This window comes from Physeter macrocephalus, chromosome 14 (genome assembly GCF_002837175.3).
Source record: "Physeter macrocephalus isolate SW-GA chromosome 14, ASM283717v5, whole genome shotgun sequence".
Lineage (NCBI taxonomy): Eukaryota > Metazoa > Chordata > Mammalia > Artiodactyla > Physeteridae > Physeter > Physeter macrocephalus.
In genome coordinates this window covers 48,861,512-48,926,773 of record NC_041227.1, presented here as the reverse complement: position 1 = coordinate 48,926,773, position 65,262 = coordinate 48,861,512, and the positions used below count along the sequence as shown (strand labels likewise).

The following is a 65,262-nucleotide window of genomic DNA, read 5'->3' as shown; positions in this document are numbered from 1 at the left end:
TGATTCCCCGTGGTTGTGTCACCATGTGTAGCAATTGCCAGTTACTCTTCTGACTTAGCTGCTGGCAGAGCTGTGTTTTTGCCCCTTTACGTCATTAGCCCCACCTTGGAGCTGAGCATCTAACAGGACTCTGTGATGGGCAATTTTCTGTGTTAACTTGGCCAGACTATTGTGCCCCGATGCTTGATCAAACACCAGTCTAGATATTGTTGTGGAGGTTATTCTACAGACATGGATAACATCTATATTCAATTGACAGTAAGTAGAGCAGATCACCCTCCATAGCCTGGGTGGGCCTCGTCTAATCAGTTGAAGGCGTTAAGAACGAAAACTCAGGTTTCCTGGAGAAGAAGGAATTCTGCCTCAAAGACTGCAACATTGAAATCCTGCCTGGGTTTCCAGCTGGCTTGTTCTGCAAATACCAGACTCAAAAGTGCACCATCAAGTCACCTGAATTTCTAGCTTGCAGGCCTGCCTTACAGATTTTGGGCTTACAGCCTCTGCAATCCTGTGAGCCAATTCCTTAAAATAAATCACTTTCTACACACACACACACACACACACCTGACTGGTTCTATTTCTCTGGAGAAGCCCAACTGATACAGCCTCCATAAATAAAGGTAATTTAAACTTAATTCTTAAGGAGAGACAGATCTGGGAAGAGGATCTCTCAGAAGAGGGGAGATTGTACCTTTTGACCCAAAAGTCCAGGTCTCCTCATCATCGAAGTGAGTGTCCCCAGAGATGGAGTGCTCCCCAGGGAAGAAGGCATGGGCGAGGGTGCCCCCCTGCCCGTCGAAGGGGTAACTGTCCTGGTGATAGGCCCGGGCAAAGTCGATGAGGATATCAGCCTCCATCGGGCCCTGAGAACCCACTTCCTGGAATTCGAGGCCTGACTCAACACCCCAGGTGGTCAAGGCATGGTGCATGAGGGTCCGCACTGTCTCCTGGCTCAGCACTGAGCCCTGGGGGAAGGAGTTTACCCTGGAAAGAGGAGGGACGAGTGAGGGGGGCCAAGGACAGAGAAGGCAGCCACTCAATCGAAGCTGGGTCAGGCAGGCCCAGGGTGGGAGAGGGCGCCAGGACCTACCTCCACGTCAGGGTTCGCTTCTTCCACACACTGCCACTCAGAGCATACCGGCGGCGCCGCCTGACCAGCCCCGCCGCCCCCAGCACATCAGGCAGGGAGCAGCGGGGCTTATGCATGGTGGCCACTGTCACAGGGTCTGGGGGAGAGGTTGTGGCAGAGGAGGGTCACCAGTAGGCACCAGCTCACTTTCTCCATGGGGAAATTGAGTCTCATAGTACTTCAAACACTTGCCCAAGAAGGCCCCACATCTTCAATTGGAACCCAGGCCATCTAATTCTGGAAGCCAGCTCATACCAGACTATGACACTGCCCTTCTGGGTAGTATCACCCTCTGCACGGTCCTGCATGGACTCAGAGTCTCAGGCCAGGATCTGGGCATCCTGCTTCCCTGAGCCCTGGCCGCTGGCCTCTAGAGAAAGGAACCCTGGGGGTGCAGTGAGAACTCCTCTCTTGGAGGCTGGAACCCCCTGGGAGGTTGCCCATACCTCACACGCTAGCTCCCAAGTCCCCATCACATCCAGATAAAGTTGAAAGTCCCCAGGCCAGCTGGGTCTCTGGTCTCCTGTGGCAAGCCCCTCCTAGGTCAGATCTCCTGGAATCCCCTTTACCAGCTTGGCTCCATCGCCAGCCATCCCCTCACTCCAAGTGAAGGTTGAGGTGAAAAAGAGCAATTGAGCACATCCTGTTGCCAAAAGAGTCCTACCTCCCCTCGTAGCTGGACAGGACCCCTCCACCTCTCTCTTCCTTTCATTTAAACCAACAGACGAGCCTCTCAGCTCTACCTCCAAAATACACACCCTGGATTCAGCTGCGTCTCATCACATCGTTGCCTGAACACTATGTGCCTCCTTCCTGGTCTGGGTGCTCCCCACCCTCCATTCTCCAGCAGTAAGCAGAGGAAGCTTAAAATTGCAAATCACATCAAGTTGCCTCTCTCCCTCAAACCTGCTCAGGGTTTCTTATCACACTTGAAATCAAACCGAAACACCTTGCACGGCCCCTGATCAGGCTCTTGTTTAGCTCATCACTCCTCCTTTCATTACAGGCATGGAAGCCAGTGTCTGCCACAGGGCCTTTGCACTTGCCTGGGACACTCTTTTCCCACATCTTCCCATGGCTGTTTCCTCCTCTTTGTGTCCTACAAATTCTTCAAGTCATATGAACTCCTCCCAACTCATATGACATCTTTCAGAGGGGCCTGCCCTGCCCAGACCAGCTCCCTGAATACCATTAGCATTTTATTTTCATCAGAACGCTCACCACTATCTGAAATTAGTTTGCATATTTCTGTTCTTGATCTGTATGTGTCTCCGTCTAGAATGTTAGGTCCGTGAGAGCAGGGACCTCATCTACCTTGTTCACCACTATACCAGCGGAGCCTGAAATGACCTCACATGTCATTTATCAAGAAGAGATTCCTGATAAATATTTACTGAAAGAGGAATATCTTAGAACCTCCGAGTTGGGACCTGAGATCAGCATTTCATAGCGCCCGTGATTCAGATACACGGGAGGTTTAGAAACTGCAGCTGGTCGGGTGGGCAACAACGGTCAGGCTGGGTGCGGAGGCTGGGCTGGGGGAGGGGTGAGGGCCACATACCCAGGACGCCTGTCTCCGGCAGACCCGCAAACCTCTGCATGACCTTGATCGCATCCTGCAGCTTTGCAGGGCTCTGCAGCTGGGCCTGGGCAGGGTGAGGTGGCGGCAGGTAGCCATAGCGGGTCAGCCAGTCCTAGACCAGAGGAGGGAACAGGGGAAGCAGGAAAGGTCGAAGAAACGGGACTTTCCCTTCCCTCCACCATCCTGGAAGCCCCACCTCTCACCAGACATGGATAGTCCAGAGTCCTCAGCCCCGGGTACTGGCCTGCTCCCCATCTCAAGGTACAGGCGCTCCAGCCCTGGGTTGGCCCTTGTTCATCTGTTCCCAAGAGTCCCCACCTCCCCACTCTAGCCCCTTTCCAGATTTCCAAATTCGGGCCCCAAACCTCCTGACGGATCCAATAATTCGGGTCCCCTATCTCCATCCCCGGTCACTCTTTGGACATTTGAACCGCCCCCAGCTTCCTCTGAACCCGGGAGTCCAGGCCCCGGCTTCCCTCTCCCAGCCTCCCTGCAGGTCCAGGAGTCCGCGAACCCCGACACTCACCACGCCCAGGCTCACGTCCTGCGCGGAGGGCTCCCGGGCGCGCGCGGGCGGCGGCAGCAGCGGGAGCAACAGCGCCAGGAGCCGCAGCATGGCGCGGTCCTGCCCTGACAGCCGGCGGAGCTCGAGGGGACCTGACCCGCGCCGCCCTGGGGATCCGAGGGAGGAGATCAGAGGCTCATGGGACCCGGCGCGGGATACGAGGAGTGGGCGAGGGGATGGGGGGCCGCTCGGGGATCCGGGACCCTGGGAGGCACGATGGAGGGGGCACAGGGGCGTCCAGCGGAGGGCCGGCAAAGTTGAGAGGGGGCGGCAAGGGGGCGGAAGCTCGGGCTCCGGGTCCGCGACGGCCGCCTCTCGGGGATGCGGGCTGGTCCGGTCCGCGCCGACGGCCCCTCCTCCGGACTGGAGCGGCGGGCGGGGAGGGGAGGGTCAGGCGCTGCCCACTAGGCGAAGACGGCGCAGCAGGGGAAAGGGCCGGATCTTCAGTCTTCCAGCGAGACGAGGCGGGCCGGGTGGTGACGCAGTACCCCTCCCGGACCCAGGACCTCTCCTCCGAGCGCTTCAGAGAGCGCGGGGCGCGGCCCCAGCCCTGGCCGCAAGTTTCTCTTCCCAGATCCCGGCTCCGGTGGGACTCCCCAGAGCGCCGGTCGCTTCTGCTTTCTCAGATCCGCGAAGCCGGGCCCGGGGGAGGGGCGGCTCGGGGTCCTCCCCTTCCCCCAGCCGCCCTTCCCGGAGACCCCAGGACGCTCGGCCGGCCAAGCGCAGGGGGGATTTCCGGGCGGCGGGAGGCTGGGCCGCTTCCCCCTCCGCGGGGCCCTGGCACGCCCCCAGCCCATCTCCGCCCGCGGCCCCCGTGTGCGCGCGTGCGGCCGCCTGTGGTCACCGAATTCATTCCCCCAAACACGTGGGCTGCGCGGGTCTCTGCTTCCTACGCGGTGGTCGTAGCAACTCTAGATCCCAGACCCGGGGGCTACTTCGGGGCAGGTACTCGGCATTTAAAAATCCAGTAATATCCTCGCAGGAGCTGGAGCGCCGGCCCCGGCCCGGGAGCGCAGGGCGGAGGAGGGGGTGAATAGGAGGAGATCCCGGAGGCGCAGCCGCCCCTCACGCCCCCCGGGGAGCCGGGTGCTGGGAGGCCAAGCAGCTGGAGAAGGATGAAGAGGAAGGTGGGGGTAGACTTCCTGGCGAGGGCGGGTGAGTGAAAGAGCTCAGTCTGTGGCGCAAGCAGGGCAGCCACAGGACCCCATGTGTGTTTTAAACAAAATAAATAGTGAGCAGGATTAGCAAGCTAGAGATGCAAACTAAAACACTGAGATCCTGTGCTGATCCGCTGGGGCTGCCATAACAAAAACTACCACAGACCAGGTGGCCTGAACAACGTGAGAAATTTATTTCCTGACAGTTCTGGAGGCCGGAAGTCCAAGATCAAGGTGCAGGCAACGTCGATTTTTCCAGCCTTCTCTCCTCACCTTGCAGGTGGCTGTTTTGTCCCTGTGTCCTCACGTGGTTTTTCCTCTATGCCCACGCAGCCCTGGTGTCTCTTTGTGGTCCATATCCCCTCTTCTCATAAACACACCAGTCACGGGCTTCCCTGGTGGCGCAGTGGTTGAGGGTCTGCCTGCTGGTGCAGGGGACTCGGGTTCGTGCCCCGGTCCGCGAGGATCCCACGTGCCGCGTAGCGGCTGGGCCCGTGAGCCATGGCTGCTGAGCCTGCGCGTCCGGAGCCTGTGCTCCGCAACGGGAGAGGACGCAACAGTGAGAGGCCCGCGTACCGCAAAAAAAAAAAAAAAAAAAAAAAAAGACACCAGTCACATTGGATGAGGGCCCACCCTAATGGCCTCATTTTACCTTAATCACCTCTTTAAAGGCCTATCTCCAAATCCCCACATTTTGACTGGGGATTAGGACTTCAACATACAAATTTAGGGACACTGGTTCAGTCCGTAACGGATGCCGTATGCAATAAAAACGTCCACTCCTCCTCCTGGTGTTTCTCCTTTGCTCTCACACACTACCACACTCACAATGTTTAACATCTGACACCAGATGTGTGGGGTTTTTCCCCACATCGGGCAATTCTCTGTGACACCAGCTGGGTGTCCTACGATTCTTCAATTCTGATAGTAACCAGAGTTATTGAAGACCCTGCAGGTTAAGGGTTCAGTCCCCTGAGACTGCCCCCCATTTCAGATGCTAATCACAAGTAGGAGGTCTCCAGGTCACCCCAGGTTCTGCCAAGTTGGCTACAAATCAGAGGTTCTCATGACTTCCCCCTCCTTGGACTTGATTCTTTGCTAGAACAGCTCACAGAACTTGGGGAAATGCTTACTTACATTTACCAGCTTTTTATGTAATAAAAAAATAGGATAAGGAATATAGATGAACAGCCAGATGAAGAGATACATCGGGCAAGGTCTGGAAGGGTCCCCAGCCCAGGAGCTTTTGTCCCCATGGAGTTGGAGTGCACCACCTTCCTGGCATGTAGATGTGTTCACCAACCCAGAAGCTCTCTGAACCTCATACTTTGGGGATTTTTATGGAGGCTCATCACGTAGGCATGATTAATTATTAACAATATCCAGCCCCTCTTCCCTCCCTGGAGCATGAGAGGTGGGACTGAAAGTTCCAAGCTTCAGGTGACCAGCCCCCATCCAGGAGCTATCGAGAAGCCCACCCAGAGTCACCTCATTAGAACAAAAGTCACCCCTATCACCCAGGAAATTCTGATGGATTTAGGAGCCCGGGGTCGGAAACTGGGGACAGGGACCAAATATTAGAACAAAAGATGCTCCTAGTACTCTTATCACTTAGGAAATTACAAGGATTTTAGGAATTCTGTTCCAGGAACCAAGGGCAGAGACCAAAAGACGTATTTTCTATTATTTCGCAGCCCGCCGCATTGTCTCTGGCCATGGAACCCTTACAGCAAAACAATATGCAACTTGAAAGATACTGGCATGTTACAGAATCCCATGCTGTCAGCAATCACTCCAGTCCATCATCGTATCATATGAAAGTGTCTGTCAGGGTGAAGCCGCTTAGGGTCTCGAGTTGCCGTCTGATCTTGTCAGGTTCCAAAAACAGGAGTGGTCTTGGCACATATGGCTTCACCCTTCCAGGCATCTGGTATAATCAAGCTAACAGAATATCATCTCTTGCTCTGAGCCTCTTTCAAGATGTTAATGTAATAGTGGATTTCCCTCATGACATAATTCATTTATCCATTACTTTACCCTTAGCTACTGTTCCTCCTTCTCTACATTGACACCCAAACGCTTCCACCTTTGGAAGGGACGTTAGGTTCGGCCACTGTGCTGGTCCAGATTGCAGGCAGCTATACTAGTCTAGTCGGTGCCTCCCCCTCGGTCCACAGAGGTTGAGGTCACACAGGTGCAGAACTGGTGGGCTATCTTTACCAGCATCACTATAGCTGCATTCACTGTCAATGCCAATTTTGTCAGAGGGGGTGAAGGCTCATCCTGCCCCATCAGTCCCTTAGGAATTCTGACATAAGGTTTGAAGTATAGTTGCAATCTCTTATTTAGGAATCATCACTGTTTGGGGCACTTGTATTTGCAGCCCTGGTCATGGAACCAGGTAGGAAGAAAAAAAGTTGTGATGATGTGGGGAAGAAAGAAAGAGGAAAAAAAAATGAGTTGTTATATGAGCATCCTCCTCCCTTGGGAAAAACCACATAGTCTTACCAGCATTTCTCCCCACCCTGTCTTCCCCAGATCCACCTGAAAAACAGAGACATCTACCCAGTGGGGACACTCCTTTGGCTGCACTCATACCTGTGTTACACAGGGAGGAGTATAAGCCAGCTCTTTATTTGTCCCATTTTAAACAACTAATGCTTTAACTGCTTGCTCCAATTCTCTACCAAACTAGTACTCTGGACATTATGGGCTATAAAGTGGGGTCCTTGGTCTGAAGAAATGATGATCAGCCACCCAAATTGTCACAATATCTTCTGTTCCAGTTCTTTTATATTATTCTGAGCATTTGCATCTACCAACGGCTAAGCAAAGCCCAGTCCAGAGTTGGTGTCTATTCCCAGCAGGACCCATCTGTACCCCCCAGGGATACCAGCATTAATCTCACTTGCCAGTTACGATCCAGGCCTTCCCCCCAGGGAATCCGCCACATAACTATCTCCATTCTCTGTCTCTTGCTTGTTGACAGAACAGCTCTTATTGGCATTTCGTGCCTCAGGGGCTACAAGAGGACCATGTCCAGATTCAGCCCAACTCAGCATTGCTGTAGGGACCCCGTGTCCATTTATCTCATGGGCACAGGTGGCAGCCACCTTAAGTGAACACATAGGAATCTCTGCTTATTAAGCTGGAAGGGGGTTCCAAGGATGGGCATTGACGTTCCGTGTCGTGTCCTACTTTCAAGCACCCCTCAAATTTCCATAGTTATTTCCACGGGGCTGTGTCCCATATGGGCATCATTTTATTTATTTATTTTTAATTATTATTATTATTTTTTGGCCACGCTGTGCTGCATGTGGGATCTTAGTTCCCCGACCAGGGATCAAACCAGTGTCCCCTGCAGTGGAAGAGCAGAGTCCTAACCACTGGACCATCAGGGAATTTCCTAGGCATCCCTTTAACAGGCCAGGTTTCCGTTGCCCTCCTGCCTGACCGTGAGTTGGTAGAAACCAAAACATAGGGATTTTCACCACTGCCAATTCTCCCATCATGGCTAGGAAAACAGCTTGCAGTTCAGCCCACCAGACTGATCTGTTTTCACATTCTTTGATCACAGTGGTGGCCTTCCAAAGAGGAGGTTGTCTGTTCACCTTGGAACTGCTGTCCACAAACCAAGCATCTCCTTGTTGGTCAGTCGAGAGCTGTTAATAGGGCACTCACTGTCCAAGTGGCGGAATCCAGAGCTGCTCACACAGATCCGGATTCAGTCCTCAGAGAAGAGAAGCTCCCTCCTTGTGACGGTCTCCCCGGGCAGCACAGTCTTGTAAAAACTATTTCCATCTTATGATGGAACTCTTCTGGGTTCTGCCATCGCCATTAGAGCATTTCTCTGACATCATCCTAGATGTAATGGGTATTTCAGGTTTTAAGATAATTTTATGTCCTTCAGTCATGGGGTAGCTTCAATTAATGTCTGAAAACAAGGTAGTAAATAACACTGGAAACTCTCCAGTTGAAAGTCCCAGTAGTCATCGCTGGGGGGTGCTCACAGGCTTTTGCCTTAAACCCCAGTCTGCACTCCACATAGGGCTACCGCACAGACTCTGTCCCTGCCAGCACCCCATCTTCTGTTCAACGCTGTGTAGACTCGGGCAATCTTACTGGTTCCTGTTTAGCACGTCCAAGTAACCTTGCTTGAAGGGAGGATTTGCACACCTTCTGTTTCACAGTACTAGTTAGGGAAACATTCCCCAGTCAGATACAGTGTCAATCCTTGTAATTGCACTCAGGTAAAAGAGGCACTTCACAGAAAGTCTAATGGACTATTCCAATTAGTAGAATTCCAGTTAGTAGAACTTTTACCTTAATTCAATCGACCCTTACATTCCTAGACGTGGCCTCCGCTGGGACTCCATCTACAGGTTTGGAGTTTACAATACGAGGTAGGGGAAATATTCCCAGCAGGACATAATATCCATTCCCATAAAACAATAGGTAAAGGAGACACAGCTTCTTTACATAAAGCCTGTTTAAACATTCCAACTTCCATAATCTCATGAACTCTTGCACTTCTACGTTCTGTTTTCTCAATCTAATTGCCGCCAAGTCAGGGCTTCACCAACAGGTTTTGGTACCACAGTGAGTGGTGAGTGGGGCTCCTGTGTCAAGGAGTCCTGAGAAGTTCCCTTCTTCACTCCCCGACTATTTCACCCACTGTTGTGCAAAAGGCTTTGGATCGGAGAAGATTCTGGGAAGATGGTGGAGTAGGAAGCACCAGGAATCTGTCTCTCCACCTGGACAACAATTGCACTGGCAGAATCTGTCTGATGGAACTATTCTGGAACCCTGAAGGCTTACAACTTCCAGGGGAAGGCTTGGACAGTAAATGGCCATCAATTTCACCTCTCAGTTCAGTAGTAGCTGCCCATCCCCCACCTGGAGAGCTTGCAGGAAGGAAGGTGAGCAAATAGGACCCTGTCCTCCGAAGATGGGGGATCTGGGCTGTGACGGCTGAGAATGATCAATGCTTCTGATCAGGGAGCTGTAGACAGAGGGGCGGCAGCCATTCTTGTGACACCTCCCCCGCTGCTGAAGCCCCCGCCGCTGCAGCCCCCGCCCATCTGGCTGAAGTGACTACCGGGGGGATTTAAAGGGCCGAGCCGGGACCCCTTTTTAACCCTCTTCTTTTTTTTTTAATTAATTTTTATTGGAGTATAGTTGCTTTACAATGTTGTGTTAGTTTCTACTGTACAACAAAGTGAATCAGCTATACGTATACATATATCCCCTCTTTTTTGGATTCCCTTTCCATTTAGGTCACCACAGAGCATTGAGTATTAACCCCCATCTTTTAACGATTTTCCCCTTTCAGGAGTCAGACATTAAAGACTAGAACATTAAAACAAAACAAAACAAAAAACCTGCATCTATGGGGAAAATTAGCAAGTGACTGCGTGTGCCCAAGGAAAGGCTCAGAAAAGACCTAAGAACACATTAAGTTCACACCTCAGTCACAGAGACAGCCTGCAACATTCCAAAAAAAAGCCCCCAAACAACAACAAAAAACAGCAAACCCTGGGGAGGGGGAGAATCTGACTTCCAGAGTTACCACATTATTAGATTTAAATGTCCCAGTGTTCAACAAAAAATCACAAGTCAACAAAAAATCACAAGGCACACAAAGAAACAGGAAATATGGCCAGTTCAAAGGAAAAAAAAATCAACAGAAACTGTCCTTGAAAAGACCTAATGGCAGGCAAATACTACAGGATTCCACTCATATGAGGTACTTAGAGTACTGAAACTCACAGAGACAGAAAGTACAGTGGTGACTGCCAGGGGCCAAGGGTGGGGAGAAGGGACAGTTTGTATTTAATGGGGACAGAGTTTCAGTTTTACAAGCCGAAAGGAGTTATGGGGATGATGGTGGTGATTTCTGCGCAGCATTGTGACTGCATGTAATGCCGCCAACCTGTACACTTAAAAACCGTTAAGATAGTAAATTTTATATATGTGTATCTTACCACAATAAGAAAAAAAAGTTAATGTGGAAAACAAAAGAAGGCGGACAAAAAAATAGATCATGCTATATGATTCCAGTTATATTTAGCAAATGCAAACCAATCTAGAGGGATAGAAAGCAGATCAGTGGTTGCTTGGGTGGGGTTAGGGGGAGGCAGAAGGGAGGAATTGAAACGGAGCAGAACACTGCGGTACCCCCGCCTCCCCCCAAGTACAAAGGCCCTTCCAATGTCCCCTGCCTCTTGTTTGTAGAAAAGCTGAATTCTCCCAAGCCTCCCTGAGTCACAAAAGAGCAGGCTCAAGCAGTTAATGATCAGGACAATAGAGTCACAGAATCTTTCAGTGTCTGATGCATATTCTTGAGTTGCTTTACAGATACTGTAACTGTCCCCCAGAGGGAAAAAGCGTGATGACCAGACTGCAGCCATGACATAAGCTGCTCCATTTTGAGCAGTACTGACTCTTTGGCTAGCACAAGTCCAAGTACTGGCCTCAAGAGAATGCGGTTAACACTATTGCTCATAATAATCTGTATCTGTGGGCGTCAAAATAATTGTAGCTTGCTCTGCCCGTATATGTAAGCGGGCAACTAAAATTGTCAGCAAAGAGATGCTATAGAAGCATGTCGACATCTTCCACTCTAAGATTACGACACCCTATGTCAGCAGGAAGAAGTTACAGAAGATAGACCTTCGCCCCTAATCCCTTAGAAATGGAGTGATGTCTGACAATGGGGATCTGTAAGCAGCTTTCTGCAGGAAAGAGCTTTTTGCAGGAAAGAGCTCTTTGCAGGAAAGAGCTCTCTGCAGGAGGTCCCTTTTGTCTTGTCACTTTAGCAAAGCCATATTGTAACTAACCTCCGGCCCAAGCACACCTTTCAAATCTTTTGATCACACAATACTTAGCCTAACCTGATTCTTTCCTTAGATCAAAGAAATAGAAATGAAGAATGAGGAATTAACAGATGACTAGATCTCTTCCCTAGCTTCCCCTTCAGTAATCTCATGAAGAAACTGTAAACAAGGTGGCATCTAAAGAAAGATCACAAGGAGTCGACAAGGCTGCACCCAACGGGAGATGGTGATGATTCTGACCCCCTATCTCAGTGATTAACTGAAGGGACTTCCCCGGTGGCGCAGTGGTTAAGACTCCACTCTTCCAATGAACTAAGATCCTACTTGCCAGCGAGGTGCGGTCAAAGAAAAAGAAACTGACAGTGATTAACTGAGATTACCTGCCCTTTTTCCCCTTTAAAAACTTTCATGGCCGGGCTTCCTTGGTGGAGCAGTGGTTGAGAGTCCGCCTGCTGATGCAAGGGACACGGGTTTGTGCCCCCGGTCTGGGAAGATCCCACATGCCGCGGAGCGGCTAGGCCCGTGAGCCATGGCCGCTGTGCCTGCGCGTCTGGAGCCTGTGCTCCGCAACGGGAGAGGCCACAACAGTGAGAGGCCCACGTGCCGCAAAAAAAAAAAACTTTCATGGCCAAGCAGGATCTCCAGAGCTGGTTCTGGGACTTGAGTCCGACTTCTCCCCAGGTTGCTAGCCCCCTGATTTTTTTTGGTTTTTGGCCATGCCACGCGTCATGCGGGATGTGGGATGCAGGATCCCAACCAGGGATTGAATCCGTGCTCCCTGCAATGGAAGCGTGGAGTCTTAACCACTGGACCACCAAGGAAGTCCTTCTCTCCTCTCGTTTTCCTCTTTGTTTCATTCCTATCAATATTCGTTTTATTCACCTTATTTCTTAATAACCCTTTAAAAATGTTCACCCTGCCAAGACCTGTCTCTTGTCTCTTGATTCTCTCCTCTGCCTTTCCCCATTTTCTTTTTTTTTTTTAAATAACTAAATTTATTTATTTATTTATTTTTGGCTGCGTTGGGTCTTTGTTGCTGGGCTTTCTCTAGTTGCGGCGAGGGAGGGCTACTCTTCATGGCGGTGGCTTCTCTTGTGGAACACAGGCTCTAGGCGCGTGCGGGCTCAGTAGTTGTGGCTCACAGGCTCTAGAACGCAGGCTCAGTAGTTGTGGTGCACAGATTTAGTTGCTCTGCGGCATGTGGGATCTTCCTGGACCAGGGCTCACACCCATGTCCCCTGAATTGGCAGGTGGATTCTTAACCACTGTGCCACCAGGGAAGTCCCCCCATTTTCTTGTTAATTAACCTAATTTTTTTTCTTTAGTAAGACCCATGAGGGGGAGCTGGTACCACAGATTTATAAGGCTTCCTGAACTGTCCTTCAGTTTTGCAGCAGTCAGGTTATGTGGGGGTACCCATGCAAAAGGGCCACCCCCCAACCAGAGGGTGGTCGGGGTAAGGGGCATATTTGGTGGGTGAATATCCAGGTCATTTTAAAGCCAGCCCCAGGTAGCTAGCATACAGAGTTGTCAGCCACTTCATCTGCAGTGTTCCACTTGGCATTTATGGGGCGAGATGGATAGTTCTCCTTCTCAGGGTAATCAGACCTTACTGTGGCTTTTATTCAGTCTACCAGGCTGGCTGTTCCCTCGGGAATAACCTCCTGTGGGTCTGGATCACTTATAACCATCTGTGATTCTTTCGTACTGAGCTGTGGGTCCTGAATCAACCCAGACATGCTCTTCCACTCTGCAGACTCAAAACCAAAGAACAGCCCCTAAGCTAGTTACTCTCACAATCCATTTCAAGAAAGGGTCTTCAAGAAAGTGATATACTGATACACGAAATGAAAAAGACCCTCCACACTGTTCCCCTGCTTTCAGCAGTTTCTTGGTTTTGCCCTTCCCCCACCTTGACTACCTTCCTGGTGACCTGAGGTCTCAGAGGTACTTATGGTTGTCCCTGCGTGACTTTTCCCTCGGTGGGTGGCATTAGGCTAGTGGCCAAAGCTCAGACTCACCAAAATCTGATCAGTATCAAGGTTCCACCCAGCACTCTCTTTTAATTTCATTTTAGCTATTACCGATAACAATAAACAATTGAATCGTTTGCCGTTTTCTTATTAGTTTTCATTTCCTTCTGCCTCAATTGAACCAACTCCCTGGGAGTTGGGTCCATCCCTAAATTCCATTGCCAGCTTTTACCTTTAGTACCTGAGTACAGCACAGCTGCTTCTCCAGACCATGGGTGACCACGTGGCCACCAGGAATGAAAATCTCCGCATCCCCTGCCCTTTTATTTTTCTCTTCCCAAGCCACATGCTTCCATGAGTTCTAGCAAATCCCACTTCACTGACACCAACTTAATGAAAACCTCACTTCTCCTGGCATCCCTATTTACAAGGATTTCAGGAGCTTTGTACCAGGAACTGAGGGCAGAGACCGATATATATTTTTTCTATTATCTCACACCATGTTTGTCATCGGATTGACAAAAATTAAAAAGTCTGATGATGCCAAGTATTAGCTAGGTACGGGCTAGATGAAACTCACACTCTGCCAATAGGAGTGTGTTTCCTGGTTGCTCCGTGATGGGAGGTGAAGACTGATGATGTCACACGTAGCAAGAGAGTAGGACGAGATTGATGACTGACATAATGAGGCTTCCTGGGAGGAGCAGGGCAGGTTCCCAAGCAGGTCAGAAATGGCTTGAGAGAGTGAGGAGGGGCTTTCACTGTGGTCAGGGGGTGAGGCTGGGCTGAGGGCCCCTCCACACTGGCCAGGGCTTTCCTGAATTCAATTTCCCGTCTGTGCAAGGGAGCGAGCATCAGTTTGCCCAGATGTGGGACACAAGAGGGAAGAGGGAAGCCTGAGGCTTTCAGGCTATCAGCAAACATCAGAAATGGAGTTAGTGCTCGCTTCGGCAGCACATATACTAAAATTGGAACGATACAGAGAAGATTAGCGTGGCCCCTGTGCAAGGATGACACGCAAATTCGTGAAGCATTCCATATTTTTGTAAAGCAATTATACTCCAATAAAGATGTTAAAAAAAAAAAAAGAAATGGAGTTGGACTTCTAATTACAGAGTGTAAATTCATACCTATCTTTTGGAAACCGGTTGGGCGATATTTAATAAAACTGAAGAGCATAACCTCTGTGGTAGGTAAAAGATGGCTGCAAATTCTTCTCTACTCCTCCTGTGGAGAGGTGGAATCCACTCCTTTCCCCTGGAACCTGGGCTGACTCAGTGCCTTGCTGACCAGTAGCATGCTACAGAAGTGATGGTTCTGGGAACTTCTGAGTCTTAAGAAGCCTGGCAGCTTCTTCCCAGGCTTCTTGGAACCTCATTTTTGGGGAAGTCAGCTGCCACGTGAGGAGTCCAGGATAGCCTCGCTGGGAGGAAATCCAGGCAGACGCGTGCAGAGGCTGCGTGAAGAAAGAAACACTATCTCGTCCCAGCTGACCCAGCCAGCCAGCCCAGGCGCCAGACATGGGAGCAGAGAAACCATCTGACGACACCAGTCCCGGCCACCATCTTACCTGCAACTGCATGAGATGCCGGCAGAACCCAGCCAACCCTCAAAACCGTGAGAGAGAAAACGAAATTGCTGGGCTTCCCTGGTGGCGCAGTGGTTAAGAATCCGCCTGTCAATGCAGGGGACACGGCTTCAAGCCCTGGTCTGGGAAGATCCCACATGAAGCCCGTGCGACACAACTACTGAGCCTGTGCGCCTAGAGCCTGTGCTTTGCAACAAGAGAAGCCACCATGATGAGAAGCCCACGCACCACAACGAAGAGGAGCCCCTGCTCGCCACAACTAGAGAAAGCCCGCGTGCAGCAATGAAGACCCAACGCAGCCAAAAATAAATTAAAAAAAAAAGTTCTAAAGAATAATTTAAAAAAAAAACTTGCTGTTCCAAGCCTCTAAATGGTGGAATAGTTATTACACAGCAAGAGATCACTGGAACACCTCCCCCCACTGATTCTACTTCTAGAATGATGACAGCATAAAATTTCCATCCAAGTGTCCATGGAGATCTATGTACAAGGATGTGCATTAGAACATTGTTTATAATGTTGAAGAAGTGCCAGAAGACTAAGTGTTCATTGATAGGAGAGTGGAGAAATAAATCGGGGCATAAACATTGGATGAAATACCTTACAGCTGTTAAGAACAAACTAAATCTAAATACATTATCCTGGATAAGTCTGAGAAACATTTTGGAAAACAGCTGCTTGTATTCTTTCCCCCAAAGTCAATATCCTGAAAGACACATAAGAAGGCAAGGGGAGTGGGACTTCCCTGGTGGTCCAGTGAGTAAGACTCCGCGCTCCCAATGCAGGGGGCCCGGGCTCAATCCCTGGTCAGGGAACTAGATCCCGCATGCATGCCGCAACAGAAGATCCTGTGGACCACAACTAAGACCTGGCGCAGCCAAAATAAATAAATAAATATTAAAAAAAAAAAAAAAAGAAGGCAAGGGGAGTATTTCAGATGAAGGGGGTCTAAAGAGAAATGTTCACTTGATCACATGTGATAATGGTACATGATTATGTAGGGGGATATCTGCGTCCTCAGAGATGCAAGCTGAAGTAGCCAACGGTTTAGTAAAATGTGTGCGAGTGTGTGTCGTGTAAGAGAGCAAGAAAGCAAATGTGGCAAAATGTCCACCATTGGGAGCCTAAGTGGAGGGTATTCATTGTGTTATTTCAGCAACTTTCCTTTAGATTTGAAACTTCTCAACCCTGTTGATTCCACTGATATGTATGACATGGATGAATCGCAGCAGCATTATGCTGGGTCAAAGCAGCCAGGAGCAGGGACTTCCCTAGCGGTCCAGTAGTTAGGACTTGGTGCTTTCACTGCCACGACTCCATTCAGAGAGCAATCTGGAAGAGGCAAAGTAAAACAGATCAGTGGTTTCCAGGGGATAAGACCTGCGGAAGGAGCACGGGGAGCTCTGGGTGATGGACCATGGAGCTGGGAGAGCAGTGTAGGAGAGATGCCCGTCAGGGGCTCAAGGAGGAGCCAACCCTGCCCACACCTTGATTTCGGGCTTCTGGCCCCCAGAACTATGAAACAATACATTTCTGTTTTTTGAGCCATAAATTTGTTATGGCAGCCCTAGGAAATGAATACCTACCAATAAAGTCAATTTTTTTTAAGTTGGGAAAAAACCTGGAAATATCAGGCTAAATGAAAAAAAGCAAGTTACAGAACAATGTATTCAGTGCAAAACATTTTATAGGAAGGTTTTAAATGCCCCAAACAATACTACTTATTGTTCATAGACTTTGTATCTGTCGTAAAAGCCCGGAGGCGCCTTGGTCTGGAAGTGCGCCATTCCCTGGGTTGCCTCACTGGAGGGGGTGGGGCATTCTGCTGGCTTCCGCCGCCCAGCAGAGGCTGCCCAAGTCCTTGTGAAGTCTGCGGAGGCTTCCCCAGGGAGGAGACACTAGGACTCGGAACACTAGGGGCCCACCAGGTGGTTAGGAAGGTGGGGGAGAGCATTCAGGGCTGAACCAGAGCTTGGAGGCTCCAGGAAGCTGGCTTGCTTGGGGGGTGGCTGGAGACCAGAGGGCCGGGTTATTATCATCCCTGCTCTTATCTGGACATGTCCCAGCATCCCTAGGGCTTCCCTGGGGCCACTCTGTCGCTCTTACCCATCTTCACCTATGATCAGCAGGGAGGCTGGGAGAGGGAGCTGGGGGACAGGGGAGGGGCTGGAGGCCAGGACTCAGGTCCAGCAGGGAGGCTGGAGGCCAGATTCAAATGTCCAAAGAATGACTGGGGCTGGGAGCCAGGCAAGCTGGGATGAGAGGTCGGCCATGCAGCCACAGACAAATCACTTTGCCTCCCTGAGTTGGTAACCTGTCTGTGAATGGTAATGACTTAACAGGGTTGCTGTGAGGATGAAATGCATTGTAATATGTGTGGTAAGTCATTCTTAGGGCCCTGCTGAGGATCATGAGCACAGCCTAAGCGCTGGTACTTCACCCTCATTGAATTCTCAGAACTCCATAAGCTAGGAACTGTGATCGCCTCCATTTTACAGATGGGGAAACTGAGGGCTGCAGAGGCCAGTCAACTGAATGACACAGGTACACAGAGCTGACATGTGGCCAAACTGGGATTTGGACTGAAGCCATGTGATGCCAGCACCCGAGAGCCAAGCTCTTTTGCTGTTTGTTTTATTAGTGCCTTTCTGGTTTATAGGTCTACACCTCCTCCAACCTCCTGGGCAGACTGTGAACCTCCTATGGGAGTAGGGCCTTGAGCACTTCATCTCCAGGTGAGCCCACCCCCTGCCTGGCAGGAGGGGGGCTCAGGGAAGGCTTGCCGAGTGTGGGTGCATTATACCCGGGGCCCCTCGTGGTCCTGGTATTTGGAGGGAGTCAGGTGGCAGCACCGAGGCAAGGCTGGGGTGTCTCCAGCCCTCCGAAGTCTGCCAGGCTGTCCCACAGGTGCTGTGGGAGACTGTACTGGCCTTGCCAGGCAAGGCAGCCCACAGACCCCTTTGCAATGTAACTGGTACCCCTGCTCTGTGCTGGCAGGAAACCTTGTCCCAGCCCCGGACGCAGTAGTCCCAGCCCCCGAACCATCCCTCCAAGGAATCCTTCATCCATTTCCCCACAAGTCAGGAGTCCCAGCACCCATCTTCCTCCTGTTTTTCTAAAACTCAGCCAGATAGGACTCCAGTCCTCCAAGACTCAGAAGCCCTGACCCCCCAGCCAGAGGGGCAGGGGACCCAGCTGGTACTGGCTGGCAAAAGCTGATTATGGACATTTCTGCCCATCTCCACATTCAAGGATGTCACATCAGTAGCTTGAAATCAGCTTTGGAGTTAGTACTTACAGCACAGAAATTGGCAAAAGCAACAAATCAGGGCATTCTTTTTCTCCAGAGAGTCTGTTGTTAAAGTGTTACCAGCATACCATTGCTCCCAGCCCTCCATCTGTCCCTACTCACCAGGCCAGGAACCCCTTTTACAGGGACCCAGGGAGCCCTGGAAGTCTGCGGAGACTCCTGACAAGCCACCAGGCCACAGCAGGGGCATCCCCCGCATGCCCAGGCTGCACTGGGCTGGACCCCAGAACCCAGGCCTGGATCCTCCCAGTCTCCATACCCAGGCCTCTGCCTCTGACTCTGTGCAGCCTGGGAACCGAGAGCCTCAAGTTGGGAGGCGCACAGGCTAAGGTGTGGTTACGGGCAAGTCACTTTAGCTGTCACCTACAGCATGGGAATCAGCATAAGAGCACACACCCTGAAGTCACACATGTGCTGCTCACATTCAAGTTCTGGCCACGTGACCCCAAGCAAGTTAGATTCTCCCTGGCCCTCAGTTTACTCATCTGTAAAATGGGGATAATAGTAGTTCCTGCTTCATTAGGATGTCATGAAAGTAAAGAAGTTATCCCCATATAAGAGGATATTATTACTTAGCATATTACTTAGCATTAATACATGTTAGATTTGTTGTTGTTAATAATTTCCTATCCCACAAGGGCAGTTGTGAGGGGAAAGGAGCTGACATATATGCTCAGGGGTCTGCACACAGCAGGTGCTCAGTTAATGGGCCCTGTCGTTTTCCGATGGCAGCAAGATGGGTCACTGGCTCTGATCTGGGTGGAGGCGACTTTCTTTAGGCCCCACCTGGCCATTCCGGCCACCAGGGGGCGCCCCAGGCCTTGCCCGTGGCACTGCGCCCTCACCTGTGCGGGCAGTTCACCTGGCGCCGCCTCCGGAAGAGGGGACCGGGGACCGCGGGTACCTCGGAGGGAGCCCGGCGTCGTCGGGTGAGAGTCTAAGGGGCGCCGAGGACAGGGGCCCTTCGAGCTTCGGGCGAACCGGGCCGGGGAGAGTGGGCGAGTGGGGGATGGGGCGGGGCAGGGGCGGCCGGGCCGGACTCCCGTGGCCGGGAAACGGGGGACGCGGGCAGGAAGGAAGGCAGGAAGGCAGGAAGGCGGTGGCTGGGCTTCCGACGCCTAGGGTTGGGGGTCGAGGGGCTGGGGACCCTGACGCCTGGGTTGAGGTGCTAATAACTGGTAGCTCGGTGCCGGGAGGGGTGAGGAGGAGGGATACCCCTGAGTCCCAGAAAGGTGTTGGGCCTGCAGAAGCCACGTCAGGGAGACCCCGTCTGGCCGGGGGGCATTTGGACTGGGACTGCCGCTGATGCCTGGGCCCTGAGAGTAGGCCTGGGGTCGGACACTTGGCGAGGGGAGGAGGGGAAGGGACAGATGTGTGTGCGCGCGTAGGGGGTGGGGGAACCTCAGGAGTGCTGGAGAGGGGTAATATGCCAGGAAAGCCCCGTGTGTCCCCTCCCTCCTGAGCCCTGGAGCCCCTGAACTGCGGGCCCTGGCGGCCCTAGGGGAGTGCCACCAGGCTCCCATCCCCAAAGCCGGGCGGGAAGTAAACAGAAACCTGGAGTGGCCGGGCGGGCGGCAGTGCCGGCACAACCTGTTACCTCGCCTGCTCGCCTGCTCAGGGCCTGGAAACTGGGGGACTGGGGCCAGCAATCCAGAAGGAGTAGGCTGAGGGTCCGGGCACCTAAGTTCAGAAGGATGGGGACCTGAGAAAATAGGAAAACAAGGGCCAGGAGGGCTGGGGGGCTGGGAACTTGGGCCTGGGCTTCTGGAAGGGGAGGGTGCTGGATTTCTGGGGGCTAAGGGCTCAGGACACGTACGTTCCCAAGGCCCTGTATTCTTGGGAGAAGAGGCTGGACTCATCGCAGAGTCCTGAGTCCCAAGAACCTGGGTTCTGGGAAGAGTCGCCCAGCTGGTAAGAGGCTGGGAGCCAGAACAGCTGGGTCCTGGGAAGAGGGGGGCAGGGACTGTCTCTGGGGTGGCGTGTGGTCCTGGAGCACTGGGAGAAGGTTTCCTGGGAGCAGAAAACATCTGCCAGAGGCAGAAGGCTGGACAGCTCTTTTCCTGCTTCTCCCTGCCTCAGTTTACCCTGGGGACATTAACGGAGCTGGACAGCCAAGACACAGATCATTAACCCTTCATGGCCCAGGGAGGCCCTGGCTGCAGGACCGAGAGGGCCAGTAGGCAGGTGAAGAACTGCAGGAGAGCCACGTCTTGGCCAGTGGGGGGGGGCGGGGGGCGGGGCGGAGCAGTGAACCTCTTTGGGCTGCGGTGTAGAGTGTCATGCAGCTACCTCTCCCCACAGACCTACCTGTCCCCACAGACACTGCAGGCACCATGAGCTCCCCAGAAGGGCCCAGCTTCCCATCCGGGCTGCTCTCCGGGGGCACCTCCCCCAGCGGCAATGAGGGCTTCTTCCCCTTCGTGTTGGAGCGGCAGGACTCATTCCTGGGAGGGGGCCCAAGGCCTGAGGAGCCCAAGGACCTGGCCCTGCAGCTGCAGCAGAAGGAGAAAGACCTGTTGTTGGCCGCAGAGCTTGGCAAGATGCTTCTGGAGTGCAATGAGGAGCTGCAGCGGCGGCTGGAGATGCTGAGCGCCCAGCACTCTGAGCGTGAGGAAGTGAGCTGACAGCAGAGGGCAGGGCTGGGGGGATGGAGGACAGGGGAGGGACCAGGCAGGGGGGCAGGGAGAGGAAAGCCAGGCAGGGGGATGCCTCTGGAACAGCAGTTCAGGTCTGGGACCAGCCTCCTTGGCAGTGTTGCCCAGTGGTTAAGAATATGGGCTCTGAGGGCAAGACAGGACCTGGGTTCAGATCCCTGCCTGGCTGTGTGACCTTGGGCAAGCTGCTGGACCTCTCTGAATCTTGGGTCTGTCTCCTCAGCAGTATTGCACGATCCCAGCCAACAGATCCTGGGCTCTCTCCCTGCCTGGCTCTGGGCTAAGCACTTTCCATGCATCATGTTGGTCAATTCTCACCCGGCTCTGGGAGATATGAACAGTTCCCTCTGCCCAGGCTGTGGTCAGCCACACTCTCACCCTATGGGTCACATCTGGTCCCCTAAACACCCTGGACACCACTGACTCCTGTATCCATGTCGTCAGCCCCACACCCTCCCCACCTGGCCACCTAATGGGCATTTCAACATAAGTGGCACTGGATTCCATGACCCCATCCCCTGCTGTCCCCACCCCAGCTTCCCGCCACAGGACCAGAGCCTGCACATCTCTGTGACCTCTCCCTCCCACACTGGCAGGCCCTATTGATTCTTTTTCGAAACTAGATTGTGAGTCTACCCACTTCTGATCGTCTCTCCAAGCTGGCCGCAGCCCCATCATCTGCCCCAGACACTGCAGCTGCCTCCTCACTGGTCCCCAGCTTCCACTCTTGCAACCTGAGCCCCTTCTCCATGGGGAAGCCAGAGGGATCCTCAAAAATTGCAAATCAGATCATTTCAGTCCTTGCCCAGAGTCTCTCAGTGGCTCCCCCTCACATTTAGAATGAAAACAAAACTCCTCCCCATGTGACCTCCTTGACGTCAGTCATAAGTCATCTCAGCCACGCAGTCCCTCCTCAGAGGGGGCCTTTTTTCAGTTCCCTGAGCAACCCACGCATACTGCCTCAGGGCCTTTGCACTTGCTGTCCCTTGCTATAGCCCTCTTCCTTCTTGCCCTGCAGGAGTCAACAGACATCACTTCCTCCTGAAGGAGCCCCCACCCCACCCCGCTCCTCTTCATCACTTCCCAGGGTTTCTTTAGGGCTCTTAATGTTCCCCCTCTGAAACTACCTGGTTCAAGCATGTGTCCATTTGCCTCTGGACTCTAAGCTGCTTCAGGCACAGAACTTGGTGGTCTCACTTACTGCTGACAAAGACTCCAAAACAGGGTGAGCTCAGGAAATATTGGATGGATGGATGAATGGATGGGACTTGGAGATATTAGGGAACTTGCCTGACCACAAAGCAGCAGCAGAGCAGGACAACGGCCAGGACAATAGGACCCCGAACCTGTGGGCTCCATCCTAGAGCTGTGTTGCCCCCACAGTATTTGGTTAAGGGCTTGGCTGCCTGGGTTAGAATCCCGGATCCACTAACTCACTGTGTGTCCTTGGGCAAGGCTTTTAACCTCTCTGAGGCCCAGTTTCCTCATTTGTAAAATGAGGATGTTAAGGAGTCTAAGTCTTGTGGAGTAAATAATATAATATAGGTAAAGTGCTAGCACAGGCCCTGGCAGGAATGCCTGCTAATCATTGTAGCAGCTGTGGTTAGCTTCGCCTTCCTGCATGGAGAGTCTATGACAGGGAGGCGGGAGACGCTGGCCCCCTGACTTGCCTGCCTCCACAAGCTGGGCATCTGGGTGTGCCAGGAGCATCCCCCTGCTGGTTAGACAGGTTTGGGGGAGGGCAGGCAGAGGCCTGGGGCCAGGGTGTGGCTGACCAGGGTTAATTAGAGGGAGCTGGCCAGGAGGAGCTGGGGGAGAGGGACCGAGCAGAGAGGCTGGGCAGAGGCCGAACCTCCAGAGCCCCTGGAACTCAGGTGTGTGAGGCCATGGGCCTAGGCTTCAATTCTGCCAGACTCAGGCGCCAGAAACGGCGCCTACACCCTCGGGTCCAGAAGCCCTGGTGGCAGCCAGAGGTGAGCGATCATCAGGGAGCCCCGCCCAACTCTGGCCCAGGGTCAGCCCCTCCCGGAAGCTTCTCTCTATTGCTCTCCCTCCTCCTCTACTGTCTGAGGCTGTGTCTTGCCCTCTGCCCACTTCCTCCCCGGCTCTCTCATGTTTCTGGTTTTCAGGCCTGTCTCAGACCCCCCTTGGACTTTCTTTGGGTCTCTGTCTGTCTCCCTGCGTCCCCTCCAGTCTCACCTCTCCCTGTCTCTACCCTCTGTCCCGGCCCCCACAGAGGCTGCAGCAGGAGAACCATGAGCTCCGCCGAGGCCTGGCAGCCCGGGGAGCCGAGTGGGAGGCCAGGACTGTGGAGCTTGAGGGGGACTTGGAGGCCCTTCGGGCCCAGCTGGGGGAGCAGCGTTCCGAGCAGCAGGACAGCGGACGGGAGCGGGCACGCGCCCTCAGTGAACTCAGTGAACAGAACCTCCGGCTCAGCCAGCAGCTGGCCCAGGTGGGACGGCCCTGACCCCGGGTCCCTGGGCAAGGAGGGGCAGACACCTGGGTCCTGGTGGGAGTGGGTGCACTGGGCTTGGTGTTGCAGCTTGGGCTAGCTGAGGGCTCCACTGCCTCCCCCCACCCTCAGGCCTCCCAGACTGAGCAGGAGCTTCAGAGAGAATTGGATGGCCTTCGGGGGCAGTGCCAGACTCAGGCCTTGGATGGGGCAGAGTTGAGGACACGGCTGGAGTGTCTGCAGGGGGAGGTGAGTGCCAGCTGGGTCTGTTGAGCCTGGAAGGCTGGCTGGGGGCTGTCTGTGCCTGGCCTAGCCCTTCCACTCCAGCTCTGAGGCCTTTCCCCAGAATCAGATGCTCCAGAGTCGCCGAAAGGACCTGGAGGCCCAGATTCGAGGTCTGTGTGAGGAGGTGGAGAAGGGCCAGGGCAGGCTACAGGCAACCCATGAGGAGCTGCTGCTGCTACGGCGGGAGAGGCAGGAGCACAGTCTGGAGGTGACTGGTAGGGTTGGGGTGTGCGGGTGCATCCAGCCGGGGCCTTGGCCACTGCCTCAGGGCTTCCTGGGAGAAGACACCAGAGCTGGGTCACTGGGAGCCCTAACAGCTGGGCCAGAAGAGCACAGGCATTAATTAGCACAAGGGCAAGTGGGAGCCATAAGCTACTGTGCAGGGGCAGTACTCTTAGAATGCATCAGAGACTGGCATCTGGGAGGCCAGGGATGGGGCTGAGGCCAGAACTCAGGGCAGAGATGATAGGGACCTGGACCAGGTCTGGGCTTTGAAAATGGAGGAAAGGAAATGAAAAGAGGCAGTATGGCTTGATGTTTGAGATCTCAGGAGTTTGCATTTTGTGGTCAAATTACCTGGGTTCTTATTTCAGTGTCCCTTCCTACTATTGCAGGACACCAGCTTCAGTTTCCCCATCTGTGAGATGGGATGGTAATGGTACATGGCTGTGGTAAGGGTGTGAGACACTCAGCACATTGCCCGGCTTAGAAGAAAGGATCAGTCAATGTTGGATGATAGCATTAGTGAGAGAGTTAGAAGGTAGACCGGTATGGTCGGGGAAGGGGGTGGGGCTTTTCGAGGTGACCTGGTTGGGTGGGACTGGAGGGAGGGTGATGGGAGACTTTGAAGCCGGGGCGCCCATCGGCGCCCTGCTTTATAGGGGAGGAAATTGGTGTCTGCCGAGGGGAACTGCGCGGCCCAAGGCAGCCCAGCGATCCGGGAGTGGGAGCCAACTTCAGCGCTGGGCTGCGCTGACGCGCGGGGCTGCCTGACTCTCTGCGGCGCGCCGGCGCCCCCTGTGAGCCGGCCGCGGGATGCCGGTGGCGGGAGCACCTGGCTGACCGCCCTTGTTTCGCTCTGTGGTGGGTCGGTCGCAGCTGGAACTCGCGCGCTCCGAGGCTGGGGAGGCACTGAGTGCGCTGCGGAGGCTGCAGCGGCGGGTCTCGGAGCTGGAGGAGGAGTCGCGCCTCCAGGACGCCAACATCTCGGGAGCCTCGCTGCAGTTAGAGCTTGCCCATAGCCTCGACAGCGACAAGGACCAAGACCAGAACACGGACAGACGCGGAGATTCTCTGGTGAGCTCTCGGCCCACCAGCCTCCACACGTACCATCCAGGAGGGCTGCAGACTCCGCCCCTCCTTTTTTTCCCACGAGGTTCGACACTGCACTGACCAGTTTCTTTGGTGAACAGGCCACTCTGTCCCCGGAGACCCAAGAGGCATCCAGCCACCAGCCTTCGCCCCAGGAGGAGAGGTTGGAGCCTCCCAGGAAGCGAGCATCCCTGAGCCCAGCGGAGATACTGGAAGAGAAGGAGGCGGAAGTGGTCCGGTTGCAGGATGAGGTGGGGGGAGAATCGTACTGGACGCAAAGCCCCTCTCAATGTCAGTTTCTCTTTCCCATCTGCATCTCCGAGGCTTTGCCCCCGAATTCCCCTCTACCTGGATAGCCCTTCATCCCAAAAAACTTGCAATCATGTTTGAAGAGCCAGCCTGTATGTCACCTCCTCCAGGAAGACTTCCTGGACTACACTGCCCCTTTAGTCCCACCTCCCAATGCTTCTCCCTGCATCCTTCCTGCAGGTTTATACCACTCATCTAGCCCCGACCAACCCCACCCCTCTAGGCGCTCAGAAGATTCATCTCCAGCACAGGACCACAGCTGTCTGGGTTGTTTGTGGAGCAGGCGGGGATGGGGGGGGAGGGGGCGGGAGGGCGGCGAGCTGGAGTCCAGGCTGCCTGGAAGAGCAAGAGCTGGGACACTCAGGGGCCTACCTGCCTTTCTGCACCTTACCCTGTCCGCAGATGGCGCTGCAGCGGGAAGAGCTACAGTCCCTGCGGGAGGAGCTGCAAAGGCAGAAGGAACTGCGGGCGCAGGAGGATCCCGAGGAGGTCTTAAGCGGCGCCCTCTCGGATCGGGACGAGGCCGTGAACAAGTGAGCATCTGCCACCATCCACCACCGCCCCACGGGGGGCTACAGGCCCCCAGGACACTCTGGCCTTTCTGGGTCTCGGATTCCCTCACGAGAGTGCTATAATTTGTCCCCACTCCGACGCAAGGGCCCTCTAACCTCCCTGGTTTCGGTATTAGCGGCCTCACTCCCGCCTGGGTCCAGGGGCCCCCAACCACCACTGTTTGCTGAGGCCCCAGCGCCCTCGGACCTGCTCTCTGTCCCTCTCCCTTGCAGGTCCCTGGAACTGGCCCTGGAGCTCAGCCGCGTTTCTCTGGAGCGAGACTCCCTCTCCCGGGAGCTGCTTCGCACCATCCGCCAGAAGGTGGCGCTGACGCAAGAACTGGAGGCCTGGCAGGTGAGGGGCGAGGGCGGAGGGGCGGGGCCGGCAGGGGCGGGGCCGAACGCTGACCTGACCCGCCCGCCCGGCCGCCCTGCCCGCAGGACGACATGCAGGTGGTCATCGGACAGCAGCTGCGATCACAACGCCAGAAAGAGCTGAGTGCGGCTGGATCCGCCCCGAGCCGCGCCCCGTCGCGCCTGGGCCCTGGGCCCGCCGGTGGCTTCTTCAGCAACCTCTTCCGAAGAACCTGAGCGCCCGGTCGAGGGGGGCACCTTTGCCCTCTTTGGCTCACTTTCCTATTCTGGCCAATGGAGCGACGGGCCCCGACTTTCTGCCAAAGGCGGCTGGTGCCCTCTCCACCCCGAGAGGCTGGGCAAGGGCTCACCGGGAGCAGGGGCCAGCTTTGGGGGCCAGGGACCCCAGGTGGGTGGCAGGGGCAGGTGTGGCAGAGCTGTTTTTCGAATCTATATAGGTCTACCTTTTCCAGGGACTAGGCCCCCTGGCCCCTGGCATGCTCCAGGACAGGGATGAGGGTGGGTATTTATGTATCAAGATCAGACAAAGTAATATATAAATCATTGCACCGACTTCGCCTCCATCCTTGGGAAAAAAGCACATGAAAAAAAAAGCCCAAAACTTTATTAGTATAAAAAAAAGAAAAAAACAAACCACTCCAAACCCCTGAGATGGAGGTGGGGGTGTTGCTGGAGATCAGAAGGACAGGGAGAAAGCTCGGTAGCCCAGATTGGTGAAGACATCCACCCTGCAGCTGTTGCCTGCGGCCGTCAGGACCTAGAGGCAAGAGGGGAGTGACTGACCTGCCCACATGCCCTGGCCTCCCAGGATCCCCACCGCCCCTTGCTGAACCCACCTTGCACTCAGGGGCTGCTGGTTGCTGGTTGAGGCTGAGGCTTAGCAGCCCTGGGGAGGAGCCAGGCACCTGGGCCTTGAGCTCCCCGCTCAGCTGCCACTGATTGACACAGCGACCCTGTCCAGCTGATAGAATCTGTGGAAGACAAGGAGGGGCCTCAGGGTTCCGGGCTGCAGGGGGAGCGGGGCAGGGCTGGCAGAAGCAAGAAAAAGGGGCTCACCAGGTCCTGGTAGAAGGTAACATGTTTCTGTGGTGCCCGCATGGGGAAGACGGTGGTGGGTGTGGAGGATCGAAGGTGCCAGAGGGTTAGTGCTGGGCCACCTCCACAGACCTGGGCAGAAAGGTGGGGGTCCCCAGCCGCCATGAACCACAGGGCCTCAGCTGGACAGGGCCCGGAGCTGCCACCCCATCCTACACTCTGCCCGGCTCACCATCCAGTCGGAGTCAGTTGCCAAACATCCAATCCAGCGCCCATTGTGGGGCCTCGAGCACTCCTGGGAGGGAGGAGGAGAATAGAGGAGGAGGTGAAGACACAGGAGATGCCCAGTAAGGAAGAAGGACAGAGCATGGGGTGTGCCCTCACCTCGTGCTTGTAGACTTCAATCGTCTGGACCTCCTTGGCCGTGCGGAGGTCTGTGGGGGAAGAACCATAAAAGGTACCCTCCTTGCCCCAGCCTCCCTTACCACCATCTTTCCCTCCAATCAGACATTCCCTTACCCCAAAGCCGCACGGCCCCATCCTCGCCACCTGACAGCACCTCGGGGCTCCGCTCCCGCAGTGCAAGGCAGTGGATGTAGTCCGTGTGGCCCCAGAGTGCCCGCTGCAGGGAGAGGGGCAGTGTCAGGACAAGATCCAGGAAGGATGCTGCTGCCCCTGCTCCCCCACCCTGCCCCTGCCACTCCTGTTCCACAGTCGTTTCACCGTGAAGGTCCCCGTCTCAAGGTCCATCGTATGCAGCTGACAGTCTCCCCCCGCCAGGATGAGGGAATTCTCCTGCAGAAGAAGGCAGGATGGGGTCAGAAGAGAATGTCAAGTCAGAACAGGGAGAGGGGAAGGATTAAAATTTGGGCCCAAAACAGGGCAGGGCAGAGCCCCGATTAAAAAGGGCTCAAACCTTGGGGACGAGAAGCAAAGCATTGATCTCAGGTACTTCCAGACTGGTCCTGGGAGAGGGAAAGCAGAGTCAGCTCTTGTGAGGCAGTACCTTCACCCCCACATGCCCTCTGCCCATATGGGCCTGGCTCACCTGTATGGGGGCTGACGACGCCACAGCTCCTTACAGCCCTTCATGGAGGAAAACACTGGGTGACCTCAAAGGCTCTCTCTGGGTCTGGGCACCTCACCCTTCCCCCAGCTCCACACTCACCTTCTTAAGGATCTCTGCCCAAAGCCAGGCCTTCACCTCCCCATCCCCAGCACTGAGGAGATGTCGATCAGTGGAGACCATGCTGTAGACGGGTCCATCGTGGGCTAAATTGAAGTACAGAACTTGAGTGACCCCGTCCTGCTCCTCTCGTCCACCCGGGGGTTCCCTAAGCTGGCCTCAATGCCTGCACCCACCTTGGAAGGTCACCATGGGCTTCTTACTTTCCTCTTTGGCCTCAGAGCTCAAAGCAGCAGACAAGCTGAAAGGAGAGGGGCCTGAGAGTCAGAAGCAGGGGGTTATCAGCCCCAGAAGGACCAAGTGCTGGAGCTAATGGATGGTGGGGAGCAGGGGCAAGGGTACCTAAAGATGGCTATCTGCCCGTAATTGTTGCCAGCTGCCAGGAACTTCCCACAGGGTGAGACATTCTGGGAAAAAATGATCATGTGCAGCCGCTGCAGGGCCTGAAATACTTCCATCTGTGGAGAGAGGGTGGATGAAGGCTGTCTGGGGCGTCTTGGACCCCTGATCCACACACTCCTTCCTGCTTCCCCTGCTGCAGTCCGGCCTCCCACCGCACTGACTTCTCAGTTCTCCTTTTTATAGCCCACCAAGCAGGCACCTGTCCATATAGTCCCAGGGGTGGTTCGAAGACGGAGGTGAGAAAGGGGAGAGTTGAGGCTTGATGCCTAGTGGAACTTTTGACCAAGGACTCAGCCTCTCCTCCAGGTTTCCTCAACTGTCAAAAGGAGCTCACGGGAGATTTTGTCACGATTGGATGAGCTACTGTATATAAAAAGCTTCGCACAGGACTGCCTCGGAGAAACCACTTAAAAAGTGGCTCTATTACTCCAATACAGAAAAACGTACTGACTCCTAATCCGTATCCTGACTTTCATGTTAGGCCCCTGAGGTATTTCTGGGTTACTCTCCCTCCCTCGGGTCAGAATCCGAGTCCCACCAACAGCCCACGCAAAACAGGTCTTGAGGGCACGACTCCTTGGCCGGCCCCTTCGGAGCCGGGCATGGACTACAAACCCCAGAAGGCACCGCGCATCGCGCCCCCCTCACCTGACCGAGAGGCACCGCTTGCGGCATGGCTCGCTCCATCTCGAGAAATAAAAGTCCCAGAGTGCTCCGCGCGCGACGAAGCCTCACGAGACCGGAAGTACCAGCGAGCGCCTCCCTTTCGCGGCGCGTCACCTACCCAACACCGCTGGCCTGCCCGGCGTGAAGGCGGCCGCCACGTAACCCGAGTCCCAGGAGCGGAGGCGACCGCCGAGAAGGTCCCAACACTAAGTGGCGCCCTCCTCAACGCCACTACGCCAGGTCCCCTCCCCTACGCCCCCTCCGCTACCCGGCTGAACCGACGCGCCTTCCAGTCGCGTGCAGTCCGTCTTCCGCGCCTGCGCGGAACCTGGCTGCGCGCGCTCGCCTAAAGCCACGCCCCACGCGTTGAGCCACGCCCTCGGAGGCTCCGCCCCTGTCGCCCGGATCCCACCCCTCTGCTGGCAGGACCCCGAACCCCAATGATCCTGCAGCAACCCCTGGAGCGAGGCCCCCAGGGTCGGGCCCAGCGCGACCCGCGGGCCGCCTCAGGGGCGTCCCGAGGCCTGGACGCGAGGTGTGTGTGGGGGCCCTGGGTGGGCCTGGTCTAGGGGCCCAGGAGCTTTGGCTGGGCCCTCAGGGCTGGTCTGCAGGATGACACGCGGTAGGGTTTATCGGCAGGGCTTGGGCATGAGCTAAGACAGGGTTGCAGACTGGGGACAGACTCCGAGGCAGGCTTCTGGATGGTCTGGGAGAGGGGGTGACTTAGGCGTCAGCTGAGACAGGGTTGGGCTGGGGGCTCCTGGCTGACGCTGCAGGCTTAGTTGGGCAGATCCTGGGGATGGGTCCAAGAGGGTGGGGTGCTCCGGGCTCTCTTTTCTTCCCAGCTCCCCTCTCCGAGGAGCTGTGCCCATGAGCACCAAGCGTCGCCTGGAGGAGGAGCAGTGAGTTTGGGGACAGGGAGGGACTCCCAACAAGCCCTCTGTCACCTCAGGTCCCCATCAGACTACCTCTCTTCTGAATATCCCAGCCTGCCTGCCTCCCCGTCTCTCCCCAGGGAGCCCCTGCGCAAGCAGTTCCTGTCTGAGGAGAACATGGTCACCCACTTCTCTAGACTCAGCCTGCACAATGACCACCCTTACTGCAGCCCCCCCATGGCTTTCCCCCCAGCTCTGCCCCCACTCAGGTAGGCACCATCCACAATCCACTAGCTGGGCCTTCTGGAGGATCATACCCAATCCTCAGAGCCAATCTCCAGGCTCTGCCTCATCTTGCTATTTTTAGCTTCTAGCCAACCTCTGTTGTTTCCCTACTTGGCTCCTTGGAAGGTGCCAGCAGTCTAGGAGCCCCTGGGGACCTGTACCAGGTGGGGTGTAGCTCTGCCAGGCCAGCCTCAGCCCTGTGCCGTGACTGTCATTTCCTCTTCCAGAAGCCCTTGCTCTGAGCTGCTTCTCTGGCGCTACCCTGGGAACCTGATCCCTGAGGCGCTCCGGTTGCTGAGGCTGGGGGACACCCCCACCCCCCACTACCCTGCAACCCCAGCTGGGGACATAATGGAGCTCTGAGTGCTCGGGGGCAGTGCCCCTGCCCACCTTCCTTCTTCCCCACAACAGGGGAGGCCAGCACTCCCACGAAGGGACCAGCTGCCCTGCTTTTCCTCCAGACCAGGCCTCTGGGCACCAGGACTTTCCCCCAAGAGGACACTGAACCCCACGGAGCCCTGGGGTGGGAGGGGTAGGAGCATGGGAAGGGAGCTGTCCCCTCCTCAGAGAACTGAATAAAGATTGCTGAGCAAATGAAGGCTTCAGTGTGGAACCCAGGGCCTTTGGGAAAGGGAGGGCAGGGCAGGGGTGCTGGATGCTGGGGTTTCTCCTCAAGATCTTCCCTGGAAAATGGTCAGGGCATGGCCAGGTCCTGGCAGGCTGGGCTCAGGCATTGAGAATGTGTGAGTCAGAGCCTCACCCCCACCCCCGCGGCTGACTCACTCCTCCCTCCAGCTCTGGGAAGTCAGGCTGGGATCATGCCACTCTCCAAACCATTTAAAGTTAAAGATTCTTTTATTAATAAATTCTCTCCCCCTCCGAACTTTCTTCCCAAAATAAATATCTCCCCCCTTTTGGGGGTTGGAGGGGCAGTGTCTTAGGGCCAGCCCTGCTAGAGGGCCAGCCCCCTAGTGTTAGGAACAGGTCCGTAGCTCCCCAGGCTGAGACCCCGTGGTGGAATTTCAGTACATCTGAGTGGGTGGGTCCTGATGTTGTGTCTGTCCTTCAGGTCAGCCTGGCCCCCAGGCCATAGTGGGGGTGGGGGGACCCTTGTGCAAATGCTGTGGTTCCTTAGTGTCAGCTGTCTGGCATGAGCCAGCCAGGGTCTCCTTTTCTATTCTGGAGCCAAAGTCAGGGCAGTCAGACACCTTGGAAGGCCCTTCTGAAGCCTGAACCCAGGCCTCAGAGAGGTGATTCACTGTCCTCCATCCCTCCACACCCCTGTGGTTGGAGCAGCCTGGCTCTGGCTGTGTCTGGGAGGCTGGGGCTGGCTCCAGAATGAATGAATGAATGATGAGTGGGCGCAGCCTCCTGCTGGCAGGGGGCGCTCACTGTCACTGAATCAGCGCCACGCCAGGACAGCCCTCCCCGCCGGTCTCCTCGATGGGGGCTGCAAGATAAGAATAGGGGCATCAGGAGCGGGGGAGATGTTGAGGAATAATGGGCGGCCGTCGGGCGGGCGGGGGCACACTTACTGGTAAACTTTTCTCTCCTGCGGCACCGTCTCCAGACCAGGAATCCGGAAAGCAGCCCCAGAACGAGGGCCAGGCTCAGGGCACCCCCCAGGATGGGCCACAGCAGCCTGAAGGAGGCTGGAGGGGCCGCAGCGCCTGGGGGCGGGACTCCAAGTCAGACCTCGCCCCTCTAGGGACCAGCCCCGCCCCCTAGATCGGAGCCTTAAGCCTTTCCTCCACCGTGGTCCCTACCCCAGTCAGAGCCCCTTCCTCACTCCAGCCTCTCCCAATTAATTCCACAGATCTGCTCCCCTCTCCACCCAGCAACCCTCTCCCCCAGTCTGGGGTCCGCTCGCCTCTGGCCCGCCCCCACTCACAGCCCAGGCAGAAGTCGCTGTGCGGTCGCGTGGGGCACGATGCGCAGTCCATGCACTTGTCAAGGTCCGCGCTCCAGGAGCTGCCGCGAGAGCAGGGGGTGGTGCCTGGGGAGGGGGCCGCGAGTCAGAGGCGGGGGGCGGGGTGCGGCTATTTTGGGGGCTGAGGTCAGGGTCGGCCGGCTCGAATAACGTGAGTCACCGGCGCCCTCCCTCCACATTCCTCACAGGTGACCGCACGGCCCGACCGGGACACGGCAGCGCGGGGGAGAGGGGGGCGTAGTGCGGGACGCTGGAGAGAGGGGGTCAGGTCCCCATAACAGCCCCCCCGCCGCCGCCGGCGGGTGACTCATTCCTGGGCACCGGGCCCGACCCCGGTCCCTCCCCCCGCATAGCTGGGCACTGAAGTCACCGGATGGAAGGGGGCACCCCACATGGTATGGGGGGCACAGACCTCCGTGCCTCTCAACACCCCCCAACTCTTCGGTCAAGGGGGGTGGGCAGACCCGGTATTGATCAGGCTGGGGGCGTGCCACCTTACCGGACGGGACATCCCTCCCTCAAACTTTTTTTCTCTCTCCACTTCCGAGTCCAGACTCAGGACCGAAGCCTCCCCCGCCCCCCAAGTTGGACAGGCGGGAAACTGAGGCCCGGACTACGGATGAAGCTGGGAGCGAGATAGGACCTCTCCTGGCCAGGGAGAGCGGTGTCTGGAGACCACCTGACCCAGGATCCCCATGTCCACCTAGTCCCCCCAGTTCTGCCCCCTCCTCTAGGCCCCCAATGACGGCTCCCCGATCCCGGACCTGGGATTCCCCCGTCTCCCACGCCCTCCCGCCCAGCCCGGGCCGGGCATACCTGGCACTCGCTCCCCGGCCGCGGCGCGCAGCAGCGCCAGCCCGAGCCCCAGCACGAGGAGCCGCGGCAGCGGGCGTAGAGGGCCGGGAGACATGGTGCTCGTCGGGCGGCGGCTGCAGTCTGCGCTGGCCACCCGCGTACCGGGGCAGACAGCAGCGGCCCCGCCCCCGCCTTCCGGGGCGGATCCCTAGCCTCTGCCCGCCCCGCGATCCACCCCTACACGCCGGGTCCCGCCCGGATCTCTAAGTTCAGTCATTCGCTCAACAAACGCCGTCTCTGTGCGGGAGCGGCCAGAACGCCAAAGGGATGCAGATCTGACCCTACCTTCTCGGTGCGGAAGCCCAGGAAGTGCGTGTTGGGCGAGAGGGCGGATCTGACACGAAACAACCCAGCACAGAGAAAGCTGCTTTCTTAAGGGCCCCGAGGGTATGATAATAACAATACAACAAAAATAATAATACTGTGCTCTTTAATTTCTACCTTAGGACATAGTTACATAGTAAAATGTGGGCTTGTTGTCTCCATTTTTCAGAGTAAAATGAGGCTCGGAAAAGTTAGGTGAGTTCCGTAGTCGAGCCCCAAGCTCTGTTCGGCTCCATACCTTGCGCCTTGACCCACTGCCTGCCGGATTTCTGCCAGCTGATGCCCTGCACCCGGGCCAGATGGGGGAGCAGCGGCTCCAGGCTCGAGCGCCCCCCACTGACGAGGTTGGGATTCGCGCGTCCGCCGCCGTCTGGACTGGGGTCTCTGCCCCTCCCCTGGGCGGTGGTCCGGTGACGTCATTGCCTCTTTAAGACCCCCCGCCTCCGCCCCCGTCCCAGCACTCCGCCTGCTGCTCCGAATCTTTGTGGACTCCCTCGCAGGTGAGTCTGGGGGAAGTGTGCGTGTCGTGGGGGAGGGGGTAGGTGCCTCGAAGATGGGGGGGCAGGGGGAGTGGCGAAGTTGGGTTGGGGTGCGCGTGAAGAACCTGAACTGATTGGGCGGCAACTACCCAGGGCCAGGAGCCCCTGGGCGGGGGGCTGCACCAAAGCCCTAATGGGGTCCTTTGGCGGAAGGGTTAAACGCCCCTCCCCCCAGCCCGGGGACAAAGGCACCGAAACCCAGGCGCCCCTCCCCCACCTGCGCTTCCCTCTGGGGCGGGGCTGCCCTCCCCCTCACCTGCGGGAGCGGACCCTGCAGCTAGCGCCGCCATTAGAACCCTCCAGGGTGCGCGGCTTCCAGGCCGGGGGGCTGAGGACACCCTCCTTCGGGCCAGACTCAGAAGGGAAATAGGGATCGAGAGCGGGAGGGCCTCATCCGAGGCCCTCGGATGAGCCGAGCCTGTAGTGCGTGGAAAGGGAAGGGGTCGAGAGCAGGGACACGCTTGTAAGGGAGAGGTGCCGGGTGCCTAGTCTGGCGTGGCCCCGGCCCTAACCCGGCCAGAGTCCTGGAGGGCTGACACTGGGTTTAGGATTAGAGCTGTACGGCCCGCCGCGTCCTATCTCCCCCCAGGTCATGAGTTCGGCCCGGGTTATGGGCGGGTGCAAATGAGTGGAGAGTCTGCCCTCTGGCCACCCTGGTGGGGCCGGTGCTAAGTTTAGGTCCGAGCCGTGCGCGGGAACTTTGGGCAATGGAGAGCCACAACGGGACCCTGAACGGAAGGGATCCCCCGCGGCGACCTCCAACACGAAATGGGATGTGAGGGGGCCAGGGCTGCCCCAGAGGAGATGTTTCACTGGACAGACCCCAAGGGTGGTAACTTCTTTTAGGGAAGTTGTGTTCTGAGAGGATGGCATTTGGGGCAAGAATACACAAAAAAATGTCACCAATCTTGGGGGTCTGCTCTGTGGCCCCCCTAGGGGAGGACAGAAGGGCAGGAACCAGGGAGGCAGCCGGTGGCCTTGGGAAAGGAAGTGCTTTGGGGTGGGAGGGCTGTTTTTGTTTTTGTTTCCCTCCCTGCCCCATCCAGGGTCTGACTGGGTGGGGTTGGTTTGGGCCAGGCAGTGGCAGGCAAGGCCAGGGCTGACTGGCCACCACGTACACAAGATCTTAAGATCAAACTGGCAACCGCCTGTTTGGGGTACAGAACCAAGTTGGGGTGAAGGGTTTGGACATTTATGTTGGGTGCTGGGAGGAAACTTGGATCTCTATTCTTGGTGTTAAAACTAAGTTTTAAGCCTGAAACTCACGGCTAGAGCAAACCTACCACCCATTAACCCTGTGGAAACCACCAAAAAACTATTCTATTGTTTCATCCCTTTTGCCCCTTTGTACCCAAAGTAGCTGAAGCCATGGACAAGCATGTGCATAGGCTTTATATTTCATTTGCACTCAAAACAACTAGGCTGGGTTGCTTACTTTTTCACTCTTATAAACCAGTGCCTGTCTGGGGAAAAAAAAAATACTAAAGCATTAAATGCTCATTTTGCCCATGAGAAAATGAGGCTCAGGGAGCATGCCTTGTCCATGTTACAGGACACGGTGTCCTGATTCCCGGGGTTCATACTCTTGGTGTCCTGTGTGGTGGCCATGGCATGTGGCCTGGGGGTTAGCATTCATTGGGAACCAGGGGCTGGGCCAGCTGATCTTAACGTTACTCTGCTTCTGTCCCACAGTGCAGCTCCTCAACCTCAACCTCGCCATGGCCTCCACTGGTCTGCAAATCTTGGGGATCATCCTGACGCTGCTTGGCTGGGTGAATGCCCTGGTGTCCTGCGCCCTGCCCCTGTGGAAGGTGACCGCCTTCATCGGCAACAGCATTGTGGTGGCCCAGGTGGTGTGGGAGGGGCTGTGGATGTCCTGCGTGGTGCAGAGCACTGGCCAGATGCAGTGCAAGGTGTACGACTCGCTGCTGGCACTGCCCCAGGACCTGCAGGCTGCCCGAGCCCTCTGTGTCATCACTCTCCTAGTGGTCCTGCTCGGCCTGCTGGTCTACCTCGCAGGGGCCAAGTGCACCACCTGTGTGGAGGACAAGGACTCCAAGGCCCGTCTGGTGCTCATCTCTGGGATCATCTTTGTCATCTCAGGAGTCCTGACCCTGATCCCCGTGTGCTGGACGGCCCACACCATCATCCAGGACTTCTACAACCCCCTGGTGGCCGAGGCCCAAAAGCGGGAGCTGGGAGCCTCCCTCTACCTGGGCTGGGCAGCTTCTGGCCTTTTGTTGCTGGGTGGGGGGCTACTGTGCTGCACCTGCCCCTCTGGGGGGTCCCGGGGCTCCAGCCATTATATGGCCCGATACTCGGCATCAGCCCCGCATACTGCCTCTCGGGGTCCCTCTGAGTACCCCACTAAGAATTACGTCTAATTCGGGAAGGGGAGCGGGGGCTCCCTTGATAGTGGAGCCTAACCCTCTGAGCTGGAGCCATGGCAATGGTGATCCATGACAGCTTTGGTGTTGTTTTTGCTTTTTATTGGGGGGGGCGGTGGTTAATCCATTTGATAACCCACCTGGGCTCTGCTACTGGCGTTCCTCACCTTTGGATGATGGAGCCAAAGAGGTGATGCTTCAGAGTTTCTGGATCTTTCTCCACCCTGGACACCCCCATCTTAGAGACCTACCTGGAGCTTTGGGCCCCATGTGAAGGGTGCTTGCTATCCAGGTGCTTTCATCCTGTCCCCGAGAGTTCCTGCTGATGTTGGGGGTAGGGCCTCCCTAGGCCTGCAGGGACAAGCCTTCCCTTGCTGGTCAGGCCTCTGGAACCCCCAGGGGCTTTTGAGCCACATGTAGCCTCTAGAGGAGCAGGTGATAAGTTACCAAAGACCCGCCCACCTCCAAGTCTTCTGACCTCTGGCTCCTCCATCGTGAGTCATGTCCCCCGCTGTGCTGACCCCTGACCCTCCCATCCCCAGCCCCTGTGCACTTCTGCCATGTCCTGCCCACACTCACCAGTTTTTACTAAATAAAGCACGTTTTGTTTGGTTACTTGCCTTTGGTGTTGCTGGGGGTCTGCTGAGTGCCAGCCTGGCAGGAGGAGGTGGGCACAAGTCAGTCACCTCCCGTGTTGCCCCCGTGCCTTGCGTGGCCTGAGTGAGGTTACCCACTGGGCAGGACCTCCTGGAGCAAGCCTTGGTCTGACAAACCCAGGAGAGGCCATCAGGTCTTCCCAGCCCAACCACAGATCAAAGGAGCCGAGTTACAAATGGTCTATTTATTCCCTACTCAAAGGTGGGGTTGAGGTTGGGGGAGATGATGGGCAGGGCCTCCAGGCCTGGAGGAGAGTGGCTGCTCCCAGACGACCTGTCCTGGGCCTCTGGATGCTGGTAGTGGCCAGGTCAGAAGGGACCAACTCCAGGCCAGGGAGGGCATAAGGAGCTACTGCCCTTTGGGTGAGGCCCAGGTTCTGGGGGCAGGGGAGGGCTCAGAGGAAGAGGAGGGCCAGCCTGAAGAAGAGACAGCAGAAGAGAGAAAATTGGGGGAAGCAGGGGCAAGCCAGGGCACCCTGCCTGGGTGGAGATGGGGACCATCTGAGGAGGGTCTAGACTCAGTCAGGCCCGCTGAGACTAGCTCTGCAGCCGGGCTGGGCTCCAGCATCTGTAAAGTGGGTTTCACCTGGGGGAGGGATTGACAGTAGAAGGCAAGGGTTAGGGCAGGGCATCCAGCACAAGGTCAAGGTTCTAAGCAGCAGGCTTCCATGGACATTCACCTCACACGTAGTCTCTCTTGTCCAGCCCAGATGCACCCGAGCGGGAGGGGATAGAGTAGCCCAACCTCGGTCCCCGGGGCCGGTCGATCTGGGGCGGGGGGCATGTGCAGCAGAGGAGGCCCCCGCCCAACATAAGCAGGGCAGATGCCGCCCAGCCCAGGTAGAGAGAGGCTCCCAGCTCCCGCTTGAGGGCCTCAGCCACCAGGGGGTTGTAGAAGTCCTGGATGATGGCGTGGGCAGTCCAGCACACAGGGATGAGCACCAGGATGCCTGAAAGGAGGAGGATGACCCCCGCGGTGAGCACAATGCGGGCTTTGGCTCCTTCATCCTCCACGCAGGTGGTACACTGTGCACCCGTGATGGCCAACAGCAGGCCAAGCAGGGCCAGCAAGAGGGCGATAACACAGAGGGCTCGGGCAGCCTGCAGGTCCTGGGGCAGCGCCAGCAGCGAGTCGTACACCTTGCACTGCATCTGGCCAGTGCTCTGCACCACGCAGGACATCCACAGCCCCTCCCACACCACCTGGGCCACCACAATGCTGTTGCCGATGAAGGCGGTCACCTTCCACAGGGGCAGGGCGCAGGACACCAGGGTCCCCAGCCAGCCCAGCACAGCCAGGGTCATGCCCAGGAGTTCAAGAGCAGTCGAAGCCATCTGTCCCCTCAGTTAGGTCTTCCCAACTCTAGGAGGCCTGGTTGATTTGCAGGAGTGTGTCCGATGCTGCGGAGCGTAAGTCAGCGTCCTCTGACCAAGACAGTCCTCACATCTGTGAGCCTCTGGCAAGACACCTCCTCGCTCCGTGCCCCTCACAGATGTGTCTCTGAACCTCCACAAACAGAAATCAACCTCAAGTCCTGCTCAGCTGAGCGGCTGGTGTCCCTTCGAGGGGCCCGTCGCCCCTCAGATGCCCAGCGGCTGCTCCTGCCACCCTGTAGTCAGGTCCCAGAGCCGCCTGTCTGACCCAGCTTGCACGGACCCTCCCGACCCACCTTCAGGCTGAAGAGAGACGTGTCCCCAGAGTTGGTGCAGATTCACGCTGAGCGGCTCACCTGGCGACTCTGCTAGCTCCTGGTTGCAGGCGGGGTTTTAAGGCCAAGGCAGGGGAGGAGCAGAGAGGCCGAGACTGGGGAAGCCAGAGTGATGGGAGGAGGCGGGGCTGGGGGTGGGATGGGGCCTCAGGGTCAGTGGGGGGGGTGGGTCATGACCAGGATGGAACAGGGGAAGAAAGAACTTCCATGCCGTGGGAACCCATGGACAAAGGAATGGGGAGACTGAGGACCGGCTGTGGAGGAAGGAATGGGGGGCAATAAAGGAACTGGCTCAGGACAGAAGTGGGAGGGCATCTTGGGGAGCCGACTGTCCCCCGCCCCCCGCTGTCTCTGCTCTCCCCCACCCCGTGATGCAAACGCACCAGCTTCCCCAGTATCACACACCCCGCCCCTGTCCACCTGCCCGCCAACCGGGGACTCTCTGGAATCTGATCTGTCTCCCGTCTCAGCCCAGTGGCGCTGGCGGCTCCCGAGGGAGGGGCCCCGCCCGCACTGTTCCCCAGCAACAGGTGCCTGGCGCTCAGCTCAGGTGGCATCACCCAGGCAATGGCCTAGAAAACCACCCCCCCCAACTTCTACATCAGCTCAGGTGTGCCATCCCCACCCCTGCTGCTGAAACTGGGGGCTGAGCTGAGGGTGTCTGGGGGCGGGGGACAAAGAACCCGTTGTGCAGGTGGGGGAGGGGTAAAGGGGAGAGTAACAGGGGCGCGAGCCCTCCGTGGGGGTGCAGCCCCAGCACCCAACTCTGTTCCTCGGGGAGTGGGACACCACAGAGGAGGGCGTCCCTGAGCCCTGCCCCACAGTCCTCAGGAAAGACACCCCTCCTGAAGACCCCCTCAGAGCCTGTGACTCCGCTCGTGGGGCCAGCCTGGAAGTCACACAGACCATGGCTCAAATCCTTCCCCCCACCCGGGGCCAGTTCATGGAAGGTCAAGGTCCTTAGCCTCCTTGGGTCAAAGATCCCTTTGAGGGCTCCCCTGGTGGCGCAGTGGTTGACAGTCCGCCTGCCAATGCAGGGGACTCGGGTTCGTGCCCAGTCCGGGAGGATCCCACATGCCGCGGAGCGGCTGGGCCCGTGAGCCATGGCCGCTGAGCCTGCGCGTCCGGCCGCTGAGCCTGCGCGTCCGGAGCCTGAGCTTCGCAACCGGAGAGGCCACAACAGTGAGAGGCCCGCGTACCGCAAAAAAAAAAAAAAAAAAAAAATCCATTTGAGAAGCACACAAACAGGAGCCCCTCATTTTGGGCAGGCCATGAGCTCCTTCAAGCCCCTCCCTGGGTGCTAAGAACTGAGGATTATTGTGTGAAAAGGGAGTTGGGGGCTGATGAAAATTCCACTCTCCAGGGTGGTGGGGAGGACCCCCGGGGGAGAGGCTCTCCACCCGCCCTCCTCCTGAGGAAGCTGGAGCTCACCTGGCCTGTGGGGGCAGGGGTGGGAGGCCCCCCAATGCACACCTGGTCGCTGCACCACTCCATGACCCTGAGGGAGGGGAGGGGTGCTAGGTGCCTCCTCACCTGCCCAGTGAGGCTTCATTTATAAAGGATTCTAATTTCAAATGGCTGCATTGCTTCTGGGAATGGGTTTTAGCAATTTTTTGGAAGAGAGGTTTATATCTTCATCAGATTTGCAAAGGGGTGGGTGCCCCAGAAAAGCACAAGAACCCCTTCCCCTAAAATGGAGCAACTGAGGCCAGTGCCAGCCAGTGGGTCTGATAGGTGGACTCCAATGATTGGAGCTTTCTCCACACTGGGTGTCTCCCCAGAGAGGGGCAGAGATCAACTGGTATGGGCTGACCTGGTGGCCCCGGCCTGAAGACGGGAGGAGGGTGCTGATGCTAGCTGGCTGGGAAACGGCCAGAGCTCCCTGCTGGCTGTGATGGGCAGGGGGAACCCTTGGCAGGTTGTCCAGCTCATCTAGTGCCTCCTCACGCCCCCAGGCCTCAGATTTCATGGGGGTAGGGGGGTGGTTGAGAAGAAGGGCAAATAGAGGCAAGCCTTCAGTGGGCTCCCTCTGGGGCCACCAGGAATCCAGTCACACAGGTTTGGGCAGGCAGGTGTCAGGGAGCGGCAGCCAGCCCGGATCTCTGGAGGGCCCACCGACCTGCACAAAAGGCCTCCCATCCTGGGCAGCCTCAGCCCAGGGCCTTTTCCTTCCCCAGGCCTGGAGACAGTCTGCCTCTTGCCTTGGGCATAAGGTCACCAACTCATCCTGATTTGCCTAGTACATTCCTGGTTTGAGCACTGAGTCCTGTGTAGCGGGGTGGGGGAGGACGGGGACAGTTGGTCAGCCTGCAATTGGGCCTTGCTTTAAGGGCCCACCAGTTCCACGGGCAGCTCCAACCCCCTCCCCCCAACGTCGTGATGGGGCCTGGTGTGGGCACTACACACACCAGGTAAACATGGTGCCCAGAGATGGCACTAAGAGGACCCTAAACTTCTTAGATCCCATTTCCTCTTTGGCCCAACATGTCTACACTCTACCCCTGCACTGCCACACGGGAGGTGGGCGCTCAGAGGATGAAGACACCCCTCTCGCCGCCGCCCCCAGAAACCAGTCCCAGCCAGACCTGCCTCCGGGGGTGGGGCAGCTTCAGCTTCCTCCCACCTGTCTCCCACTTTTCCCCCTCTTGATAAGGCGCCTCCTCCACAGCCTAGACGGAGAGTAAAAGTGGGGACATTTGTCAGAGAACTAGGAGAGGTACACTGTGTGTGTGTGTGGGGGGGGATGGGCAGCAGAGGTCAGAGTCCCAGGGCACCTGGGCAGGAATGTACTGCCCACCCTCAGCCCTCAGCCCTTAGCCCTCCTTAGGCCACGGCTGGGAGGCCCCAGGCCCTCTCTTAGGTCCTCTGGTCAACCTGGATTCAGCTGGATCTGGGAACCAAAGGGTTAAAGTTGGGGCCTAGGCTGGGCCTGGGACTCGGGCTGGAAGGCTATCAACGGGAGAGGCCTGGACCCCCTCTGTGTAGTTACCATCTCAATGACACTCTACCGAGTCCGCAGGAAGCCCCACCTCATCTGCCACCTCCTGGGAAAGTGGGGGAGGAGAACCTTCCTCGCTGTACCACTGAGGGAGGAAACCAAGGAAGTGGAGGGGGGCTTGCCCTCCTCACCCCTTCAGGGAGCGACAGAACTGAAACTAACCTTTGTTCTCTCTGGGAGGGCGGAGGGGTGGGCGGCTCGGGTGGACGGCTCAGGTGGGCAGAAGAGACTGCAGCTCAGCTTAGATGGAGGTGAAGTTGGGGGGGGGGGTTAACTCCAATCCTATTGTCCATCTCGCTCCCCTTACAGGGGAACAGGACAAAAGAGGGGAACTGACTGTGGCCACCATGGTGCCAGGAGGGTATGGAGGTAGCTATGGGGGCTGCACAACCCCAAAGGCTGCATCGCCCGTTTCCCTGGGGAGGCACCTGAGGCCCGGAAGTTGCAGGTAGAAAGCCCCTGGCTCCTGAACCAAAAGGAGCAGAGGAAACACTGACATCCCGTAATAATTCTCACGGACTCATGCCCCCATTTTACAGACAAGGGAGCAAGCTCAGAGAGCTAAGGAACTTGGCCAAGAGAACACGTGGGAAACAGGACAAGCCTGATGCAACCCCAGACTGACTTCAAAGCCTCCAGCTCCTTGCCCAGCAACGCTGGCTGAGCTTCCTGAGGGTTAAGCTGGGCCTCCTGGTGCCTCTTTCCCCGAAGGCAGTGCAGCCCGCAGCCCAGCCGGGCCACCCCCCCCCGACCATGTTGAGCCTCCCTCAAGCCATCCTCCCTGCATCCTGTCCTTTCCTCCAGAGCCAGCCATCCCCTCCTCCTCCCACTCCTCGAGGCTCCCTGCGTCATGGGGAAGTCTCTGCACAGAACAGCATCTGGATCTGATTACACGGGAAGCCACCCTCCACCCAGGTTCACTTTCACCGTGTCCATGTCCCTGTCTCAGAAAGCAAAGAGTGCTCTCCACTCGCAGCGCGCAGATCAGTGAACTCTGGGGTCAGACGTGGTGTCAACCCCACCCCAGGACCTTGCTGGGCAAGTCACAACTGCCTAATCTCGGGTGTCTCCTGGATATAAACCAGAGGGAGAAGCCTGCCCTGCTTACCTCCAGGGTTGCCAAAGGCACTGGCTGGGCCGCAAGTGCCCTGCACACCTTAGGTATTATTGTAGGTATTAAGTTGGGACAGGAGTATTTCATCAAGAGCACAATGGCAGTTTCATTTGTAAACTGGGGCCGACTCCATTGACTGGGTAACAACTTTATTATCCGTCGTAACTGTCAGCTTACAACCAGCAGCAGTTAGCCATCTGAAGCTCTGAGAGTGCTGTCTTCTTTAGGAGCCCACATTCAGTCTTGTCCTTCCTGTTTACTGTCTGATTCTCGGCTCAGAGGGAGGAGGGCTACAGGACATAAAGAGCATAGAGGAAGCAGCAAGCCAGCAGGAATGCGAACTCGGCCACAATTCAGCAAAGGGGAAAGTCAGTCTACTTTTTTTCCTGTGCCAGTGAGAGCTTTATCAAGGCACTAGCGCCTTTGGATCCTGCGCGAGTACTCCAAGGGCACCCAAGGCTCAGGTTCAGCAAGGGGTAGGCCCTAACACATGCTTTAGGGAAGCTGAAAGACAGCGTGGCAGGTGGGCCAGCCCCACAAGGGAGAGCACACTGCCTGTATGGATTGGATGGTGGCCCCCAACACTATATCCAGTCTCAAGCCCTGTAACGTGTCAGCGTGGCCTTATTTGAAAAAAGGGTCTTTGCAGGTGTACTTAAGGATCTCAAGATGAGAGCATTCTGGACTTAGGGTGGGCCCTACATCCAATGACAGGTGTCGTAAGAGAAAAACAAGAGGGAGATGTGAGACACAGCTACAAGGGAGAAGGTCATATGAAGATGGAGGCAGAGATTGGAGTGATGCAGCCACAAACCAAGAACACCTGGAGCCACCAGAAGCTGCAAGAGTAAAGGAAGGATCCTCCCCTAGAGCCTTGGGAGGGAGTATGGCCCTGGGACACCTTGATTTTGGACTTGTGGCTTCCAGAACCAAGAGAGACTAAATTTCTGTTTTAAGCCACCCAGTTTGTGGTGATTTGCTACAGCAGTCTCAGGAAACTCATACACTGCCTTTCTTGCTGGCAGGTCCCAGGCTCTCAGAGGTCCCCCAAGGTCAATTTGGCTTCCTGATACCACTCCTGAGCTGCTGTAGAAGAGCCCATTGAGATAGGACGTCTGCCTGGTTACTTGAGACCAAGCCACCTGAGTAACAAAGGGAACTTTATTCTGCGTTGTACATGCTGGGGAGAAAGGGGGGAGGGGGGTGATGAAGGGAGGTGGTAAAGATGGGGAGAGAACAGGGGCTTCCTCTCATGACTCACCCTGGGAGCTTTCCTGTCCCTTGGGGATGACTTCAGAGCCCTTGCATGTGACACTCCTGTTCCAAGGCCCAGTATCGACTGTCCATCAACATCGCTGTTCTCTCCGTGCGCCCAGGCCCAAGGGACCCCAGGATCTATTTCAGCTGAAAGCTTGACTTCTTAAGACTTGGAAGACAGGTTCTGAGTTTCCAAGAAGCCATACAAACTTCAGCAGAGGAAGGCCTTAGCAATGGCATCCAAACCCTTTACTGTACAAGGGAAAATGAGGCATTTTGCGTACTCTAGTAAAAGTATTTTTAAATTGTTTTTATTTCCTCAAGCCGCGTGCTGTGGGCTCCCCAGCCCCACCTGCCCAGATCACCAGCCAGTTTATCACTACCAGGGATTAGTTACATTCTCAAATGACCAGGCAAGAGGCTTCCTGTAGGACGGTAAGAAAAAATGCAAGAAATGGCCCCAATCTTCAAACGAGCTTATTTTCAGACTTGCTCCTTCCTCCCCCAAAGCTGGGCTGCTCCCGACACGCCCTCTTTCTTCCCCAAGCCGGGCTCCGACCCACGCCCTCTGAACCTGCCGGCGGGTAAGGCGGCGAGGGGCATAGCCCCTGAATCCAGGCAGGGCTGCCAACTCACCCGCCCGCAGCCCCTCCGGGGCGGGGAGGGCCGGGCCTTCAGCACGGCGGAGACAGGAAAAAGTGCGGAGGCGGGGGCGGCAGTGGCAGCGGCGGGGGGAAGGCGGGCAGCGGCCAGGGGTCGAGCGGCGCAGGCGGCGCCGGCACGTTGAAAGGCGACGGTCGTGCGGGTAGCGGCGGCAGCGGCTGCGGGGGCGGCTCGGTGTTGAGTGGCGGGCGGCCGCGCGCGCCCACGGGCCCTGGCGTGGCGGCGACCGCGGTCTCGGGCAGAGGCGGCAACGGCAGGTGCGCGGGCGGCGGCGCGGGCGCGGGGAGGCGCGGGAGGTCCTGCAGGGCGAGCGCGGCGGCGGGCGGCGCGGAAGCCCAGGCCTCGGGCGGCAGGTCGGGCAGCGCCACGTGGGCGCCGGGGCCCCAGGGCGCCAGCGGCTTGGGCCGCAGCGGGAGCGCGGGCAGCGGCGGCAGCTCGGCCAGGGAGAGCGCCGAGGGAGGCGGCGGCGGCGGCGCGGGGCTCAGGCCGGGCGGCAGTCCGGGCAGCGGCGGGTGCGGCAGGGACGGAGCAGGCGGTGGGGTCAGGGATAGAGATGCGCGGGCCCGGCCTAACCGCGAGTGGACGCGGGCGCGGGCCAGCCGCGGATGCGAACGGGAGCGAGGAAGCCGGGCCGCCAGCTTGGCCACCACCGCCGCGCCAGGTCCCCGCGCGCACAGCCTGCGGAGGCCTTGTTTCTCCAGCAGGTGGCCACGCGCCGCGCTGCGAGAGGCCCAGCCAATCGGAGCCGTGCGCCACCGCGCTCTAGCCAATCAAAGGCCAATGCGCCGGCGACCTGTGCGTTTCTCCCGCCGGCTGGCACGAGCTGTCACTGGCAGCCAATCAGAGGCAGCAGCGCTCTCTGTCAAGTTCTTCTTCCCGCCCCTCCCTCAGTTCCAGCCAGTCACAGTATTCCGAGTTGCCGCAGGCTCCACCCCTCACCATCCCTGAGGCCAGGCGCTGCGTGTGCAGTGGGCGCCCCCAACTGGCCTGAGGGTCTATTTAGTCGCGCAGCCCCCTCTACAGCCCCGCCCGCCCTCCCTACGACAGCCAATGAGGAGAGTGTATGGATCTCTTTTTGGGGGGGGTTTGCCCTTAGGGATTCTGGAGTGATGCTCCTGGTGTAGGTCAAGATCTACGCAAATTCCCAATGAATGATCCTACAGAAAAGATGAAATGATATCAATTCAAAAGCAAAGCTTGACATGCAGCATTTGCGTTAACGTTGTTAAGAACGGTTGTAAACAACACAGATGGGTGACAATCAGGAAAAAATGAGAAATGGTCAATCTATTTAAAATTGGAATATAGAAATCTTTATTAAAACATATTAGATTGCGCGTCCGCCTGCCGATGCAGGGGAACCGAGTTCGCGCCCCGGTCTGGGAGGATCCCACGTGCCGCGGAGCGGCTGGGCCCGTGAGCCATGGCCGCTGGGCCTGCGCGTCCGGAGCCTGTGCCCCGCAACGGGAGAGGCCACAGCAGAGGGAGGCCCACATACCACCAAAAAAAAAAAAAAAAAAAAAAAAAAAAAAGGAGGATGAAGTATATGACATTAAAAGGTTTTTTAAACTTTTAAATTAAACTTTTTCTTTTGCCCCACAACGGGAAAGGCCACAGCAGAGGGAGGCCCACATCCCAAAAAAAAAAAAAAAAAAAAAAAAAATTAGAGGGCTTCCCTGGTGGCACAGTGGTTAAGAATCCGCCTGACAATGCAGGAGACACGGGTTCGAGCCCTGGTGCGGGAAGATCCCACATGCCATGGAGCAACTAAGCCCCTGCGCCGCAGCTACTGAGCCTGCTCTCTAGAGCCCGCGAGCCACAACTACTGAGCCCGTGTGCCACAACTACTGAAGCCCGTGCGCCTAGAGCCTGTGCTCCACAACAAGAGAAGCCACTACAATGAGAAGCCTGTGCACCGCAGCAAAGAGTAGCCCCCGCTCGCCGCAACTAGAGAAAGCCCATGTAGCAACAAAGAACCAGTGCAGCCAAAAAGAAATTTATTAAAAAAAAAAATATATATATATATATATATTAGAGGGCTTCCCTGGTGGTACAGTGGTTAAGAATCCGTCTGTGCATATAGGGGACACGGGTTAGAGCCCTGGTCCAGGAAGATCCCACATGTCGCGGAGCAACTAAGCCCGGGCGCCACAACTACTGAGCCTGCTCTCTAGAGCACGCAAGCCACAACTACCCACAACTACTGAAGCCGGCGCGCCTAGAGCCCTTGCTCCGCAACAAGAGAAGCCACCGCAATGAGACGCCGCACACCGCAACAAAGAGTAGCCCCCACTCGCCGCAACTAGAGAAAGCCCGGATGCAACAATGAATACCCAGCGCGGCCAAAAATAAATAAATTAAAAAGAAAAACAATATTAGAACATTTCTCAGTGGGTTAGAAAGGATATCATCCACTGCCCTTACTGAGACAGTCTGCTCTGTGGCCCCTGTTCCCAGATGCTGCTCTTAATCCTGTTCTCCAGTAAAGAGACGATGTGGTTTATTCCACACCTCAGGTCAGAGAAACACAAGATGATTTTTTTTTTAAAGAAATGACCAAAAAAAGAGAGAAATGACATCCAGGATTTATTTATTTATTTATTTTTATTTTATTTACTTATTTTTTTTTTTGCAGTTCGCGGGCCTCTCACTGTTGTGGCCTCTCCCGTTGCGGAGCACAGGCTCCGGACGCGCAGGCTCAGCGGCCATGGCTCACGTGCCCAGCCGCTCCGCGGCATGTGGGATGTTCCCGGGCCGGTGCACGAACCGGCGTCCCCTGCATCGGCAGGCGGACTCTCAACCACTGCGCCACCAGGGAAGCCCTATTTATTTCTTTTTAATAAATTTATTTATTTAATTTATTTTTGGCTGTGTTGGGTCTTCATTGCTGCCCACGGGCCCTCTGCAGCTGCGGGGAGCAGGGGCCACTCTTCGTTGTGGTGCACGGGCCTCCCACCGCTGTGGCCTCTCTTGCTGTGGAGCATGGGCTCCAGGCATAAGGGCTTCAGCAGTTGCAGCATGTGGGCTCGGCAGTTGTGGCTCACGAGCTCCAGAGCACAGGCTCAGAAGCCGTGGCGCACGAGCCTAACCACTTACGGCATGTGGGATCTTCCAGAACCAAGGCTTGAACCCGTGTCCCCTGCATTGGCAGGCGGACTCTCAACCACTGCGCCACCAGGGAAGCCCAAGATGATATTCTTAAAGAATCAATACTTCTGTGAAAAAGCAAAAGTCTATAATGATTCTCAAATAGAGCAAATTAAATAAGGTAGGCTAAGAGAAATCAGTCTGGAATTCCAATAATGTTTACACAACCTCCTCAAGGTTGATCAATCCAAAACCTTGTGCATACTGCAGTCAGATTTTGGTCTACACCTGTTATCCTAAATCAGGCCACAGAAAGACAAGCTGAGTTCCTCATAGGGTGCCAAATCCCATCAACTCTATTCAGCTGGAATTCTTCAGTTAAGACAAAACTTCACCAGATTGCAAAAGGTGTAGGCTTGGGAAGGCACAGCTCAGAACAGAGGCTCAAAGAGACTGGTTCCAGGACTAGCCAAGCCCTGGGTCAAAGTTCAGAATAGCAGATCAATCCCCAATTGTGCAACCTCCATTCTGGACCCAGCCTAGGAGAGTAATTTGCTTCCACATTTCTGGGTGATTAAACTTATAATCATGGGATGAGAAAACGAAGCAATCCAGTAGCACTGATTACCGACATTGGATTAGTAACTGGCTTTTTAAAATGTTTGAAAGTATTCAGTAATCTGAGATATTAAATGTCTGATTTATTCATTTCCAAGAGGGGCTCATTTCCAAGAGCCCCTTAAGTGCTTAGGAAGAAGTTGCTGGTTGGATTTGTACACACGTACACCACCCCCTCACCCTGTTAAGAGATCAAGTGGATTGTGTGTAATTATTTGAAGTGTCTAAGGGAAATGAATTAATCAGGCTTGTAAAGCATGCTAAATATTTAGGGAGAAGCTGATCTGTCAAATTTATAATCTAATTGAGTACTAATCAAAGAATGTGAAAGTGAGTCTTACATCCAAATTATAAGGTCAATCAATACAATGAGGTCTGGAAGCAAGTATAATGGCTTAAGGAAAATGAGATTTTTAGTTGGATCATTTTAATAAGTTAATTATAAATTAAAACACAAATGACGAAAAAAAAAAAAACACCAATGACGCACAAGTCCTCTAACTTGGACATGGTTTCATCGCCAGATTGTGACCACATGATGCCCCCCTCCCCAAGGGCAGGCCTGAGTTCTCACATCTCTCCCATCTGGAGCACAGCCCCTGGCACACAACTGTGTTGATGTTTGTTGAAGGAATGAATAAGGGGCCCCCAGCTGGCCCCCAACCCAGCCAGTGATCCCCTGCACACAGCACACAGAGGCAAACAGGGAAGCACATTGCCTTTATTGATAGTTGCAGCCTGCAGGAGACTCCAGGCCAGAGGCCAAGCCCGAGGGTCTGGCCAGCCTCGCCTGGCAGGCCAGGCTCTGATACAGAGGAGCTCAGGGTGGGCAGTAAATCTGCTCTGGTGCTCAGCATTTCCCAAGAGGACAGCGGCCTGGGAAGAGGCAGAGCAGGGCCGTGGTGAGCCCTGGCTCCCTCCTCACCTCCTGGGGGACATGAGTCCTCTCCCTCCCCTGGCCTCTGAGGCCAGTCAACCAGCAGACACACACAGGTAGCCTGAGAGCTGGCTATATGTCCCCCCCCGAGGGCTGGGGGTGTCCCCCAGTGCAGCCTGGAGGGGCAACGATGGTGGCATGGGATGAGTGGGGGCAGGGGCCCTGCATTCCCTCTCACCTCCATAGCCATTTCCCATCAGGCCATTGCTGCCTCGCTTCACCTCAGGGCTCCCTAAGGCACACAGACAAGCCAGGGGACCCCAGTCATCAGAGGACTTCGCAGTCCTCCTGCCCACCCCAGCTTTACCCCAGGCCCTGGGAGACCCCCGCTCACCTAAGGGCCCAGGGCCCAGCTCTGGCCTCAGCTGCCCATAGGGCCCTGGGGGGAGGGGCAGAGGTGAGAACACTGAGTCCCTCCTGTCCCCCTGCTACTCCCTCCACCAGGAGTGCCCTCCCTCCATCTCTGCAGGGCTATAAGGTGGGCTGTACGGCTAGGTCCAGGGCCCAGAGCCCAGTTCTCCACAGCCACCCGACCCCTGATGACCCATTCCGAAACACCCCATTACCTGGCTGGCTCCTGACCTCTGGATATGCACCTCCAGCCCCATATCTAGGCCTCAAGTTGGCCCCCCAGGGCTGGAGGGAGGGCCAGGGAGAGCCCCTCGGGGCCCAGGCCTGACCTGAAGGAGGAGAGCCGGCTTGGGACTCCTGCCCACCAGGGTTGTACATTCAGGATGCCCAGTCCTTCCAGGGTCTCAGTGCCCCTCACCCACTCAGCCTGGTCCCCGCCGCCCTTGCTAGGGTTCCCTCTGCTCCCCCAGCGTTTCTTACCATTTCCTCCAAGGGCTGGAGCAGCCACATTGGGGCGCACAACTGCTGCCCCCTCATACCCTGCAAGAGACCCAGCTACCTCCTGCCCCACCCCTAGACATCCCTTTCCCCACCCCCTGCATGGTGTCCCCTGGGTCCAACTCACCATTCCAAAGCCATCAGCCCCAGGGAACCCTGGAGGAGGAAAGAGAAGGTCAGAGGCAGGAGCAGCCCCTGAGCCCAGAAAGCCCCACCCCACCCTACCCAGCAGCCCCAGGCACCTGGCTGTGCGCGGGCCTCAGGGAAGATCCCGGCTCCCAGACCACCATTCCTGTAACCAAAACCTGCAGGAGAGCGGTGGGAGAGGGGCTGGTTGGGATGGGGCGGGGGCAGCATTGGGGGGGCCAGGGTGACCTGCTCATGGAGAGACAGGGAGGGGCAGACAGTCTGACTCAGAGGCAGCCTAGAGAGGACCTCCGACAATCCCCCACCATCATCCAGCTAACCCAGTGGAGCCCACCTTCTGGAAGCCGTCCCTCCCTCCCTCTGGGCACTTCCCATTCTGTCTGCTGAGTCTGTCACTTTGCCCTCATCTGAGACAGGGTCCCACCGGCTCTGGCCACCACTGTGGTCCAGCGCATAGTACATAATTGCTGGGTGGATAAGGACGAAGGCTGACAGACAGACAAGGAGCACTCGCTGTGAGGGAGACACAGCTCATGCCCAAGATGGGGACCCGGGAGCTCACCGACTTTCTGGGGCTTGAGGCCACCACCAAAGCCTGGGGGAGAGGAAACAGGGGTCAGAGATAGCCGATTTCACCTCACTGCTTCCTGGGCTGGTGGAGGGGAGGGGAGGGAGAACTCAGGTGAAGGGCCTCCTCACCCAGTTCTGCTCCTGGTCTGTAGCCATTCGGAGGCTGCTACCCTGTGAGGGGAATAGAGATGAGCAGGGAGGACCCAGACTTTCCTGAACTCCTTGGGGGCCCAGTATGGACCTTCCAGACTCTGAGGAGGAAGGGACTCTCCTCATCCACAAGGAATGGAACCAGAAGAAATGAGGTAAGAAAGCAGCAAGAGATACCAAGGGTAGACTCAGAGAGGGACTTCCTGGCCTTAAGGTGACTGAACACCTGAGATGACCCAGGGAACAAGGGAGATGGAGGAATGACCTGATCTGGCATTGGGTGGGGCAGGGAAGGCAGACGCACACCTGCTTCCTGAGGTTTTGGCCCCCACTGGATGGCTGGAGTAGGTACTAGAAGGAAAGCCAGGGGACAGGAGTGAGCCCAGGGTGGGGCAGGTGGGGAATGCTGCAGACTGCCATGGGGGAAGGGGCTGGGGGAGCTGCCATATTGGGGGTCATGTGGGGTCTCAGGGCCAGAGTTCAGGCTTTTCCTCACTGACTTGCTGGAGATCAGGCCTGGGGGATTCTGAGTGGCCTAGCCAGACCCAGCCCCTCCTGGGACCAGGTACCCACCAGGGCCCCTCAGGTCCCTCATCCGCACTGACCTGGGAACTTGCCGTTCTGCACTGGGGAAGGGGGCTGGGATTTCAGGTCCCAGCCACCTGCTTTATCGGAAGGGATCCCTGGAGCGGGAGGCCTGGCAAGAAGCCATGGAGGGACCCCACCACTGCAGGGACCTAGATAGGGAGGAAGGGAGGGGGCAGTGAGCCCAGGCCAGTGCCGCCCCCAGGCTTCCCTCCTGGCCTCCACATGGCCAAGCCACCCGCCTGTGGTGGCTTCTAGGGCAGACACACCTTCCAGGGGAGAGAGTGGCCAGGCCAGAAAGAGCCCAGCTCCCATGGGCCACAATCTGCTCTGGGGACAAGGTGACCCAGCCACCTGATGTGGTTCCTGCTATTGCCCACCTCGCCCTCCACCTTCCAGCAATATCCCCCCACTTCCTTCTGTTCCCCGCCCCCTCACCTGGCTGGGCCCCCAGCCCATTGCCATTGCCATATCCTGGAGAGTAAAAGCAGGGATGTGAGGGACAGTATTGGGCAGGGGGGTTCTGGAAGGACAGCAGGAGGAGGTGCAGGACAGGGATGGGGAGGGCTCTGGCTCACCTGGCTTCTGAGGTTTCAAACCTCCTCCCAGACCTGCAGGAGAGACAGAGGCCGCCTCAGACCCCGACCAGCCCTTCCCCAGAAAGGAGCCCTCTGTCTCCCCTACTGAAGCCACCACTGAGCTCACCTGGAGGGAGCTGCAGCCCATTCCCTGGCATGTATCCTGGGAGGAAGTGTGGGCATGAGGGCAGGGGCTGGGTGGGGGAGACTTCAGAAGGGGCAGAAGGGAGGCAGGGATGGACTCACCTGGCTTCGGAGGGCTCAAGCCCCCTCCCAGGCCTGGGGAGAGACAGACAGAGGCTGAGTGACAGGTGGACCCCACCCTGCCCCTTCTCTTCCTCTGCCCAGTGCGCCCTGTGCCCCCTCTTCCCCACCTCCCAGAACTGCAGGGCCTGACCCTGCCTCCTTCACCTGGGAAGGCTCCAACTCCCAGCCCATTCCTGTAAACTGGGGAGACAGAGTGGGGGTTATGAGGAAGAATAAAGTGGGGGGAGTAGACAGTTTCTGGGGGTAAGAGAAGTGGGGGGTCCAATTCTGGGGTTTTTCCAACACCACCGAGCAATTCTCAGACACCATCTGGGTGTCCTACAATTTAACTCAAGTCCGACACTGTCTACGTGGAGACAGCATCAGATCCCACAGGTCAAAGGCTCAGACTTCTCCCCCAACCCCCACCCCACATTTCAGGCACCAATTTCCAGTCTAAGTTGTCACCTGTGCTTCTGACCAACTGGTCAGAATCAGAGATTCCCAGAGATTCCCACCACCCCCTCCATGGGTTTGATTAATTTGCTAGAGCGGCTCACAGAACTCAGGGAACATTTTACTTACTAGATAATCGATTTATTATAAAAGGATATAACTCAGGAACAGCCAGTTAAAAGAGACGCAAGGGACAAGGCACGTGGGAAAGCACGAAGAGCAACCCTCCCAGCACTTCCAGGTGTTCACCAGCCCAGAAGCTCTCCAAATCCTGTTCTTTTGCGGTTTTATGGAGACTTCATTACATAGGCATGATTGATTAAATCATTGACCAGTGGTGACTGACCTCCAGCCCCTCTCCCCTCCCTGGAGGTCATGGAGTGGGACTGAAAGTTCCAACCCTCCAATCACATGGTTGCTTCTCCTGGCAACCAGGCCCCACCCTCAGATGACCTAGGGACTTTCCAAAAGTCACCTTATTAACATAACAAAAGACATCTCCCTCTCTCTCTCTCTCTCTCTCTCTCTCTCTCTCTCACAGTGACAGGAATGTGAGGATGATTAAACATACATATTTCTTCTTATAAATCACAATATCACAGGGTGGGAAGAGAGAAAGGAGAAAGGGAGGGTTTACCTGGGTTCTGAGGCTTCATGGCCTCAGCAATGCCTGGAGAAGAAAGAGATGGGAGCAGGTAAGGGACCCATGACCCCCCTCTGAGCCTCTCCTCCAGAACCCTGGCATCTGCCCCCAGCACCCACTCCTGTACCTGGTCCGTAGCCGATGGGAACCGCAGACCCTGTCAGGATGGGCGGGAGGTTGGGGGTGGGGAGAGGTTGAGGAACACAGGAGGCCAGAAACTGTGCTTCCCTTTCCTCCCAGTTTAGGGACCAGAAAACTTGGAGCCTCCTCTGCTGCATTCCATTACCAACTCTGCCCTCTCCAAGGAGCCCAGGAGAGGACCCTCAGAACAGAGCCTGGGTGGGGACCACCTCGCCCCCTCCTCTCTCCTCCTCGCCCAGCCTCCAGCTTCTCCCGACCCCTCAGTTCTGAGCTGCGGGGCCTGTGAGGGATGGAGGGAGGAGCAGGGGGTTGGGGACCCTGGCTAAGTTAGAGGCAAGGATTTGTGGTCCCCCCTACAGAGCCAAGCCAGAACCCTGGAGGCTCTCCCCACCCCCTCTTAATCCTTCACCAATCCTGCCTCTTGAAGGCCTGGGAGGGAGATGGGAGAGAATGCCTAGATGTGGACCACACCGCAGAGCCCACCAGTCTCACCTGGCTGGGTCCCCAGCCCGTTGCTATTCCCAAATCCTGGGGGGACAGATGGAGACGGGTGTGTGAATAGGGGGAGGGGAGATTAGGGTTTGGGAGGAGGTGGAGAGACATTCCCGAACAAGGCTCACTTGGCTTCTGGAGTCTCACACTGGCTCCAAAGCCTGGTGGAGAGACAGGGGGCAGGTTAGGGCTCCTGGCCCCATCCCTGGGTCTCCCTAGCATCTCCAGGCAGGCCCGCCCCTACCTGCTCCATAGCCTGAGCTGCAGGGCCTGGGGGCAGGAGACAGGGGCTCTGGGTACAGCCTCTCTGAGGCCCCCGCACAAAGCAAGGTCCTTTAGCTCTCCCCCACCACCCCACCCCCAGCTGGGCCCTCGGCCTCCTCCTGGGGTCCAGCCTCCCTGTGGAGCCTGAACGCCATCCCAGCTGCCTGGGTCCCGTCTGGTTGGTGTCACCACCACCACCCACACCAACCAGCCAGGAAGGTGGACTCCTTGACGTCCCCTCACCAACGACATGCTCTGCTCTGGGCACGAGCTCCCGCCTCCTTGGCCCCCAGCCATTTCGAGAGCCTGTACCCTCTCTGGTCCTCTCTCTCTCAGATGCCCCAACTCAAGATTTTCAGTGGGGCACGGCCAGCGGGCCCCCGCCTCTGCCTCCACCTCCCCAGAATGTGCCCCCCGTTACATTCACGCTCCTTTCCTGCTTGCCTCCTCCTGCTGCCCAGGCTCGGGAAGGCCTGCCACCCCACCTGGCTGGGCTGCCCTGGGGATGTTTGTTAAAGGAGTATTTGTTGTGTGACGCCAGATGGGAGGGCGGGTCTCACCTGGCTTCTGAGATTTCAGTCCTCCGAGGCCTGGGGAAGAGAAAGAGACTGTCCAGTGAGTCCACCCGGATCCCCGTCCCCTTAGAGCTAGGGACAGCACCTCCACCCCTGCATCAGCCACCCCCTCAGTGAGCCCTGTGTCCCTAGAGCTCTGGGGTCGCACCCGGCTGGGCTCCATTCCCGGTACCAAACCCTGGGGAGACAGAGCAAGAGGCCTGAGGAGAGATCAGGGACACAGGAGAGATCAGGAGTCTCAGGACTCCTGAGAGATCAGGAGCACAGATGCAGAGATAACAGACAGAGCCCAACAGAGCAGAGCGTAGCTCACCTAGCTTCTGGGGTTTTCCTTTCCAGAAACCCCCACCTTTGGGTCTCTGCCCCCCGCAACTCAGCCCCGGTCCCCACTCTACCTGGTCCAAAGCCATTTAGAGCTGTGAGACCTATGGGGGGGTGGGTGTGACACAGGAAATCTGGATGGCACTGAAGTGAGAGTGAGCCCCAGCCTCCCCGCCTACCCGGACCCCTGCCCTCCCCTTCCACGTCCCTCCATTCAACCTAGCTAGGTTCACAAGAGGTGTGGGGAGCTCACTGGGGGGACCTGTGATAGGAAAAGGGCTGGGGAGACTGAGGCGGCTGAGAGATGGGATCCCAGATCCAGCCTTCCTCCATCCCTCTGGCCCAGAAGATTCCTGGGGTCTTAACATCCTCGCTCCTCCCTGCTCCCACTCTGGATGCCAGGAGCCCAGCCCACCCCCCACCCAGAAACGCCAGCAGCCTCCTCCCCAAGTTCTCCAACCCCTGCCTACTCCAGGTAGACAAGGTCTTTTGCTCCCTGCTTAAAACCACAAAGGTGTGTCCCACTGCCAGGTTCAAGTCCCCCCAGGCCTCCAGCCTCGGGCTGTGCCCTTTGGCTTTCCACCTCTGGTGGATTGCCCCCCAGTCCTGACCACAGCCTGCAATAGCACCTGGGGGTCCCGGCTTGGGCACTGGGCCCAGCGGGTCTGCAGCTGGGTCAGGGTTGACTGGCTCGGTCTGCAGTGTGAAGCCAAGGCCGGGCTCAGGTAGGCACTTGGGAAATTTGGTGGAATGAGTGAGCCTCTAAGAGGCCCCCTGTTAGGAGCCCAGAGTGGTGGCTGGCAGTGACCTCTCCCTCCCCCAGCAGCCTGGGCCCTAGCCACCCTCACCTAGCTGGGCCCCCAGGCCATGGCCAATGCCCTGTCCTGGAGAGGAAAAACCGTATGTGAACAGTGGATTGGGGGAGGACTTGGGGTGGGGACAAGGACAGGGATGGACAGGGACAGAATTAAGATGGTGGGACGGAAGGGCAGGGTCTCTGTCTTACCTGGTTTCTGAGGTTTCATGCCCCCTCCTAAGCCTGGGGAAAGAAGAACTGAGCCACATGCAATGTGGACCCCTTCCAGCCCCTATTCTCCCCCAAGAAATCAATTTTCTGCCCTCCCCCCTCCCTTCTTCCTAGGACCCCAGGTGCCCTTACCTGGCTGGGCTCCAACTCCTGGGAAGGCCCCAGCTCCCAGCCCATTCCCACTGCTGAGTCCTGGGGAGACAGAGCAGGAGTGAGTAAGGGGAGTGGGGGTGGGGGTGGAGGGACGATGGGGGGCAGAGGACAGGGACATAGGGACAGGGTGGGGCTCACCAGGCTTTTGAGGTTTCACACTCCCTCCAATTCCTGAGAAAGAGACAGAGACTCGTGAGGGAGCCTAGAGCTCCTGTGAACCCCGAACCCAAGCACGTGCCGCCAGCTCCCCCCACCCCTCCCCTACCTGGTCCCTGGCCGTTCTGAGCCGCGGGGCCTGTGGAGAGAAGGAGGGTGGAGGTTGGAGCCCAGCCAGTGCTGGGTGGGCCCACACCTCCTGTGGTGTCCTCACCCCACAACCTTTGCGCCCCTCAACAGTTATTCCCGTGGAGCATGCCCAGAGAGGGGCCTGGAAGTCTGGAAGAGCCTCCCCAAGACCACAGCTCAAGCCAGAGGAGTGGCAGCAGCGGCTAATGAAGGGAGCAGTCCCTGGGAGGGTGGCACAGTGGCAGGGCTGGGGACAGGGTGAGAGGGCTCCCCCGCACCTGGTTTCTGAGGTCTTACGCCCCCTTCCAGCCCTGGGGAGTGACAGAGAGATTGACACTGACCCCTACCAGCCCCTCCCCTAAGAATGTGGGCCGGGACCCTGAACCCCCCTTGCCTGCCCCTCCCTACAGCCCCCTGGCCCTGGAAAAGCACCAATCCTGAATCCATTTCTGCTCCCAAATCCTGGGGACACAGAGGTGGCGCTGTTGGCTGTGGGCTGGCAGGTTGGGGCAGGCAGAAAGGGCCAGGATAGAAATGGGTGGGGAGAGTGCCAAGATGTGCAGGGCAGGGCTCACCTGGCTTCGGAGGTTTCATGCCCCCTCCCAGGCTGAGCCCCTGCCCTCTCCCCAGAACGCAACTCTCTCCCGGTTCCCTGATTCCAGCTCTGTTCACGCCTTCCCCCTCCCTGGACCACAGGGTGGTGCCCCAGGCGCCCTCACCTGCCTGGGCTCCCAGCCCTGGGAAGGCACCAGCTCCCAGCCCATTTCCATATCCTGGGGAGACAGAGCCAGAGGGAAGGATGGGGTGAGGGGCTGGGGCTTCACAGGGCAGGTAGATGGAGAGGTGGGCAGAGGGGAGGTCATGGAGCAGGTTTCACCTGGCTTCTGGGGTTTCACCCCCCCTTCCAAAGCCTGGGGAGAGAGATGCAGTAGGTGAGGGCACCCCAGGGATCCAGCCTCTTCCTGGGGCTCCATGAACTGAGGGCTAATGTGGGGGGCATTTGTGGTCCCAGCTGAGGTAGGGGTGGAGAAGGGGTGCCCTTGTTCTCCATTCCCCAAACCAGACAACTGGAACCGTTTTGGTCCTTCCCTTTGCCTCCAGTGAGTCACCAGTTGTGCCCTGAGGGAGCCTGGGGGAAGACCCAGTGGTATCCTCCCCACCCCTCATATCCAAACCCATCTTTTTCCCGGAACCTCCTCACCTGGCTGGGTGGCAGCACCTGGGAAGGCCCCGACTCCCAGCCCATTCCCCTTCCTAAACCCTGGGGAGACACCTGGGGAGACAGGGCAGAAGGGGGTAAGGGAGAGGGGCAGAGAGATGGGGAGAGACAGGTAGGGCGAGGCTCACCCAACTTCTGGAGTTTCATGCCCCTCCAATACTTGAGAGGGGGATGGGGGTCAACTGAGGGTCTCAGGAGACCCCATGTCAGGGGTGCCCCTAGAATCCTGGCCCCACCTCCACCTGTTCCCTAGCCATTGGGAGCTGGAGGGCCTGTGGGGAGAGGAAGCAATGAACTGGGTGGGTTTGGGGTGAGGGTGCAGGACCCTTGGACCCCACCAGAAACAGCAAACCTGAAGGCTCTCTGTCTGTCCCTTCACCCCCTGGAATCATTCACCAATCCTGCCTCTGCTCCAAGGCCTGGGAGGGAGCAGGGGGAGGGGCAATGCCCAGCCCCACCACTCACCTGGCTGGGCTCCCAGCCCACGCCCAGTGCCGAATCCTGGGAGAAGAGATAGAGGTGAGGGGTGTGAGAGAAGGGTGGGGGGACAGAGAGAGAGCCGGGGCCAGGCAGGGCCCACCAGGTTTCTGAGGTTTAACACCCTCTCGGAAGCCTGGGGGAGACCCAGTGAGCCGGTGAGAGACCCAGGACGCCCTCCACCCCATAGCCATTCTGAGCCAGGGCCTGTGGGAACTCAGCTCCAGTCTGTTCTTCCCAAGAAGGGTGGGGGGAGCAGGAGGGGCCCTGGCTCCTCGGAGCTCACTCCCCTTCCTTCCTTCTTTCGGCTCTGAGCTGGCCCAGGGCCTCGCAGTGAGCTGGGCTTGCCCGCCCTGGAGCTGGGTTCTGTGGGCAACCGGGGAACAAGCAGGGACAGGAAAGAGTTATACCCCCGGGGCGTGTACATGGTGAGACAACAGAACCGCCTTGATGGATTCCTGGGGCAGGGGAGCAGTGTGTAGGAGGGAAAGCACAAGACCTGAAGGAAGCGTGGTGGGCGGGCTTCTCCACCCGGGGCTGGGGTTGGGGGTAAAGTGCAGCAGTGTGGTCCCCAAGTGTTTCTGAGATGGCTGCCTCCCCCAGACCCAAATCCCATTTGCCCATGCCTTACCTGCTCCTAGACCACTGGGGGTGCTGTAGCCTGTGGGGGAAATGGGAAGTTGAGCCTGGGGGGCAGGAGGGGCCAGGAGCTGGGTGCCCTGCTCTCATTCCCTGCCCCGCCCGCCACCACTCAGCCAGCTTTACCTGATGGATAGCCATTCAAGCCTCCTAAGCCTGTGGGGTCAGGAAGAGAGGGTGACTTAGGAGGCAGCAAAGAGCTGAATCTGGATGCTCCCTGCAAAGCGAGAGAGCACACCCCCCTCTCTGGGCCTCAGGTACCCTGGTGTCACTGCAGGGTGAGCAGACTGGTGGCAGGGGCAGGAGAAGTGGAAGAGTCCCTGGCATGGAGGGAGGTGTCTGGGCCATACCCCTGGGAGCAGATCCCCCTGCACCCTCTTCCAGGGGCAGTTGCACCTCTGGCCTCCATTCTTACTTGAACCCCTCCCTTCCTGGAAATCCCATCCTTGTCCCCCAGCCCCAAAGTCTCTCTCCTGCAGCTTAGGTGTGTCAGGTCTCAGGAGGAAGCCCCTCTCCCACCTGTAGGGCCCCACAGGTCCCTAGAGGGAAGACCCTTCCGGACACCCCAGCCCTGGCCCCGCCCCAACTCGCCTTGTCTCCTCCCTTCCTGTCCCACCTCCACGCCTTTGCCTCATGTCACTGCCAGCGATGTCCTTCCCCTTTCCTGTCGCAATCTGCCCTCCCACCCCCCTGCCTCCCCCCGCAAAACCAACTCCAGGCCTTCCCCCAGCCCTGATGTTCTTACACCCAGGGTTGAGATTCTGTCCCATCTCAACTCAGTTCCAAGGGTGTGAGCTGTCTGTTTCTCACACTTGAGCTAACGTGAACAAGGTCACCTGCCAGGAAGACACGGATGACCCTGTGTTCTCCTGGGCCCCAGATCTGGATCCCAGAGCAGGGAACATCTGGGGTGCTCCCCCAGAGAGCTCCCAGACCCCTGCGAGGGGAAGACCAGGCCCTCTTCCTTGACCCCAGAGCCTGGAGGATCCACTTACCTTTCCCCAGGCCAGGAGACAATGGAGGTAGCCCTAGGGGAGGAAGGGGGGTCCTGACTCAGGGCAGGGACCCCAGGCATCTAATCCCCAGTGTCCCAAAGCCCTGCCCAGCCCAGATTCACAGACCCTCCCCTCCTTCTCTCTGGAGCCCCAGCATCTGGCCCAGTGCTCTACCTACACTCCAAGCCCCAACATCAGCTGCCCAGACCCGCCAGCAGCCCTGCTGCCTGCTCTCACCGCCTTTCAGGCTTTCAGAAGTCAAGCAGAGCAGAAAAAGTGTGGAGGGGAAGGCCCAGGTGCTCATGATGCGGGCAGAGTGGGAGGGCACCCACCCGGGAGGGCACCCACCCTTTGGGCCTTTAAACACCCCTGCTATGTGGGGGCCCACACCCAGTTCCCCCCACTGTGAGTAGCATAGGCTCCACTGGGCTGGCAGACCCCAGGGGGCAGCACCCCCCCTGCCCCCGCCGGCCTCTTCCCTGCTCACCCCTCATCCATCATGGGTGCTGACAGCCGGGATAGGCCCCCACCTAGCCCCCCAGGCTCCTCCACCCCTGTCAGGGACTGGGGCCCTGGCGCCAGGCCTGGAGGGCTCAGCTGCTCCCCCCAGCAGCTGGCGAGGGCAGGCAGGCACCCCAGGCCCAGCCTAAACACAGCTGGGGGTGGGTGTGAGGGGGGAGCCAGGCCCAGAAATGTCTGCGTGGCTGGCAGGGGAGGCTCTGAATGAGTTACTATGTTACAGGAAGGAAACAAAGTATTACAGAGGCAAGTGGCCAGGGAACAGTGTAGCAGATTGTATCAGGACTGTATCACTGTATCCCACAGGCAGGCGTCCATGAGAGGAGCTGGGCTATTAACCCATCTAACCCTGGAGACCGCAGTGACCACACCAGGAGACGGCCCTTTGCCCCCAGCTGAGTCTGGGCTTGCAAGAGTGAAACTGAGCCTCCCTTCCATGAAGGATGGTGACACACAGGGATGGGTCACCCCATGCTCAGCCTGTCCAAGAGTCCCTGTTGTTTCTCGAAGGCTCAGCCAGGGCCCACTTGCTGCACAAGTCCCTCCCAGCTTCACCTCCATCTCCTGCTCTGCTCCATCTGCACTGACTCTAACTTTAGGGACAGAATCTGGGGGAGGGGGAGCTGCTCAGGGTGTGGTGGGGGCAGGAGTACAAAAAGGGTACCTAGGGGTTAGTAAGCACTCTCCATTCCTCAGGTGGGCAGATGAGCCTGGAGCTGGGGCCTGGGCGCAGGGGGCTTGGTGGGGAGCCGAGTACGGGACACCCAGAGAGGTAGGCCTGGGAAATGCCAGGAGTTGGGGCCTGGACCCCAGCCCAGTAGAGGGCTGAGGGGGTGGCTTGAGGGGCCTTTAGCACAGCTGCATGTTCAGAAGATGTCTGACCCGTGGGCGCCTGGCCTCCTCTTCAACTGGCCTCCCCCAAATTCCCACCCTGGCAGGTGGTGCTGTTGTGAGCAGCTGGCAGGGAGCCTTCTGACATGGGCTGTGCCATTTTAGGCGATGTACTCCCTGGGCCTCCAACTTGCACTTCCGACCCCCCAGCTGTCACCTTGCACTGGGCTCCCAGCTCTGGCCCCTCAAAGTTGCTCCTCTATTCGGAGGCTGGGCCATGTCCCCTCACACCTAGGGGCAAAAGGTAGCCCAGGGCCTAGCTCCATCAGGGGCTCTCTCAACCCCCTCTAAGTGGTCCATGTGCTCTCAGGCTGTCCTGCCAGGGCGGGGCTGGGGGTGAGCTGAGGGGACTGGCCTTGCTGGGGGTCGGGGTGGTGGCATTGCAGGGGCCGGGAGTGCCCAACTGGGCCAGGCCCTGGTCCTGAGCGGAGTCAGCTGGCCCAAAGCCCCAGACTGGTTGGCATTTTCCACAGGCCCATGCCAGCACCCAGGCAGCCTGGCAGTGGTGGCGGGCACTGGCTTTCCCTCTGGCAGTGACAAAGCAGGGGCCCAGCCTGTACCTCCTGCGAGGCCTCTCCTAGTCTCCCTGCCTGCCTCCTCCTGGGCCAAGCTTCCCTGGCGCCCTCCAGGGTAGGCCATGTGTCTGTGTGTCTGGATCTGTGCAGGGGGCCCTCGGCTATCCCAGGTCTGAAGCAGACACCTTGGGCCTAGACTGGCGCGAGGTGGGCAGATAGCGAAGTGGCATCTGAGGTAACAGGGGCTGCTGCTGCCCAGAAGTGTGTGGATGAGCAGAGGGCGGAGGCCTGTGGACTGCCCGGCCTCAAACCCCAGCCCCGCTGCTTTGTTGTAAAATCTGTGCCAAGTCCCTTCTCTCTGCCTCTGTTTCCCCATCTGTAAAATGGCGTAAGAAGTAGCTCCCCCATTTTAGAGGAGAGTGAACAGACTCAGGAAAGTGGGATTTCCGCTCAAGCTCCCCAGCCAAATGGAGCTGGTATGTGAACCCGATCTGCATCTGAACCCAGCGCCCAGTCTGCTAATCATAGGCCACTTGGTCACTGTCCATGAGTGGGCCAGGGAGCCGGTGCCTGTGGCCATGGGGCAGAGCAGGTGGTCTGGCAGGAAAGCCCTCCCCAGGGAGCCTGAGTGGACCATCCCAGCTGCCCCCGGCTCTCAGGAGTGGTTGAGGCCAGGGGCCACCCCTGAGCCCTTCCCAGCAGCCAGTAAAGGTCCAGCCTCCAGGACTCCAGGTCTTGGCTACCTGCCGGGTGGGGCAGGAGGTGGGCCTGTGGGGTGCTGTGCTGGGGCGCCTGGCTGAGGGGACCCAGCTCGAACAGAGGGGTCTTGTTCACAGGTGGGTCTGTGGGGGGGAGGTGGGTGCCCCAGGCATAGTCACATCACATGTGCTCTCATGTGAGTGTCCTCCCGGGGTGCAGGCGCTCCTGTGGGGAGCGAGCAGCAAGGGTGCAGCCCAGGGCGTGTGTGTGGGGGGTGGGGGTGGGGCAGAGTGGGAGGTGCTGGTGGCTTCAGCCCAGATCCCTGCATCGGCCACCTCTGGGACACCTCTGTCACCCCCAAGCACGTGCACTGTGCAAAGTTGACTTCTATTAACTCCCTCTCCTACCTGTCAGATTATTTTTTTAAAAAACCTTATGCCAGGGACTTCCCTGGTGGTCCAGTTGTTAAAACTCAGCGCTTTCACTGCCTGTGGGCCCGGGTTCAATCCCTGGTTGGGGAACTAAGATCCTACAGGCCGTGCAGCGTGGCCAAAACCAACAAACAAAACTTATGCCATTGCAAAGCATGCACAAGACAGAAACATACAATATAATAAGTACCTATAAAGCACCTATGCAGCCAGCACAGAGGTCAAGAAATAGAACATAGCCAGCTCCCCAGAAGCGTCCATCACAATCGCCTCTTTCCTGTTAGGGTAGCCATGTTTGCACGTGTGGCCGTCTTTTCCTTGTCTTTCTTTCTTTCTTGTTAATAAATTTACTTATTTATTTATTTATTTATGGCTGCATTGGGTCTTCGTTGTTGGTCGCGGGCTTTCTCTAGTTGTGGAGAGCAGGGGCTACTCTCTGTTGCGGTCCGCGGGCTTCTCATTGCGGTGGCTTCTCTTGTTGCGGAGCACGGGCTTTAGGAGTGTGGGCTTCAGTAGTTGTGGCACGTGGGCTCAGTAGTTGTGGCTCACATGTTCTAGAGCTCAGGCTCAGTAGCTGTGGCACATGGACTTTGTTGCTCCGCAGCATGTGGGATCTTCCAGGACCAGGGCTCGAATCTGTGTCCCCAGCATTGGCAGGAGGATTCTTAACCACTGCGCCACCAGGGAAGTCCCTTGCCTTTCTAAAGTCACATTATTCCAATTTTGTGGCCCCATCCCTGGTGAGTGGTGAATGCGGTCTTGGCGGGCCCGCGGTGCTATTTCTGCGACAGGTCACACGGGGGTGCGCGGTTCAAGCTGGCTATCACCTGGATGTGAGGCCAGGACCCGGGGAGTCCAGAGCCTGGGCAGGGGTTGGGGGGCTTCCTCCTGGACCGCGCCTCTGCCAAGTGCTCTGGTCTCAAACCTTGTGACCCCCCCAGGTGGGTGCAGAGGTCCTGGGTCTGAGTCTCCTCCAGGGCCCTCCTTTAGGTCCAGGTGCTTTAAAAACTGCAAAACACTATATGCACGAGGGAGTGTTACTATTATTATTAAACAGTGAGTAAGTTCCTACTGTGTGCTTGACCCTGCCCTTTTTTCATATGCACTTTCTCATTTAGTGCTCATACACCCCAAGGAGGTAGGAACTATTATTATTATCCTCATTTTACAAATGTGGAAACAGGCCCAGAGACATAAAGCAACTTGCCCAGGATTGCACAGCTTCTGTGTGGCAGAGCTGGGTTAGAGCCTTAAATTCCCTGACTCCATGGTCCATGCTCTTACCTGCTATCTGTACTTAACTTTATATTAAAGCATGTTTGTGAATTAAAAAATTATTATTTTTAAATTTATTTATTTTATTTATTATTTGTTTTTGGCTGTGTTGGGTCTTTGTTGCTGCACACAGGCTTTCTCTAGTTGCGGCGAGCGGGGGCTACTTTTCGTTGCGGTGCACGGGCTTCTCATTGCGGTGGCTTCTCTTGTTGCGGAGCACGGGCTCTAGGCACGTGGGGTTCAGTAGTTGTGGCACACAGGCTCAGTAGTTGTGGCTCATGGGCTCTAGGACTCAGGCTCAGTAGTTGTGGCATACAGGCTCAGTAGTTGTGGCTCACGGGCTCTAGGACTCAGACTCAGTAGTCGTGGCACACGGGCTTAGCTGCTCCACGGCATGTGGGATCTTCTCAGACCAGGGCTCGAACCCGTGTCCTCTGCATTGGCAGGCGGATTCTTAACCACTGCGCCACCAGGGAAGTCCCTAAAAAATTATTTTTTAAGTCATTGTGAATTAGACGTT

At 57.1% G+C, this 65,262-nt stretch overlaps 7 protein-coding genes, 1 long non-coding RNA gene and 1 other non-coding gene across 21 annotated transcripts in view; 4 read left to right on the top strand and 5 right to left on the bottom strand.

Annotated features, from left to right (window-relative positions):
• MMP25 (matrix metallopeptidase 25) overlaps positions 1-3,327 on the bottom strand; it is a 10,089-nt gene extending 6,762 nt beyond the window's left edge. Inside the window, exons 1-4 of the mRNA XM_007100137.3 lie at positions 3,238-3,327; positions 2,691-2,823; positions 1,091-1,226; positions 692-984 (exon numbers count right to left, since the gene is read on the bottom strand). Coding sequence (XP_007100199.2) covers positions 692-984; positions 1,091-1,226; positions 2,691-2,823; positions 3,238-3,327 — 652 coding nt within the window. The remainder of the gene's footprint in view (positions 1-691; positions 985-1,090; positions 1,227-2,690; positions 2,824-3,237) is intronic.
• Positions 3,328-14,180: 10,853 nt separating this feature from the next.
• Positions 14,181-14,287, top strand: LOC112064856 (U6 spliceosomal RNA). Its single transcript, XR_002891710.1, has one exon. It is a non-coding gene; the product is annotated as a U6 spliceosomal RNA (small nuclear RNA).
• A 4,701-nt stretch (positions 14,288-18,988) lies between these two features.
• On the top strand, positions 18,989-26,644 carry BICDL2 (BICD family like cargo adaptor 2). Of its 8 annotated transcripts, XM_055090080.1 has the most exons (12): positions 19,040-19,069; positions 19,966-20,051; positions 20,220-20,324; positions 20,442-20,755; positions 23,031-23,246; positions 23,379-23,495; positions 23,593-23,739; positions 24,630-24,827; positions 24,944-25,093; positions 25,554-25,684; positions 25,937-26,057; positions 26,144-26,643. In XM_055090080.1, exons 4-12 carry the CDS (start codon positions 20,474-20,476, stop codon positions 26,291-26,293), a joined length of 1,512 nt encoding a protein of 503 aa, XP_054946055.1. In that variant the 5' UTR covers positions 19,040-19,069; positions 19,966-20,051; positions 20,220-20,324; positions 20,442-20,473; the 3' UTR covers positions 26,294-26,643. The 8 variants fall into 8 exon arrangements, with proteins under 8 accessions (XP_054946052.1, XP_054946057.1, XP_054946058.1 ...); XM_055090079.1 differs by lacking the exon at positions 19,966-20,051 and having other exon boundaries at positions 19,002-19,069; positions 20,460-20,755; XM_055090078.1 differs by lacking the exon at positions 19,966-20,051 and having other exon boundaries at positions 19,002-19,069.
• Positions 26,645-26,657: 13 nt separating this feature from the next.
• Positions 26,658-29,473, bottom strand: THOC6 (THO complex subunit 6). 3 transcript variants are annotated; one of them, XM_007100020.3, is made up of 13 exons: positions 29,349-29,473; positions 28,641-28,756; positions 28,475-28,539; positions 28,281-28,384; positions 28,161-28,198; positions 28,029-28,077; positions 27,836-27,907; positions 27,632-27,734; positions 27,497-27,546; positions 27,345-27,407; positions 27,134-27,244; positions 26,914-27,048; positions 26,658-26,834 (listed from the first exon to the last, which is right to left on the bottom strand). In XM_007100020.3, exons 1-13 carry the CDS (start codon positions 29,385-29,387, stop codon positions 26,754-26,756), a joined length of 1,026 nt encoding a protein of 341 aa, XP_007100082.1. In that variant the 5' UTR covers positions 29,388-29,473; the 3' UTR covers positions 26,658-26,753. The 3 variants fall into 3 exon arrangements, with proteins under 3 accessions (XP_007100082.1, XP_007100084.1, XP_007100083.1); XM_007100022.4 differs by lacking the exon at positions 28,641-28,756 and having other exon boundaries at positions 29,349-29,424; XM_007100021.3 differs by lacking the exon at positions 29,349-29,473 and having other exon boundaries at positions 28,475-28,555; positions 28,641-28,746.
• A 321-nt stretch (positions 29,474-29,794) lies between these two features.
• On the top strand, positions 29,795-31,124 carry HCFC1R1 (host cell factor C1 regulator 1). Of its 4 annotated transcripts, none has more exons than XM_007100018.4 (4): positions 29,795-29,901; positions 30,212-30,268; positions 30,382-30,510; positions 30,754-31,124. In XM_007100018.4, the coding sequence occupies exons 1-4, from the start codon at positions 29,807-29,809 to the stop codon at positions 30,887-30,889; spliced, it is 417 nt and encodes a 138-aa protein (XP_007100080.1). In that variant the 5' UTR covers positions 29,795-29,806; the 3' UTR covers positions 30,890-31,124. The 4 variants fall into 4 exon arrangements, with proteins under 4 accessions (XP_007100080.1, XP_023979030.1, XP_007100081.1 ...); XM_024123262.3 differs by having other exon boundaries at positions 30,355-30,510; XM_007100019.3 differs by lacking the exon at positions 30,212-30,268 and having other exon boundaries at positions 29,799-29,901.
• Positions 31,125-31,362: 238 nt separating this feature from the next.
• Positions 31,363-33,425, bottom strand: TNFRSF12A (TNF receptor superfamily member 12A). Its single transcript, XM_007100023.4, has 4 exons — positions 33,273-33,425; positions 32,418-32,522; positions 32,062-32,196; positions 31,363-31,976 (listed from the first exon to the last, which is right to left on the bottom strand). Exons 1-4 carry the CDS (start codon positions 33,364-33,366, stop codon positions 31,921-31,923), a joined length of 390 nt encoding a protein of 129 aa, XP_007100085.1. The 5' UTR covers positions 33,367-33,425; the 3' UTR covers positions 31,363-31,920.
• A 100-nt stretch (positions 33,426-33,525) lies between these two features.
• CLDN6 (claudin 6) lies at positions 33,526-37,176 on the top strand. Its single transcript, XM_007100024.4, has 3 exons — positions 33,526-33,698; positions 33,805-34,135; positions 35,867-37,176. Exon 3 carries the CDS (start codon positions 35,893-35,895, stop codon positions 36,556-36,558), a length of 666 nt encoding a protein of 221 aa, XP_007100086.2. The 5' UTR covers positions 33,526-33,698; positions 33,805-34,135; positions 35,867-35,892; the 3' UTR covers positions 36,559-37,176.
• A 230-nt stretch (positions 37,177-37,406) lies between these two features.
• CLDN9 (claudin 9) lies at positions 37,407-38,552 on the bottom strand. The gene has a single exon (XM_007100025.3). It carries the CDS (start codon positions 38,550-38,552, stop codon positions 37,899-37,901), a length of 654 nt encoding a protein of 217 aa, XP_007100087.2. The 3' UTR covers positions 37,407-37,898.
• A 4,466-nt stretch (positions 38,553-43,018) lies between these two features.
• Positions 43,019-45,173, bottom strand: LOC114487719 (uncharacterized). The gene is made up of 3 exons (XR_003683035.2): positions 44,932-45,173; positions 44,300-44,547; positions 43,019-43,328 (listed from the first exon to the last, which is right to left on the bottom strand). It is a non-coding gene; the product is annotated as an uncharacterized lncRNA (long non-coding RNA).
• Positions 45,174-65,262: the final 20,089 nt, after the last annotated feature.

Excerpts from the sequence above, each read along its gene's own strand:
- BICDL2 (XM_055090077.1), top strand. The coding sequence starts at position 20,474 with ATGAGCTCCCCAGAAGGGCCCAGCTTCCCATCCGGGCTGCTCTCCGGG. Across the intron at positions 23,496-23,592 it reads TGGAGTGTCTGCAGGGGGAG|AATCAGATGCTCCAGAGTCG; the intron begins GTGAGTGCCAGC and ends GCCTTTCCCCAG. Across the intron at positions 24,828-24,943 it reads ACAGACGCGGAGATTCTCTG|GCCACTCTGTCCCCGGAGAC; the intron begins GTGAGCTCTCGG and ends TTTGGTGAACAG.
- THOC6 (XM_007100020.3), bottom strand. The coding sequence starts at position 29,387 with ATGGAGCGAGCCATGCCGCAAGCGGTGCCTCTCGGTCAG. Across the intron at positions 27,908-28,028 it reads CTTTGCTTCTCGTCCCCAAG|GAGAATTCCCTCATCCTGGC; the intron begins GTTTGAGCCCTT and ends CTTCTTCTGCAG. Across the intron at positions 26,835-26,913 it reads CAGCAGCCCCTGAGTGCAAG|GTCCTGACGGCCGCAGGCAA; the intron begins GTGGGTTCAGCA and ends TCTTGCCTCTAG.
- HCFC1R1 (XM_024123262.3), top strand. The coding sequence starts at position 29,807 with ATGATCCTGCAGCAACCCCTGGAGCGAGGCCCCCAGGGTCGGGCCCAG. Across the intron at positions 29,902-30,211 it reads TCCCGAGGCCTGGACGCGAG|CTCCCCTCTCCGAGGAGCTG; the intron begins GTGTGTGTGGGG and ends TTTTCTTCCCAG. Across the intron at positions 30,269-30,354 it reads CGTCGCCTGGAGGAGGAGCA|CCTGCCTGCCTCCCCGTCTC; the intron begins GTGAGTTTGGGG and ends TGAATATCCCAG.
- TNFRSF12A (XM_007100023.4), bottom strand. The coding sequence starts at position 33,366 with ATGTCTCCCGGCCCTCTACGCCCGCTGCCGCGGCTCCTCGTGCTGGGG. Across the intron at positions 32,523-33,272 it reads GGCCGGGGAGCGAGTGCCAG|GCACCACCCCCTGCTCTCGC; the intron begins GTATGCCCGGCC and ends CCCCCTCCCCAG. Across the intron at positions 32,197-32,417 it reads CAGCGACTTCTGCCTGGGCT|GCGCTGCGGCCCCTCCAGCC; the intron begins GTGAGTGGGGGC and ends TCCCGCCCCCAG.
- CLDN6 (XM_007100024.4), top strand. The coding sequence starts at position 35,893 with ATGGCCTCCACTGGTCTGCAAATCTTGGGGATCATCCTGACGCTGCTT.
- CLDN9 (XM_007100025.3), bottom strand. The coding sequence starts at position 38,552 with ATGGCTTCGACTGCTCTTGAACTCCTGGGCATGACCCTGGCTGTGCTG.